Source organism: Oryzias melastigma, linkage group LG14, assembly GCF_002922805.2.
Source record: "Oryzias melastigma strain HK-1 linkage group LG14, ASM292280v2, whole genome shotgun sequence".
NCBI lineage: Eukaryota > Metazoa > Chordata > Actinopteri > Beloniformes > Adrianichthyidae > Oryzias > Oryzias melastigma.
The window spans coordinates 1,051,403-1,112,400 of record NC_050525.1 but is presented as its reverse complement, the minus strand read 5'-3'; the positions used below and the strand labels follow the sequence as shown (position 1 = coordinate 1,112,400).

Sequence of the window (60,998 nt, the reverse complement as noted above, 5' to 3'; positions counted from 1 at the left end):
AAAGATAAACCGCACAAAACAAACAAAAAACCCTGAAACCAAAGCACAGGAGGTAAACAAAAACACACCAGTCTCCTAACCTGAGAATGAGGTTTCATCTCTTAAAGTCCCCCTAAAACTTTTTTTATTTTCTTTAAACGTCCCCAGTGGGGTTTTAATTAGGACTGTGACGTTTTTAACTAAAATTCCACATCTTGAATGTCTTAAAAAGCATTTTTTTCCTGTTGATCTGAAGCCTTTTTTTTTAAATCCCTCTGTCAATCACAAAATAACGAAAGCTAACATCGGTCTGGCCTTTCACTGAATAACAATCCTTTACAGCACAGAAGTGGGACGTTATATTATCTTCTCCGGTCTCTACAGCTGCATCCGGGTTAGCTAGCTTCTGTGAGGTATGAAAGTTTCAGGAATTCAAACAGTTTTCAGCGACTTAAAATTAGAAATACTCAGAAGTGCAAACATGAAATGATTTCTTATTATATTTTTTCTCTTTAAGAAGAAAAATGCCACACATACATGTTAAAAACTCAAATAACATGATTTTCATAGGAGGAAGACTTCAAACAGCTTCTTCCTAGAAGCATATAAAGCAGCTCTCTTACTACTGTATCTCAGAATAAAGAAGCTGAAATGTTCCTTTATATTAAATGATCAACAAAGTCTGGTTGACTACTTGTTTAATACTTCCATGTTCTAAACTGAATGAGACTCCACACAGATATTCTTGGAAATGGTTCAGTTTTGATTTTTAAGCTGGTTATAGATTTGTGTTAAACATGTGAATAAACAAGATAAAAAAATACCCCAGAAACTATGTCTGAATTTTAATGATATGTTTACACCATTTCAACAGGAGACACGAAGGCCTGCCTTTAACAGAAAGCATGACACAGCACTTTTCCACGGTGATGCTCATGATGAGGTATGTGCTTTCTTCAAACTATGAGACTGTGATACTACATGGGATAAGCCTATAACTAAAGAGTTTGACATGAACAGACTGACCACAGCAGCTTAAAAAAAGAAGCTGACATCATTTCTGACAACATGGAGAAAGCATCCAAATTTGTTCATACATGTAGGACTGAGAGGAACCGAAGTGAAGACACCACACTTGTTTACAGCTTTCTGTGTAAGATAAGTAAACTTAAAAAAATAGTTGTTGCAACTCCACACCATGAATGAGACATGCTTTGTATGGGCTGCACTAACAACCAACTTCTCTGCAGCCTTTACAGGACTCTCTCATCTAATCTGTTATGCTATGTTCACACCACCCTTATCAACAGGTGTTCAAGCCATCCCTTCTCATGAAAAGTCTATAAGTATATGCAAGTATTTGATCGTTTTGGGCTTCTGTGTTCAATATTACCGCATTCACACATTGAAACGCACATTTTTAAGGCTGTTTTCAGGCTCTACAAAACGTGCAACCATTGAACTCTAAGCATTAAACCAGGTCAAATGACTACTCATCAAGGATTCACACAAATGCCAATCGTTTGATCATGTAGGAGAAGTTAAAGACTGTTGTTTGAGTCCAGCTGGGACCCCAAGTATTTCATAGATAATAGAGCTGTGAAAGAAAAAGACGAGGGCAAGATTCATGAGATTTTTCCTGCTACGACATTTGACATCAAGCTTAAACTGTGAGTACATGCAGTATTCTCGGGTCGTGACAGTCCAGTGTGAACACCATTTGCTAAAAACGCGTTCAAGAACCCGCGTTCTTGAACATGCGTCACGTCTGTAGTGAATGTAGCCTTAGTGTTTGGTGCTCGGTGTAATGTATCATCTTGTAAAAAGTAACTGGATACATCATCCATAGGAGCCACCTTCACCACGTCTATTGTTGCTAGTTATGGAAACTTGGAAAATCAAGAAACTTCTTGTTATACTAAAACATTGAAAGGGTCCGATCAAATTCAGGTCATAGATGCCACATATGAAGTAAAACTATTTTTATTCAGAAATATTTTCTAACTGTGCTGAACTGTGAAGCATTTAGTAGTGCCTGTGTGATGTGCAGATCATTGTGAGAGGTGAAGCCTACCTTTGCTTATGGATTTCTGTCCATCACAGAAGCTCAGAAGCACCTTAGCCACGCAGATGAAGAAGATCCAGCTCATGTTTTACCAGATGACTTCTGTGTTTACCAACCACTTTGTGAATGTATGTCTCTTTTGAGAGGATGCTCTGCCCAGGATGTCTATAAAGACCAAGTCCTCTGTGACTGTCTCACCCCACCCTCTCTTTACAGTATGAAGTCTCTATTGTACAGCAAAATACTGGTAATCTGTTGACAAGTGTACGAGAAATTATATTCTCTCAGAAAAGTGTTTATGATGAGCAAACTTTACATTTCTTTGAATTGTAATTGATGCATTTGCTGAGATCAATGTAGAAAGCAGATGGAGTTCCCAGAAGAAACCAATCTTTTACAACTTGAAGGATTAGGCCACTCTATTGTTCTTGTAAAAAATTTTATTTTTTATGGAATATTTTACATTATCAGTAAACATGTTTTTTGTTGTTGCCACAAAGGGAGATGAAGGATGAAAGATAAATTCCCAAATCGCTGTTCCCCACGGGTAACCATGGCAGTACCCTTTCTGTTGCCGGTAATTATAACCAACTGTGGCAGACTTTAATGTAAGGCGATGAGGAGTGAGAACTTTCCAGACACTTTTCCGCATCTGCACTCTTCTTTGATGGAGGACTCACAGAATCATCAGCTTTTGAAGTTGGAACATTGAGATTTTACACACTTCAGGAGCCTTTTGAGAAAGAATTCCAAAACTTTGTTTGTCTGAGTGAATATCACAATTTTTTTAAGGAGTAATGGGTGTGAGTGGGCCTGTTTAAACCCTGCAAACTAACTGAAGTCGGTAAACCATTACTACTGGTTAAACGCTCACATTGTTGTACAGGCAACGAGGTGTCTCCAGTCAACTATGCAAAACAAAAGATTCATGACAACAAGAAACACCGTGAGTTTCTACAGTTATTAGCTGATGCTGAGATGGTCCCTAGGTGCAGAGACCATAGAGACATAGCTCCACTTCCCCTCTGGACATTCGTACTGGTACGAGCACACTGCCCAGCTTTAGTGACTCCCTATCATTTACACCCTATGATTAGTTTGAGTGGTTAAAACTAATTAGAAAGAATTCTTAATGTTTGTGGAATCTTTTTTACTCAGAGATCATGGTAAAATGGGTGCTAGATTAGCACTAGTTTTTGCCATTTTGTGCATTCACACTATTTTCATGGTGATTTTAAACTTCCTCACAATTTGCTTATTTCACAGTACATCCCATAATATAAAAGTTCCTCGTCAGAGGCAGTTAAAATACCCTAAAGAGTAGCTCGGCTTTAACCCTTTAACGCCAACAACATCTAAATGACAAACACTCTTTGACATTCTGTAAATCTTCAACCATTCACAAAATCAACGTCCATCAGCTGATTCTGACGTGAAGAAAAGCAGCGTTCCATATCAGCACAAGGCCGTTTTCTCCGCTGGAACTATGTTTATTGTATAATGGGTTTAAAAGTTATGGTAGTCAAAAGTATGTCAACGCTTGAGCTTCTGTGTTTTAATTATTATTGTGCCGTTTTTAACTGAAAAATCTGTTGTTTTCTAGGACATAGTTTCTGCAGAGCAGCGGGAGTACATTAGAAACTCCCCTCTGAGTTGTGGGCGGGACTGTTGGTGTGAAGCAACCCCACCCCCTTTCCCCTCCCCACCACTGACAGCCCCGTTTGTGCACTCCCCTGCTGCTGTGCCTCCAAAGCCACATGTGGCTCTTTTATCCCTTTATTGTTGCTCTTTATCTTTATTGAAAAAAACATACATAAATAAATAAGTTATTTAAGTTTCATAATTTCTGTTTGGATTTTTAACATCTCAGACTAAGCAGAAATTCTGTAGAGATTTTTGTTTTTAATTTATAGTTAGTCCAATAAAAGTTTCCAAATATCGTTTTAATTCGGTAAATTACACTAACGGGGTTAAAGTTTTGAACAAATGCAGTTAAAAATGATTTCGAGTTCTTGGTTTTGAGACTCATATCTTAAAGAAATACACAAAAAGATCATTTTATTCTAAATGTTTTGAGTTTTTTTTTAATAAATAGATTCTACTAAAATGTTTATACCTGAGAGTAAAAGGGGAACAAAATGATGGTGGCACACCAAAATTCTAATGATAAAAGACATAATGTTTGACCTTTTTTGACACAGGATAGGTTTTATTTTGGAAGGAATTAGTGTGTGCTGCTGACAAAAAGTAACAGAAGTTACAGTTAAATATATATATACTGTATATATACATATATATATATAGAGAGAGAGAGAGACTGTTGTAATTTATTTATTTTATTTAATTTATTTATTGTAATATTTAAGTTACATTTATAAATCAATGTTTAACTGAGAAAAAGCTAAATATGGTACATTTTTTAACGATAATGTGAAACTTCGTGGCTCTTGTTGGGTTCTGGTCTGTAAGAAACTAGACCAAACGGCTCTTAGAGTTACAGGTTGCAGAACCCTGATCCAGTCATATAGCTCATCCAGATTCCAGCTCAGACAAGGAAAACAAAGACATTCATGGATCTATTTGTCTGTAAGTGGATATATCAGAATGGAGCACAGCAAGGAGTCCACTGATTGTATTTTCTGTCATAAAGCTCTTTTTCAAACTTTATTTTTCATCTGCTCCTGATTCACCATGATTTGAATAAAGAAATACTTAGAAATGTAGTTCTTTAGCTTAATTTTCTTATAAATCCCCCCCATTGTTGGGAAAAAGGCCTCAAGAACACATTAAAATCACCATTTTAGGGGGGCAGGTCTTTAAAATAATATTAAACATGTGGGAGAAAAAAAGTTGTTATGTAAAAAGGAGTTTAAAAAAGTAGTGAGAAAACCCAAAACCCTCTGAAATGTATTACATTAATTCAATAATAATAATATAAAATTGTTTAAAATAAATATATAGATATTGAAACAAAAAAACATCTACCTGTTAAGCAAAAAAGTTACCTTTTGTGATTAGAAACAATATAAAAATCACAGTTCTAATCTTAAATAGTTTACAGATTTGTAAAACGTTACAAATAAAGAGAAAATTGGATGTTTCCTTTGTAAAATTGGACTGTCCCTTTAAATTAACCCTGTTGCTAAGTCACCAGCTAGCTCCGCCCCCGGCTCCTCAATCAGCCTATTAAAAAACAGTGCACTTGACGAGCGCTCTTTGCGATGACCTCATCCCTGGTGTGGGATGACGTCAAATTCAAGATGGATGGAATCACGACGAACACGCAGAAATCTTGCACAACAGTGAAAAAAGTCTAATCTGCGTGGAGGCAGGACACTGTTCACGAGCGCGCGGGTGAGTGTGTGATCACCAGCAAACTTCATGTGGACCGAAGCGGGTAGGAAGGGCAGAACAGAGTTGGTTCTGAGCTGCTGAGGGAAGCCTTTTCCTTTCCCCCTGACGTAACTCGATTGTGTCGCTGAAAACCTGTCCAGCCACAGCCGGATCCGCCGCGGGCGGGCGGGCGCGCGCGGTCTGCTTGCCCGTCCTCCGAACAGCGGCGGTTCCGTCCGTCCTTTATCCACTCTGCTAGCTTTGGGTTTTGACGGCGCTCGCTATCATTTGGGGGATTTAGTGGAGCCAACTGAACTTTTCCGCTCCTCGTTCCGTCGAGCCTTGGAGCCTCGGCGGTTCTGTCGCCGTCCTTCGCGCTCTTACAGAACCGTTTCTTTTGCTACAACGAGGTCTCCCCCAAAGTGCTCCGTCTGCGCTGAAACCGAGCCACGTCTTTACGGGTTATCTAACTGCGAAAGCTTCGTTCGGGTTCCGTGTGAAACCACCGAGTCCCTGGTTCCGGTTCCCCCCAGACTTTTACTTCGAGTTTTCATGAAAAGAACACGAAGCGATGCTTAGTTTTAGTAAATAAATGAAGCTTCTTCCCAGAAACATAAAAAGAAAGTGTCAATGCCTTTGACGGAAGTAGCCTGAGTTCCGGTTTAGATTTCCAAAATAAGTGTCAAGAGCGACAGTGTTCGACACTTTTAATACACGATGATGCAGTCGTTTTTCTGTTTAACTAAACACTGTAAACCCCGATTTTCCTAACGTATATTGCTATTTTTATTTTTAAATGGCTAATTTTAAAGTACTTTGTCCTTTTCCGCTCTCTACTTGTTTTTCACGGTTTATTAATAGTATTTTTCCCATATTAAAAGGAATCAGGTTGTATATTTAGTAAAAGAGCATTTTTAATTGGAAAATAAACAAGTTAAATAACATTTAGATGCTCTAATTGAAATTGAACCATTCGGTTATTTCTCAGCAAACAAGAACTCTATGTGCTCTTCAACAGGACTGCATCAGTAGATGAGGAAAACACATTTGTTGTATTTATTTTTGAATACTGGGATTAATGTGAGTTGTGTGGACTCAACTTTTAACTTAGTGGAGTAAATATACTTTTTATAGTTTGCAGCTAACTTGAATATTATACAGTGGGAGATGACCGTGTTCCCCTGGGTGTGGGGGAGGGAGGTTAATTATAATTATGCTGTTTTTGCAAAGATGAAAAAACCTTGTTTTTTTTAGGACATAGTTACCTTTTCATCCAGAGCAGCAGGAGTTCATTTGAAGTTTGCCTCTGAGTTGTAAGCAGTCGAGCAACCCCGCTCCCCCTTCCCCTCGCCATTGTAGAACAGAACAGAACAGAACAGGAGCTTGTGGCCCGACAAGCATAATCTCTACATAACATGTATGATATTTTTCAAACAGCATTTTTTCATCTTCTCCTGAATCATAAAGATTTGAATAAATACCCGGTACTCAGAAATGCAGTTTTAAGCTTAAATGTCTATCATCAGAAAAATGCCACAATAACATTTTGAAAACACAACTGGGGTCTTTAACCTTCACCAGAGGTGGGCATTTCCTGGTGTCCTGCCCCACTTGTGTCTGAGTACCTGGATCAGGTGTGTCCAGCCAATTGGATCGTGCCAGAGCAGTTTGTTTGAAAAGAAGCAGGAATGTGGACCTCAGTGCCTCACTACCCTACCGATACCAACATCGAACAGCAAAAATAATTTCTTTCAAAGCCTTGGTTTTCTTTATTGGTATTTTATTATAGGCATCACATTGCAAATGTAATACGTTTTGGATCATTGTTTTGAACATGCAAACACTGTACATGTCATTTTGAATGTACAGTGTACCCTCATTCATCACTGGAATTGTATTCTAAAAAGAACTTGCTATAGGTGAAATCCACCATGTAGTCATCTTTATTTTTACAATCATCATTTGTTTGTTAAAACTCCTCACTACACACTTTATGCACTTTTCTCAGACAGACATAAACATTTTCACACTTTACTCTCTTGTTTCAAACTTCAAACCTTCATAAAAAATCCAGAATTATAGAATGAAAACACAAATCTGCTTGTCATCTAAGATTTATGTAGACCTGTCAACATAAAGGCATTCTGTACAGGAGACATGGAATAGAGATGATTATAGTCTACAGCCAATCAGGATGCAGAACACAACTTACTACAAAAAATTTTTTTTTTTTTAAAGCACGGAAAATTGAACTGAAATATCTGAGAGCACAAAAGTCAAACCGCATTTAAGCATTTTTGACTTTAAAAATATCTTCAGACCAGGATTGCACATGCTTTTGTTGAAGGAATTTCTAAAAAGGACATAAAGCAGGACAGTTTTAAGGAGATTGATCGTTTGTGAAAAATGAATGTTTTAAGTCCATGTATTTATCAACTTTCCTTTGTGTATCCCTGTAGTATAACATGCACTTCTGTTCTTTTTTTCAGCCATGGAGAGCCTTGTTCATTATAGTAATCCCTGCCACGCCCTCTCAATGCTGGGAGTTCTCAATGAACAGCGTCTGCAGGGCCAAATGTGTGACGTGGTACTGGTCGTAGCAGACCAAAGGTACCAGGCCCATAAGAGTGTTCTCGCTGGCAGCAGTGAGTATTTCCAGTCTCTTTTCACAAGGATGGACGCGGACTCTCTGAAAGTTGTAAACCTGGACTTCTGTGAGCCTGACGCCTTTGAAATAGTTCTTAACTACATTTACTCCTCTTCACTGTTTGTGGACAAGGGCAGCCTGGCAGCCATTCAAGAGCTCGGCTACAGTCTCGGTATCCCTTTTCTCACAAACATTACGTCCATAAGGCCACATGCATCCTACTGCGTGTCTCGGAAAAGGCTCTCGTTCTCAGAGGGAGAGGAGAACGATGTCCATACGAGGAGCGTCATTGTGTGTCGAGTCCAAAACGACACGACCCATCCCTCTCATTTAAATCATCAGGGAAAATCATCAGAGAAGTCGTTGTCTCTCCACTCTTCTGACGAACCAACGCAGCCTGGATCTGAACGCAATTCACACCAACCAACCAGAAGCTTTGACTCTGCCAGGAAATCCTCCGATCAGAGTAACCAGTCTGAGAGGAGGTCCAGCTGTCCATCCGCTGCCATCTTGAAAGGGAACTCTGCCCATATTTCACCTGTGAGGCCTCCACTGACATCATCTGTGTCTTTCAGTGGTGCTGAAGTGTCGCACATCAGGATGGAGTCTGGCATGGAGCAGGAGGCAAAAGAGGAGAAACCGGAGCCCCGTTATCAGGATAAAGGTCCTTGTCTCAGCCAAGCCAACGAGCTGAGCCACTCGATAGACCGGAGTGGGCCATTGATAAAAAGCCTTCTCCGGCGATCACTGTCCATGGACAGCCCTGTTCCCGTCTTCTCGCCCACGTTGGAGCTCAAGGAGATACAAAACCGAGAACAATCCGTGGTAAAGATGGCGTCAAAATCAACTGGATTGGAGACATATTCACACAACGGCAACTCAACTAGAGTATCCCCTCTGGTTCTCAGGTCAAAGCACCCCAGCAGGTATGACAAAGAAACCCAAGTAGAAGAAGATATTGGTGTGAAAGCCGAGCCCAGCAGTCCTCTGCCTGACCCTATGGACATTGTTCGGATCACAGTTGGAGATTCTTTGCCAGTCAGTCTCAGAGACATACAAACAAGTTATGATCAGAGCGTCAGAGCTGACTTCCCTCCTTTAAAACGAAGAGACCGGCCGGACAACAGAAGGTACCCTTTCAAGAAAGGCAAACTCTTCAAAGATCATGCTCTTGAAGTAAACATGCCAAGGACGGCACCTCAGCACGCCAGCGCCGACTCCAGCGAGGGCGGCACAGAACCACTTCAGAACAAAATTTTCAAATGCTGGAATTGTTTGAAGGTGTTCCGGTCGAGTGCTGGACTGCATCGCCATGTAAACATGTACCACAATCCGGAAAAGCCTTACGCTTGTGACATCTGCCACAAACGTTTCCATACCAACTTCAAAGTGTGGACTCACTGCCAGACCCAGCACGGCGTAGTACAAAACCCAGCTTCCTCCTCCAGCTCCACCGTTTTGGACGAGAAGTTTCAGAAGAAGTTGATAGATATAGTGCGAGAAAGAGAAATTAAAAAGGCTTTGCTGTGGAAGCTGAAGAGGAACAAACAAGGTTTGCAGTCTCCTTCATTTACAAAGAAGAGATCTAGGTCCAGCTTTATATGTCCCTACTGTGGGAAAGCTTTCGCCTTCCAGTCTCAGTACAGGCAGCATTTACGAACGCATCCTGCTGAGAAGGCTGACCAGGACTCCGGGAGCCAGAGGATCTTCTACCAGGAAGAGATCAATCAACAAAACCCTCCAGAAACCGGTGATTACTCCTGCAGGCTGTGCAACATGAAGCTGCTGTCCCTGGTAGAGCAGGGGGACCACGAGAGGGGCTGCCGACACGCAACCGTGTGCCCCTACTGTGGACTCCGGTTTTCAAATCCAATCGTCAAGAAGGATCACGAGACACATTGTAAGTACAAGAAGCTGACATGCCTGGAGTGCATGCGAACCTTCAAATCTTCCTTTAGCATTTGGCGCCACCAGGTGGAAGTCCACAATCACAACATGATGACTGTTAGAGACCAGATTCAGTTGAAGCAACAAGAAGAAAGTGAAGAGGCTCCTGAAATGCTCAAAGAGGAAAAATACTGCACTGAGCCTGCAGTAACTGGAACGTTTCCAGAGAACATCACGTATGACTCCTCAGGTCCACCTATGTATGACTCGGAAGATTCCTCCCCTTATGTGCCTGAGGATCTGAGCATGGGCCACCATGGAAAGTTGGTGGTGAAAGAGGAGCCGTTGGAGGAGTCTGTGAATGAGAGAAACAGCACCGAGGCAGCCAAAGCCAGAGCTGAGGAGGTTGGCGTGTGGCCGTGTGAAAAATGTGGCAGCCTTTTCAGCTCTCGCAGAGACCTGGAGCGGCACCAGGAACTGCTGTGCCACATCAAACCCTTCATCTGCCACATCTGCAACAAAGCTTTCCGTACCAACTTCCGCCTCTGGAGCCACTTCCAGTCCCACATGTCAACTGGCAGCGAACCTGGATCCGGCGAAATGGAACGCCGTGCCCCTTCTCAGTCTCCCTCCCCACCCCTGACCCCTCAGGCCACCGAGCGCCCCTCCTCACAAGCCTCTGTGCTCAAATCCGCAACGGCGCTTGCAGCCGCCGCTGAGGGATCCAGCAGCCCTGAAGCCTGCAGTTCAGCACCAACCACAGCGAAAAGGAGCGAACTTGAAGGCAGCAGTCCCACCCCCTTGTCTAGATCAAACAGCATAGAGAATCCAAGCGGCAACCACGAGTCCGACACACTCTTTTACCACGCCCCGTCACTGTCAGCCTTGACCTTTAAGAGGCAGTACATGTGTAAGCTCTGCCACAGGACCTTCAAGACGGCCTTCAGCCTGTGGAGCCACGAGCAGAGCCACAGCCACGTGTAGACACGGCTTCACACCTTGGCCTTCAGAGGGTTCCCTTTGAATGTACAGATCCGACGCTTTGCCTACAATGACATATTTCAAAGTTGCCATGTTTGGTGGAGGTGTTACCATGAATGTGCAATCAACTGTCCCACCCCTCTGGGTGTTTCTTCCCCCACGATCTATAGGACTGAACCTGTTCTCCACCACCACTTATCTATGGGACTTCAGGTGTACAGAGTGTGATTTACAAGTGCACACACCGCTCAACGCTTAGAATAGTGCTTTAAGGATGAAACTCTGCAGTACAGGAAAGAATGTCACTTTTACATTTACTAGAGATCTATCTATATCAAATGACTCAAATGCACTTTGTTTAGAGGTTTGATTCCTATGTGTTGACATGTGACCACCTGTTGTTTGGATCAGTTTACGTGCTGTAAGTTCTGTTCATTTTGAGTTTAAAGGAGAGATGTGCCCATCATTAAATATTTTAAATGAAATCGAATGATCATTTCAGTTAAGGACTGCTTTTATTATACTGATTTATTGTAACCCTTTTGCCATAATCCAGTACTCTGCAGAAGTCACCCCTCATTTTTTATTATTTAGTTTCTGCTTTAATTGAAGTGGAGCAACTTATTTTAGGATTTCTGAAAGACATTTAGAGTTTTGTTTGACCTCGACTGTTTTTTTCCCCTCCAGTCCTCATGTCTACCTACCTCCAAAAGATTCACGTTTTTCTTAAATCTTCCTTTTTCTGTCAAAGCTAGTTTGTTTTGTTTGATTTTGATGCTTGAATTGGTTTCAGTGAGAAGAGGCTATACAACCAAGCAAAAATATTTTGATAAAACAAACGATATTCAAAGAGATTTTCTTGTTTAAGAGTATAGAAAATGAGGGGTGACTGGAACACTCGCAAAGTGCTGCACATGAACTACAAAATGAAATGATCCATCTTTTAGCCTGATGTTAATGGAGATGTCATTTGGTGGACATGCCTGTTAGGGTCGTTCTCCAATGGCACATTTTACATTTCCAATATTCCTGTTCCTCATCTATTTTGAAAGGAACCAGCGACCTCTGCGAGGCCGTTGTTGAACAAGCCCTCCAAAGGCTGAACTTGTCATATTTCAGCTCATTTAAAGTTATAGTTAAGCATATTTAACACCGAAGGCCTTATGCAAGTTTAGAAATAATCTTTTCCAGAAATGACTTGTAAGCACAACAGTTTTTGACTCAGGCATTTAGAAGGTTCAGAACAGGAGCAAGCATAAAAAAGCAATCTGTTTTTGTGAGTGTGAAAAGTGATGAATATTTTGTTTTATGGAAAGTGATGATAAAAGTTGTTTTGGCGATATTGCAGTTACAGGTATGTACATCTACCTAATGGATTACATCTTTTGTTGTCAAATATTTTGCTACTGTATGGTAACAAACTGGAGCGCTGCACTCAGACTAAAGTACTCCAAGATTAGAGCAAAGCAAGTTCCATAGTGATGTTGAGTTCTTTGCAGTAATAGTGCTCTTCTGCTGTTGTGAGAACAGTTTTCTGAACGTTTTCTCTGACGTGTTTAGACTCGTGTACACGGAAGTGTTTGTATTCTTGATTTTGTACCAGGTTTGTTAGTAAAGAAGAGTTTTATCTTTTTATAATTGCTGTGCTCTCACTGAAATGATGTTATTTGTATCAGCAGTGGATGCATTATTGTTGCTTTTGGAGAATTGCAGCTCTTTTGTGTTTGAGTTTTCTACATTTTTTTGTGCTTTACTTCTTTAATAAATAATGACAAAAGATTGCTTAAACACACATTTGAGTGTCTTTCTTCAAAGACTGACCTCATTTCAGATTATAGAAGAAACTTTAAAAAGGCAAAATACTCAAGTTAACAAGAGTTATCTTTTTTTCAATCAAAACTAGGATATCTAGTGTGGGACTATATTCCAACAACCAGGTAGAAAATGTACGAAGTTCTGTTTAATTCATTTTTAAATTTATTTTGGATCAATCATTGGATCAATCGACCCTGTGATGTATTTTTGAGTTTGTTAAAAGGAGAAATTGGTATTCAAGACAAAGAAAAGTTGTATTCAAAAGAGACATTTTAAATGTAAAACTAATTGTATTCATATTTTTATGCAAAGTTGTGCACAAAATATAAATGTATGCACAACTTTGTATTTATGAATACAAATTTGTCTTTGTGAATACAGAATATTCTTTATGAATAGGTTTCTTTTTAAAAGTTAACTTACCCCATAATTGCAGTCCTAACAAAGCAAGGTGTTCTTCAAGTGTTCACAGTTATGTCCTCATTCACTACTGACCCCTAGTGGTCCTTCAAAGTACCCAATAGTACCCAGTATTGATCAAAATAACAGTTATATTTGGAAACGCATTTTAATCCGTATTCCCCCTTCTTTTGCTTTAATATGAATGACTTATTTTAAAATATGTATAAATAATGTGTGACAAATGTGAAAACACATTTGAATGTGTTTTTTTTACTTTTTATTACAAACTTGAATTTTTTATTTTAAAAAATAAATATATGACAAACATGAAAACAGTTTTTATTATATTTTAATCAGGTTTTTTCCCCTTTATTACAAAGTATATGCATTTTATTTTAAAACAGAAGTAAATAAATGATAAGGAAACACCTTTAAGTTTGAAAAATGCTTTAAATTCATTTTTAAATATGTGTCGTATTTATTTGTTTCTATATGTGAGTTTAGATAAAATTAAATAAATGAAAGTTAGGGATGCAAAATTATACTCTTACACAGTGCATTGGTTCATTGCTTGTAATGCATCTCTTAATTTGATCACGAGCAAAAAAGGCTTGTTCTTAATTATGTCCTTTGAAGCTCCTTCGGGTCATGTACGACTTCAGTGGGGTCAAACTCATTTTAGACTGGTTAATTTGTAGAAGAATCATATCCCAAACAGGTTTTAGAGATTCAATTATACTGTACGTGTGTATATATATATATATGTATATACACACACATACACACACTCATAACAAAAATTAAAGGAGCCCTTTGAAGAAACACATTAGACACATCAGATCTCAATATGAAGTTGGATATCTATACAAATAACGACAGGGCAGTGTCTTAGGAACAAAAGGATGCCAAGTCTTTTAATGGAAATAAAAGTTTTCAGTCTACAGAGGCTCAATTGTGTAGACACCATCAAATCAGAGTGAAATGAAGATGTGGCAGACTAGTCCGTTTTTTCCTAAACTTAATTTCTGCAACTCAAAATGCTTTTCAGTATCTTGTGTGGCCCCCACCAGCTTGTATGCATGCTTGACAACGTGGCGGCATGCTCCTAATGAGACGACGGATGGTGTCTTGTGGCATTTCCTCCCAGATCTGTGAGGGCATCCCTGAGCTGTTGTACAGTCTGAGGAGCAACCTGGCGGCACCTAATGGACCCAAACATAATGTCCCAGAGATGTTCTATTGGGTTTAAGTCAGGGGATGGTGAAGGCCATTCAATTGTTTCAATTCCTTCATCCTCCAGGTACTGCCTGCATACTCTTGACACGTGAGGCCGGGCATTGTCGTGCATTAGGAGGAAACCAGGACCTACTGCACCAGCGTAGGGTCTGACAATGGGTTCAAGGATTTCATCCGGATACCTTATGGCAGCCAGAGCACCATTTCCTAGGCAGTAGAGGTCTGTGCGTCCCTCCATGGATATGCCTCCCCAGACCATCACTGACCCACCACCAAACCTGTCATGTTGAACCACGTTGCAGGCAGCATAACATTCTCCTTGTCTTCTCCAGACTCTTTCACGTCTATCACAGGTGCTCAGGGTGAACCTGCTCTCGTCTGTGAAAAGTACAGGGCGCCAGTGGTGGACTTGCCAATTCTGGTGTTCTTGAGCAAATGCCAGTGGAGCTCCACGGTGCTGGGCAGTGAGCACAGGGCCCACTACAGGACGTGGGGCCCTCAGGCCACCTTCATGAAGTCTGTTCCTGATTGTTTGGGTAGAGACATTCACACCAGATCAATATTTGCCAAACTTTTGATGTGAGGGAGTGAAGCTTTCAGAAGGCACCTGTGGGGGTGATTGGAGTCCACTGGAAGAAGGGTGGTGGTTCCTCAGTTTGCAGAGGTAAGACCAGGTTAAACAAACACTGTAAAGAGCAGTGAATGTGGCTGTTAGTGTCTAGCATGCTAACCAGGCCTGTTTCCAGTTTGATCAACTATCATGAGACTCACAATGTTTGTTCACAAACACCCACTGATGAGTTTGGTGCCTCTCGCTTTAATGCTTCAGGACTTTGTGAAAACATGCTCACTAACTACACTCTTAGACGACTCCTTTTTGGTGCTTGCGGCGCCAAGCGTTAATGTAGGAACTTAAAACTTTGTACAAAAGTTAGGTGAGTTGTTTCAATCATTACTTTGTAAGTTTGATGATTCTAGATTTAAAACTTTTGCCGTTTTTTTTTTTCTAAGATGGAGCTACACTTAACCGCAGGCTACTGCCTGAAAACACTCTTTTAGAAGCCTGCAAAGCTAAATCTAAATTTATTTTCTTCAAACTTGGTACACTTGTTAAGGGCAAGGTTCTGGTCACTAATTGTTTATTTGGTGGCTGCAGCTTTAATAGTCTGGGGGTTATTAGTGAAACAGAACAACGCTCAGTAAGCCTGAGGCCTACAGCCAGAAAACCCTCTTTTGGGGGACTGCAAAACCAAATGTTACTATAGATGCTTGAAAATGAATAAAAGTAATGTTAATAAATACTTTTCTAATAGATGTGGCATTTAAACATGGGTAATTCACAGTTTTTAAAGTGTTGCTATTTCTGCTCAATTTCAGTGAATCTGTGTTGCTGTTTTCCTCATGCAACACCTGGGTGAAGGTGTGCTAAATGCAGCACGCCACACTGACCCTGACTGGAAACATGGGAGTGAACTTAGGAAATGTTTGTTTTAATTTGGAAAACAGCAAAGTGGAAATCCTGTTCCTCACTTTGTGTTAGGTCACATTCACCTGGAAGACGAGAGAGGAAAGTTGTTTCCTTCTCAGCAGCACGTTCTGCAAACACCAGGCTTGATCTGATCTGGTTCACTCTCAGAACACGGCTTGAAAATATGTTGTCTTAAACAAGAAAGACTGTTAACATTTATGGATTTAATGTACAATGATTTACAGAGGCAACATTTGGAATAGAAATCTTCACCAAACCTGTACTCTTCAGAGACAGTCTGGTGGAAAATAAAACAGAATCTGTGATTTACAGAAACACAGATGTTTGGGATGTCACAGCGCCAGCGTGTCTTTGATCAGTCTCCTCATGGTGGTGCTCACAGACGTTCCCAGTGAATCTGTGATCTGGTAGCTGATTTTGTACAGATATGGCTGGACGTCTTTGAGGCTGGTGTCAAAAACATTGTCCACCTCAGACTGCGTGGGCATTTTGGGCAGATATTCGTTGCGGTTTATGACCTCGACCACGTTGATGACCTTCTCCCCCAGCTTCTCTCCCACTTTCTCTCTGCAGATCTGCCTCTCCTGCTCGTTGGCCAGGTTGACGACGTTGACTTTGATGGTCCACACCTCCCACGGGATGCACTCATCTGAGAAGGGCCAGCGGGACTTCTTCTTCTGGTAAAACTCCAGAGAGATCTGACCCATGCCGTCACTACCGGAGTTGTTCAGGGCATCCTGTGGGGGGAGCAGACGTGGGGTCAGACTCACGCGCCTCCTCTCATGCGACAGTCGGAGCGAACATTTACCTTAAACTCGCAGACAGCCTTCCTGATTACCCTGTCCAGCTCCTCAGATGACACCCTGACGAAGGTGAAGTCGATGAAATCGCAGTCGCTGTCTGCTGTTCCCACGGTACCGATGGAGTACGTGCCCTCCTTTTTGTAGTGGAATTTCCCGGTGCTGCGGTGCAGCAGGATGGTGTGCAGCAGCGCCAGCATCGCTTCATCGACCTGCCGCGCCTCCACGGTCACCTCGAGAACCTCCGAGCGGCAATTCATGATTTATTTCCCTGAACGACCAGCAATCCGAGAGAAGGATGCTAGCTTCTACGAGCAACCTCTGTCACGGAAATGACGTCACGTAGTTTGTTTACCAACACAAGAGACACGAAATTATTATTTTTAAAAAAAAATGTATATACATTTTTACTCATATTTCCCCCGCTGTAATTATTCTGTGTTGGGATATTATTATTTTTGCAGTCATTGCTTTGTTTTGGATGTATTTGTCTAACTGTTCTGTAAATTTGATTTGTTCAATAAAGTTTTCTTTAAAAAACAAACAAACGAGGAGACGCCTAAAAAATAGCATAAAACAATATATTAAAGCTTTTACCAAAGTAATGTTGGGGTACCATCATCTTGGGGTTAATACAATGCTTCGTACGTTGATATATAGAATCCGAAGTTAGTTAAATATTAAAACTAACTTAAAAAAAAATCCTAGTCCTATCTACGGAAAGTCCCTTAGCTCAAAATACCCGTTGACAGCAGACCATAGACTGTATAAGTAAGACTTATACAGTTCGTACCATAGACTGTATATAAAAAAAGAGGAGACTCTCTATAAATAATAAGTTCGTACTTATACAGTTAATGCAGCAGACGTAAATCCACGCTAAAGAATTAAGAAAAAGTTGAATGCATCTTGTTTGTAACTTTGTAATGTTTTTATTAATTTTTGTAAGGTTACTTTTTGCATTTTCTTCTTTAGTATTTTAGTAACTTAAACTTCTGAAACCAAAACACTTACACCACTTTAACAAACGGATTTCAATTATTTATCGTATTATATTGTTGATGCCATTAAATGACAAGAAAATATTTATTTGCAACGGACATGCAAAAGATAAAAACGGAGAGAATTTCCACAACCCAAGAGGAAACGTTTGCTCTTTATTGACCAGGGAAATAAACAATTGAATGAATAAGTAGTTGGTTAATATGTATATAAACTTGAAAAAATACGTGTTTTTTTTTACTTGTGTTTTAGAAAACAGAAATAAAGAGAACACGCTTGGCATCCAGTGGAGGTCAGCGCCCCGTTGCATTGTGGGAGTTACAGTGTGTGCCACATCTCCGCTCCATAAAGCAACTTTGTCCAGTCAGAGCGAGCCAGCGGGATGGATTAAACTCCTCTCCTTTGGAAGAGTTTACTTTCATTCTTTTTCTTTATTAACTCCTTTGTCGACGCTAAACCAACAGACTCACAGGACACGAGAAAATAAACTTCGACAACTGGAGCTAACAGGGAATGGCTAGTTAGACGAACCGTGGAGGAGAGTAGCTAACCGAGCTAACAACAGCCATGAGAAAAGTGTGATTTCGTTGAGTAATTTGATCGCAGACCTCGTAAATAGGGTTTTAGGATGTCACTTTTGATAACTAGGAACTCGTTTCTGTTTTTAGAAGCTGCAGCACGGGACACTATGAGGGACAAAAAGCTGAATTTGGGTTTGAAATGGATATCAGCATTCAGTTAAGGTCGATTAGTGCTTTTATTCTTATTTTTCACCCTAAATCAAATGTGTGAAATGAAGATCTTGACGCAGTGATCGCGTTTCGAATGATCGAAGCATGTCCGGCTCGGGAAGTTTCTCCTCCTATCTGGGTGTGGAGGACCCTCAGTGGCTCTGCATGCTGACCCTGTTCGTCGCATCCCTGGTTACTCTGACGCTGCATTTCGCTCAGTATTTGCAACACTGGCTGGTCGGAAACAAGCCGCCGCCGGCTGCAGCGCAGGAGGGAGAGGAGGGAGAGGAGGAAGCGGCCGCCCTGCTGGGATGGGCGCTGTCTCTGAAGAGCTGGAAGGCACAGTGGAGGACGGTTTGGTGCAGAGCTTTGAATGACAAATCCAGGGAGCGCGAGGTAAGTCTCATGACCGCCAGCACCACTGCTGTCAGGCAGGTGACTTCAATAAAACCACCTCACTGGGGATCCACCATGTGGAATCAACATGGATCACTAAAGAACACCCCTCAACCTTCTACTTTTATTAGAATTAACATGTTACAACTCAGGCAGTTTACCATAGCACAAACAGTAGATTTTTCAAATCTTTATTATGGAGATATTATTTCGTTGTAATGCTTTGACCTGTCACTCCTCAGGGAAATGTCTTGCTGACGTTTGAGGAGGACAGTCTGGAGGCTTCTGATCTCATCCTGAGCAAAGTGTCCAGCTTCCAGAAGTCTGCTGGAAGCAAGGTAAACTGTGAGGACTCTCTTCATCGTCTGCACCAGGGATTAGGGTTAATCGACGACTAATCGACTATTCAAACAGTGTACGACTAATTTAATAGTCGATTAGTCTTTACTTTATATTATATGGAGTCAGAGTAGTAAAGTTAGAAGTTATTATGGCATTTTTTTGGACTATTTTGGCATCTATCAATATTTTTTTAGGCTAATTTGGCATTTAGCTAATATTTTAGCTGGCTATAATCTTCAGCGTTTTCAGCTATCAGCACTAGCATCTTCAGAGGCCAAATTCAGCTTACAGCATTCACACTAGCATTATCACAGGTAATTTAAAGCTATCAATGTTAAGATGTTTGCTTTGCATCCACTTTGCGAATGACCCGATTAGTCGACTAATCAGAAAAAATAATCTGTGATTAGTCGCCTATTAACATAATCGTTTGTGGCAGCACCACTAGGGATGTATTTTCAATCAAAAAACAAACCGACACAACTGAACAGTCATGGGAAAAGCAAATCGCTGCATCTCTCCTGCATGTCCGTATGTTTACGTTGAAAGTGTCAAACACACGTTGAGCTGAATTTAAGAAGAATTAATTGTTTTATTACATCACACCAAGCCTATCATAAGTGTGTTGTAAGGTGTTTTTCTTCTTTGTTACTTGCTTGATAGCAAAAAAATAAAAAAAATCTGAATTTTTGTGTTTGTAATGCACAAATCATGTATTAAACCAAAACAAATCTGTGACCAAAAAAATCAAGGTTTGAACAGAATCGGTGCATTCCTAATCTTGGTGGGATAACGTTCCCAGCTTCACCTGTCCACTCTGGTGTTGCTTGGGATCCTCGAGCTGTTTGAAAAAGCATTTTTTTCTATTCAAATCTGCTGCAAACAAGTGCCGACTCATTCATCTGGGTGTTCTATTCATCTTCCTCTTAAACCGTGTTTTGAGAGCTTTGCATTCTCACAGCACACAGAAAACATTTGAAGTGGAATTCTGTGCTGAACAGGTTTGAAACCAAGCTGCCACCAGAGAGCGTTCATTTCCCCGGAGGTCATGAAGGGAGAAACGGCCCGCTTCTCTGGCACGGCTGGCTTTGCGGCGCTCCCCATGCAAACTCAGCCCTTTCTTTGTGACAGTCCCGATATAAAGCAGGTGCTGCTCTGTTGTTGAGTGTGCAGAGTTTAATGAACAGAGGATTATGTTTACGCACATGCTGTGTGTGCTTTAAGAAGCTTATAGAGCAGTGTGGCTCAGCACTAAGGAGGAGCCGGCCAACCGCAACGCTTCTTTCACTCCGCCATCAAAACGTTCTTATGTCTATTACAACTTCAACACTTTACAAACGGGAATACATTTCTTTGAACTTGTTACTTAGATGTGTTAGCCACAAATATTTGAACTCATCATTCTACTGTTAATGACAACATATCTTTCTTTATGAGACTTCAGCGTCGTGTCAGTTTAAAATCGGGTCCAGGTCTTCCATGTTGGGTAACTTTGGGAATAAAAACACCCATGAATCTGGGTAATGTCCAGCCGTATGGTTCTGATCCGGATGTCAGCTGGACGAGGAAGTGAAGATCTTCATGGACAGAACTTCCTCCAAAATCCTGATTCTTTCTCCTTCCAGTTCACCAAAGACTCTTTTAGCTAATTCTCCAATGTTTATTGACTGTGATCAATACATTCAATCATTGGTTTCTCAGAGTTCTTGATAAAATAATCAAAGCTAACATCAAAATGCTCTTTCATTGATTTACAATCCTTTCCAACTGCGGTCAAATGAGCCGCCGTTCACATTTCCGTGGTCACATCAAGAAGCTCCGTGGAGTCTGGTGGAGATTTTCCAGCGTTCTCAGTCCTGCTACCGTAAGTATTGGATGAAACTCACACCAAAAATCCAGTGATGCTGATTTGACCACAGAAATGTGAACGGCGGCTCATTTGACTGCAGTCAATGTGAAGATACCATCTTCTCTTCTCCAGAACCTGAACTAGACACTAGGAACAGATGAGGGTTTAGTGCATGTGCAGCAGAGCTGTTGATGGAAAGAAGATCATTCATTCAAACAGAGTCTGTCCAAGACAGTTTGATTTAAAAGGAGAAATGCTCGGAAATGCAAAAACAAAATGATTTCTTATTACATTTGTTCTCTTTCAGAAGAAAAACACACAGACATGTTAGAAACTCAAAAACTGGATTTTCATCAGAGGGGACTTTAGAGGTTGCTAAATTGTTTTATCTGGTTTGTTCCCAATAAGAACAAAAGCTGTTTTATTGCAGTTTTTTATTCTTATTGCCTTTTCACAAATGAAAGTAAATCATTGGTTGATGGATTTTTTTCCTTTCAGAAAAAATGATTAAAAATCTAAGTTTGGATAGAAAATTCCTTTTTTGTGGTTTTTCCAGCTGACGCTGTCCTTGCTCTCCCTCAGATGGCTTGCTGCAGTGTGACTGGGGAGGATCTGCAGTTTTCTGTCACTGCTGCATCGCCAGCTGCAGCTGATCCCTGTAGATACACAGCATGTATGGCTTCACTGGAACTGCAGGTAAACACTGCTGGTGATGTTGTGGATCATTGTGTGTGTGAGACGTTCTCTTTTATCTGTTGTGTTTGATTCTGAAAGTGCCGGTTTCTTTGGAAGTCAATGGCTTTTCTGATTTCCTTCACTGTAAATGTAGAACAGCCTGAGCCAAGCCAGATTACCTGATGCACAGCATTGTCTTATCAACACATCTGAGGGACAGCAGAGGAGACCCAAAGTTTATTCCAAATAATTCAAATCTGGCTTTTAATTTGAAGGAATCTCCTCTTCACTGTTTGGTGAATGATTATTTCTCAAATCAGTAATTTAGATGATCAGATTTAAGGTCTGCCATGGACATTAGTGAAACTCAAAAATCAAAGATAAAAAAAGTTCAGCGCACTGTCTTGTGGGGTCCAGATGACCCCACTTTTAATGTAAACAAGCTGAGGAGAGCAGAAGGGTATAAATGAGATAAATCGATAATCAATTGTGGAGAATACAATTTTACTGTAAGGCAAAAACCACCATCCCAGCAGAAACTGATCAACCATCATTCCAGTCTTTGAATTGATCAAAGTCATGTGACCATAACGAATATTCTAATAAGGATTATTCTGATGTGGAAAAACAACTGTATCAAACTAAAATGTGAAGGGATTTGACATTCATTCTCGTAGTGGTGAGGGAATTCTGGGATAGTCATCGTCATCAGTCTAATAGGAGATTATGTTTCCCAGACTCCACTGTTCCCCAGAAGCATCACAAGATGTGAAGGTTTGAGCGCCTGAGCTTGACTAAAGCGCCAAAACCTCATGTTGCTCTTTCTATCCAGAGTCTTCTGGAAAAGCTTTACATTTCCAACTGCAACATTTAACATCCAGCTTTGTTAATGAGTCAAACTTCCTCCCTGGACTGTCCAGCTCCTGAAACACCATGAAGCTGAAGGCCAAACTTTGGCTTTTCATTCAATCTTTCTGTGCTTTAGGTTGTGAGCTTTGATGGTTTTAATTAGTGAAGTGTTGAATGGTCACTGATTCGTTGAGTAAATGGCTGCACAGATTGTATTATTTCTATTTTTAAACCAGTAAGATGGTTGTCACCTTTCCGAGCCTATTCTGTTCTAACTATAGCTGGGAGGCTAACGCCGGGAGCTGTCGGGGCTTTGAGCATTGATCCCTGGTATTTACAGGCTGGTCTTTCAATGCTTTAGACTGATCTGGAAAACAAATGTTGTACAGGCTGACTGGTGGTGGTTGAAGCTCCATTATTTCGTGAAGTCAGAGACTCAGACGGGGATGCAGTCAGAGGTTCTCTCTGTCTGCTGCAGTCAGGAAAACCAGAGATGTAGGTTTTCAAGAGTGGTTTTCATCAGTAAGTTCAGTGAATGGATGCGATTGTTTAACAGGAACGTCAGTGTGATCCGTTCTCCACCACAGCCTGCTCGGGGCGTGGCCGGTCAAACCCGGCTGTTCTGCAGCAGCAGTCGGTCCTCTCGGCTATACTGGAGGTGCTGTGAAACCAAGTCTACCTGGTTTTTATCTAACGTCTTAATGCCTCAGAAATGACATGATTTTAGCTCTCACTAATATAAAGCACAGAACTCTTACAGATCAGTCTCCAATCTGGAGGATTTATAAGCCTTTCAGTTTTTAAGTTTGTAAAACGTGTTTTTACTTTGATTCTTATGTCCATTGGTCTGAGTATTTTATATGTATAATTACTGTACCTTCTATGTATGAATTTCTGTATGTTTTTTATTGTCTTGTTATTTGGACCTTGAGTCCGTGATAATAAATTATTCTACCTGATTTCCTCACGTCAGTCAGGGACATGGAGTTTTCCTCCTCCTTATTTATTTTTGATTTATTGGGCGGCCGTGGTGCAGCGGTAGGGCGGTCGACTCCTGATTGGAAGCGAGTGGGTTCAATTCCTGCCTTGCCCCCCATGTGTCGTAGTGTCCTTGGGCAAGACACTGAACCCCGAATTCCCTCTGATGGGAGGTTGGCGCCAGTGTTCAGCAGCAGAGCCACCACCAGTGTGTGAATGTGTGTCTGAATGGGTGAATGGGTCTGTGACTGTGAAGCGCTTTGGGCCCTCGAAGGAGGGTAGAAAGCGCTATACAAGTATACGCCATTTACCATTTTTTGTAGTATACAACAATAAATTATTTAATATTCTTGACTTGGTGAAAATGAATGAAGAGCAAAAAGAAACATAATTAATCAAATATATATAAACATACATCAAATGTCTCAGAATTTTTTATTTAATTTTAAATATAACTTTTTTCCTAATACTCTTCTAGCTCATATTGTCTGAGCAAACAACAACAAAAACCAAATCACAAAGGAATCAACAAAAAAAACATTAAATGTAGATATGTCAAATGCCTCAGAATGTATACATATGGATGGATGGATTGATGGTAATTTAGCTTATATTTCAGCTACATGCTAGCTGTCTTGGCTAACCTAATTTTTTTTTTTTTAGGCTATATTTGACATTTAGCTAATATTTTAGCTGGCTATCAACTTCAGCGTTTTCAGCTATCAGCTTCTGTGATTTCAGCTATCGGCTTCAGTATTTTTAGCTATCAATTTCAGCATTTTCAGCAGCCAAATTCAGCTTACAGCATTCAGCATTATCACAGGTAATGCTATATATCTAGTTCATAATTATGTTAAAAAGTTATGGTTTTAAAGTTTTAAAATGTAGTTTTAGAGTGCTCAATAAATATTTCTCCTGTTCCTCCCGCGATCTAAGGTGTGTTTTGGATTTTGGCCTCTTGTGTGATTGAGTTTCACGCTCCTGTTTAGAAAATGACACGGGGTTTTAGATTTTGTCTGAAACAACATCATCATCATTAAAAGACCAATGTGAATGATTTGTAAATGGATCTAAAGATGGTTAGAATAAAAGCATCCAGCTGTACAGTGTTTTCTCAGCAGCCTCCGTTCATAGCTGCGGTCACATGGACTTTTGTTCAGTCCTACGCTGGAATCCACACATGTTGGTGGGGAATTCATGTTCTCCGTTCTTTAGTTTGTTTGTTTTCCTGTGCCCCAGTGGCAGTCTTAGAAATGTTTCTCCTTTGCATTATTTACAGTATAAGAAAGTCTGATTTTTATTTTATATATTTTTTCAATTGTTGAATCTAAAATTGTTTTTCAGAAGGGTTCTAATACCCCTTAACGGACAAAGCACTTCATTCTGTCAGAAGTCTTTCCCTACAAATGATCTGCTTAAGTGGTTCAGTTAATCAGCATGAGAGTGGACCCGTCTGCTTGGTAGATTGATATTGTTAAATGGGTGATGGACGAGGTGTGTGAGTGTGTGTGACATCACTTCCCATCTCCTTATCAGCTCCATCTCCACTTGCAAGAAGCTGAAGATGAGATCCAGGTGAGCTGGAAGGTGTCTCATCTGGATGCAGAAGACCTGCAGCTGACGCCTGCAGACACTCATGTAAGTTTAAGCCAGAAACTTTCTTTTAACTTTGCTCTGTTGGTCATGGGGGAAAACCAGTTTGGATCAGTTTCTGAAAGGATCAGTCAGACTGTGGTTTCCTGCTTGATCAGTGTTGTTGGTCGGTCATCAGCCTCTTAGACAGCTTTGTTCTGCCTCTGAGATGATTGTTGTTCCTCGCCGTGCAGAGGGACGCTTCTCCTTCTGCTGTCAGAGACATTTCCATCTCTGCAGAGGAAGAGCTGTGTGCGTTAGGCTGGAGGGACTTGAGCATCCTCTGTAATGAGGATCTGTCATGGCTTCTAATGTTCCTGACCATCACAGAGCAGATCAGTTCTTTCATTTCTTTAGTGAGATTGTTCTGACGTCGTCCTCTCTCCATCAGGACACCAACAGCAGCTGCAGCACAGACGTCCTGAAGAAGCAGCTCGCAGATCTTTTCTGCAGAACTCATCCCTCCGTGCTGCTGAGCTGTAGAGCTGCTCAGGCCTCAGAGATCCAGGTGAGACTGTCTGAACTGCTGTTATTCTGCAGTATTTGCATGAAGTTGGTAAGAACAGCATCACCCGCAAGTGCGTGTACTTTATATTATCCTTACAAATATTTCACAGCACACTTAACCACACACGACAATGGTACGTTCCATTTTCATGATCTTCCTTAATCCTTTGGAATCCAGGGTCTAAAACTTTGTTTCTGTCTACTTTTGAATTTACCTCTGTTTTCCAATTGAAAGACTACCTGATGCTTATTTTGTTTCATTTTAATTGGCACAACCTCTCCTATGTGACACCACCTTTATTTAGTCATTTTCCACTAGACATAAAATCATGCATAAGCAGAAAATTCCATCTGGAGAAATTAGATAAATTTTCATTCATTTTTGGAAACTCCAAAAAACTGTTTTTACAACATAGAATGAAAGTTTTAGTTGTAATTTCACAAAAACAACAAAAATAAAATTTGTTGTCCATCTAATCAACACGTTTTTGTATGAGCATACAACAGAAAAAGTCTCAGATTTCTATGGGTCGCATATATGAAGAGTTTCTGTTGATAGAGGGACATCCAGACCTCACATGTCAATGATGTGACCTTTCTAATGTGGCTTCAGTCTGTGTGGATTCAGCTACCAGGAAGGCCAAAACATAAGAAGTTCTGAATTGAACTTTATTAATATCACTGCTGTCCATTTGACATTTTTACTAGAATTCTGTTTTTTTTTTCAGCCTTTTTTCCCTCATAAATTTTCCTTATTGTGTTTGTGAAAAGTGATAAAAGTTTGATCCAGTTGTATTTCAAGTGTTCTGCTTGGCTGGAATCTGCTCTCAGGTGGAGATGTGTCTGTCCACTCTGATCCGCTCACCTCCTGGGTGGGCGGTGGGCGGGACTTTCACGTGAACTGCAGAATTTCCACAAATTTTAGACGACACCGGTGCTCGTTGTAGAAAATTCATGTCTGCTCCCACCTCAAAACATGATAATGTTGGGTTTCCTGGTTGTTGGACTTCTAAGAGCAGACAGCTCCGTTCTGATCCCCACAGCAGGTCCTCTGCTCTGGGTTGCAGCCGTCAGATCGGTGTTCATCTTCTGCCTTGTTTATTAAATAAAAGATCACTTTTGTCCTAAAAATTACAAATAAATGACAAATTCTCTCTTTAACTCTTTAACACTGGAACTCCAGTGTTATTGTTCTTTGATTTACTGTAACTTTTCAACTTTTCTCCTTCACAATCTACTAGAATTATTGCGTTAACAGTTGAATAGTTACAGTATGTGAAAGATTTTGTGTTAAAGCGTCACAGACGACGCCTCAGGTGTTAAAGGGTTAATTAAATAAACCATCAATCACAGAATATTCAAATAAGTTATTACGGTGGACGGCAGGACGTCTGAAAGCGTTGGTCAGTTCCAAAGGGGTTAAGGTGGAAGTCTAAGGGACTTCTCTCCTCGTAAGATGTGGCCTCACCTGTATACGACCCTCCACAGGCCCAGACAATCTATACGGGTCAACCTCTGTACAGATGCATGATTCTAAAGGTGCATTCACATCGAACGCGATTCGCGCTGCAGAGGCGGCCAGCTCCGATGTTAATCAATGGTACAGGCGCGCTCTGAGGCGAATTGAAGTCCTGCGGCGCGATTTGCCAGCAACTCAATTTGAGCGGCGAGGCACGAATTGGGCGGCACAGCCAAAATGTAGATTGACAGGTTGCTGTGTCGCATCCGAAACACGGTGTTTAACGGCTGTCATACAGACACAGCCCCCTGTACCGGGAAAATCTTCTAACCCTGGAAGATTGTCCAAAGGTTGAGGAGAGTTTCTAGGAATTCTGAATCATTCTTGGTCAGGTCACACTGATAATAATCATATAAACCCAAACATGGAGACATGATTACTGATGTTTATGTAGAACTCTTCACTATAAATAGACCTTATTCCTCCACATCATGTGTCTTCCATTCATTCTAACTTAGATATTCACAGACAGAGCTGGTAGCTCCTCCCACATGCAGCCGAGGCATCAGGAACACATTTTTTGACAGGCGACGACCAGCGAATTTGCCACATGGAGAAAGAGGGGCAGGGCACGCAAATCTGTTGCGCAAATCGCGTTCGGTGTGAAAGCATCTTAAAGCTTAACTCACAGAATGTGATTCTATAGGATTTTTTTTCTCTCTTTGGTCATTGGATATGGAGAGGAAATACACTCGGTCCGATTCCGTAATTCTTGATTTGTAACTCATATAATACATTTTTTGTATAAGTAAAAAAATTACAAAGCAAAAAAAATGTACATTTGCACAAATTTAAAGTACAACAGCTTGAAACTAATTACACGCACAAATCTTTACAAAGAAATACGCACAAATCACTTGTTGCGCAAACACAAAACCTCAGTTACGTAGGAATCTGTGGTGAGACTGTTCACGTGTCTGATTCATTCGTGAGTGATGTGTTTAAATACTACTAGAATGCTCACCCCACCCACCAGAGTTTCCTTATCAGCTCTTTTATACTTAGATTGTGAATTTTATCCATCCATCCATCCATCTTCCTCCGCTTCATCCGGACCGGGTCGCGGGGGCTGCAGTCTAAGCAAAGATGCCCAGACTTCCCTCTCCCTGGCCACTTCCTCCAGCTCCTCTTGGGGGACCCCGAGGCGTTCCCAGGCCAGCCGAGAAACATAGTCTCTCCAGTGTGTCCTGGGTCTTCCCCGGGGCCTCCGCCCAGTGGGACATGCCCGGAACACCTCTCCAGGGAGGCGTCCAGGAGGCATCCGGACCAGATGCCCGAACCACCTCAACTGGCTCCTCTTGATCCGGAGGAGAAGCGGCTTTACTCCAAGCTCTCTCCGGGTGACCGAGCTCCTCACCTTATCTCTAAGGGAGGGCCCAGCCACCCTGGGGAGAAAACTAATTTCAGCCGCTTGTAGTCGGGATTTCGTTCTTTCGGTCACGACCCAGAGCTCATGACCATAGGTGAGTACTGGAACGAAGATCGACCGGTAAATTGAGAGCTTTGCTTTCTGGCTCAGCTCTCTTTTCACCACAACGGACCGGTACAGCGACCGCAAAATGGCGGACGCAGCTCCAATCCGCCCGTCAATCTCACACTCCGATCTTCCCTCACTTGTGAACAAGACCCCAAGATATTTAAACTCCTCCACCTGAGGCAGGAGCACTCCACCCACCGAGAGGCGGCAAACTACCTTTCTTCGGTCCAGAACCATGGCCTCAGACTTAATGGATGCTGACCCTCATCCCAGCCGTTTCACACTCGGCTGCAAACCGCTCCAATGCATGCTGGAGGTTGAGGAGTGTGATTCCCCAGTAGTTGGAACACACCCTCCGGTCCCCCTTCTTGAAAAGGGGAACCACCACCCCAGTCTGCCAGTCCAGTGGTACGGTTCCTGTCTGCCACGCAATACTGCAGAGACATGTTAACCAAGACACTCCCACAACATCCAGAGACTTGAGGTACTAAGGGCGAACCTCATCCACCCCCGGAGCCTTGCCACCGAGGAGCTCTTTGACTACCTCAGTGACCTCAGCTTGGGTGATGGACAGTTCCACCCCAATGTCCTCAGCCTCTGCTTCTTCAACGGAAGGCGTGTCAGCAGGGTTGAGGAGATCCTCAAAGTATTCCTTCCACCGCCTGACAATGTCCCCAGTTGAGGTCAGAAGATCTCCACCTGCACTGAAAACGGTGTCTGCAGAAAACTGCTTTACCCTCCTGAGGCGCCGGGTGGTTTGCCAGAATCTCTTTGAGGCCAACCGATAGTCCTATGGCCTCACCAGGACCGAGTCTTTGCCTCCAACATAGCGAGGGCCGCAGCTCGCTTAAACTGCCAGTACCTGTCAGCTGCCTCTGGAGTCCCACAAGCCAGCCAGGCCTGATAGGACTCCTTCTTCAGCTTGACGGCATCCCTTACTTGCGGTGTCCACCACCGGGTTCGGGGGTTGCCGCCACGACAGGCACCAGAGACCTTGCGACCGCAGCTCCGGAAAGCAGCGGAGACAATAGAGGTGGAGAACATGGTCCACTCGGACTCTATGTCACCAACCTCCCTCGGTACCTGCTTGAAGTTTTCCCGGATGTGGGAGTTAAAGACCTCCCTGACGGAGGGCTCAGCCAGACGTTCCCAGCAGACCCTCACAGTACGTTTGGGTCTGCCAAGTCTTTCCGGCCTCCTCCCCCGCCAGCGAATCCAACTCACCACCAGGTAGTGATCAGTGGACAGCTCTGCCCCTCTCTTTACCCGAGTGTCCAAAACACACGGCCGGAGATCGCCTGAAACGACTACAAAGTCGATCATCGATCTCCTACCTAGGGTGTCCTGATGCCAGGTGTACTGATGGACACCTTTGTGTTCGAACATGGTGTTCGTTATGGACAAACTATGACGTGCACAGAAGTCCAACAACAAAACACCGCTCGGGTTCAGGTCCGGTAGGCCATTCTGACCAATCACGCCCCTCCAGGTGCCACTGTCATTGCCCACGTGGGCATTGAAGTCCCCCAGGAGGACGACAGAGTCCCTGTTGGGGCACACTTTCCAGTACCCCTTCAAGAGACACCAGGAAGGCCGGGTACTCCGAACTGCTGTTTATCCCGTAAGCCCAAACTACAGTCAGAGACCTGTCCCCCACCTGAAGGCGAAGGGACACGACCCTCTCGTCCACCGGTGTGAGCTCCAACACTTGACGGCTGAGCTGGGGGGTCTCGAGTAAGCCCACCCCAGCCCGTCGCCTCTCACCATGGGCAACTCCAGAGTGGTAGAGAGTCCAGCCTCACTCGAGGGACTGAGTTTCAGAGCCCAGGCTGTGTGTGGAGGTGAGCCCGACACTATCTAGCCGGTATCTCTCAACCTCTCGCACAAGCTCAGGCTCCTTCCCTCCCAGAAAGGTGACATTCCATGTCCCAAAAGCCAAATTCCATGCCCGGGGTTTGGGCTGCCGAGGCACTCGCCTTCGACTGCCACCCAAACCACAATGCACCGGCCCCTTCAGAGCTCCCCTGCAGGTGGTGGGCCCACCGGGGAGTAATTTGAATGTGATGGGAATTTTATCTGGTGAAATTTGACATTTTTCCACTTTCTTGAACAGATATGCCCAATAACTAATTAAAAAAAATAAAGTCAAAATGAGCGTTTTTAAAACACAGGCAGCGCCCGACCCTTCTCTTTTTTTGATATTTTGTAATTGTTGTACTTAGATGCATAATGACTTACAAATCAAGAATTATGCACACACAAATTAGAGTGAGTCTTTTTTCTCTCTGTAATTGAATGTCATAATCCTAAAAGTTTCTGCTTGGATTAAACATTTATGGATCAGATGTTTAGGATTGTTTTATTCTACATCAAGATGTGAGTTTTTTTAATCTTATATAATTTTTACCATTGGTTAATATATTACTAGTCTGCTTGTATACTATATACACCAGAGCTACTCAATGACAAACTTACCAAAGTCAGCATTTTACGGGGTCAAACGTTCTCAGTAGCTGAAAAAACACATTGAAAAACATTTCCTGAAGAAAAGTCAGAAGTGAATGGATGGTTTGTAGTTTTTGCAACCGTTTTGTGTTCCAGCAGCTCAAAAAGACAACAATTTAAGGTTGTTCTCTCAATCCAAGACTTAATTATAATATTTAGAGCACAAATTTTCAATAAAGGGACATGATAAACAAACGACAGCATACAATACCTGAGTGCAACTGTAATCTAAATGGAATCGTTTCTGTACATTTAAAAATCGTTTTACTTTTAGAGTATTTTTGAGGGTGAAGCATGATGAAAACCAACGTTTAACTCGATAAACACATTTGTCTGTGAATGATCATCAACCAACAGAGGGATGTGTGTTTATGGGATAATATCCACCACAGACCGACGCTACTCTGTTGTTTCTGTACAGTTCACTGGGGTGTTTTGCTGAGTGTTCATGCTGAAGGTGTGAATGATGGCAGGCTGAACTCGGCATGACACCAGGTTTTTCTAGTTCTTGTTTGGGTAAGTGTAGCTGTGGGGAAAATGCTGTTGACATGTTTGCTGCTTTTATTTTGAAGCACTCTAATGAAAACAATTTCTCTCAGCTTTTTGGTTTAGTTGATTATTATATAATGAATGGACTCTGTTGGTTCGATTGGTAGTGTGATGTTATTTTTTAAAGTTTATTTAAAAAAAAAACTGAGCAGCCTGAGCCAAGCCAGATTACCTGATGCACAGCATTCTATTATCAACACATCTGATGGACAGCAGAGGAGACCCAAAGTTTTATCCCAAAGTTTATTCCAAATAATTCAAATCTGGCTTTTGATTTGAAGGTATCTCCTCTTCACTGTTTGGTGAATGATTATTTCTCAAATCAGTAATTCAGATTATCTGATTTAAGGTTTTAATAAATAAAGACACATGTTCTCCTTAAGGGTCAGCAGCTATAGCACCGATGTTCAGTATACAGCAGGTCAACAAACCATCAAATGTCTTCTTTTGCCTTTTATACATTAAGGATTCTTCAAATCAAATCAAACTTTATTTGTATAGCACCTTTCCAGAAAAATACATTTCAATCAAAGTGGATGACATAAAAATAATCAAATTTTAAAAAACAAAGGACGGGAAACATTGTAGGACCAAAACAATGTCCTCAACCCCCCACCCCCACCTCTCCACACACACAAACACAAACACACGTCGACATGTTGCCACACTACGATAAGGAATAGAATAAATTAAAATAAATAAAATAAAATAAATGACAGAAAATAGAAATCTGGCTTGTACTGCAGTGAGGAAACAATATTTTAGGGACCTGTCCACACTAGTGATCCCCCAATCAAGTTCACAGAGTACACTACTACAGGACCCCCCAGATCCTAGCAAAGAGCCAGACCCAGAAGATCCCACTGCAGTGACCCCGTTTACTGAGAAAGGTCAATCACTGATGTGGAGGATCCCTCAGAGGAAGACACTGGAGTTAAAAATGTAAAAGGAGTAAAATAGATAAATAAAATAAAAACGGATATAAAATAGACAGACATAAATCAGTAAAAGTAGATAAATATCAATTAGGTAAAAAAGCATAAAGAGAAAACATAAAACAACTTAAGATCATTAAATAAAATAACTTTCTATTTCAACTAAAAGCCAGATTAAAAAGTAGGTCTTGAGCCTCCCTTTAAGAACATGAACAGTCTCTGCGGCCCTCAGGCTCTCTGGGAGGCTGTTCCACAGGCGAGGTCCATAATAACTGAATGAGGCCTCGCCGTATGTCTTCGCTCTGACTTTAGGAATGACTAAAAGGCCTGTTCCAGAGGACCTCAGGCTCCGCAAGGGCTCATACCTTAAAATCATATTAGATAAATAAGAGGGCCCAATACCATAAAAACATTTATAAACCAATAAAATAATTTTAAAATCAATTCTGAATTGCACAAAGAGCCAATGCAGCGATTTTAAAATCGGTGTAATGTGTTCCCGCCCCCTGGTCTTTGTCAGCACGCGTGCAGCTTAATTCTGTAGTAGCTGAAGGTTTGATATGCTTTTTCTGGGAAGACCAGAGAGCAGGGCATTACAGTAATGTAGTCTACTAGAAATAAAAGCATGCATTGTTGTAGTTGAATATATTTAAAATCCTATATTTCCCCGTTTTGCTTTGCAGTACACATTTACAGGACTCACACACATCACAGAAGAGTTAGTGTTGTAGAATTACTCCCTCTTATACGAACATCAGAGAACATGTTTGCATCTTTCACGTTGTATTTCAGTTAAAGTTACACTCTGGTTTCATAACAGGACTCTTGCAAAAAAGGAGTGTCCCCCCCAAAGCCCCCACGTGCCCACGACTGGAAACTTCTAGTGAAGAACATCAGAGCGACTCTAAACCAGGAGGACAGCGCTGCAGGTTAGTTGCAGCCTGATGGATGTTTGCTGCCTTACACACGACTTCACCAAGGTGCAGCTTTTCAGTCTGACAAACACGGATCTAGAGTTCAAGTTTTACTCTGACATCTCTGTGGAAATCATGGAGAAAGCCCTTATTGAATTTCTGCCCCTCATACAAGACAACCAGCCTAAAAAAGCTGATGCTATGTATCCTTCATGGTTCCAATGATGAGTGTGTAAAATGAAGCAAAGGTGTTAGAAGATGTAGACAAGCTCCGGAGCAGGGAGCTTGTGGCCCACCCAGAATATTTTCTATGTCACACAGCATTTTTTGTCTGACTTATGCAACCAGATTCTCCGTAACCCCTGTGCCATCACAGGCATGTTTACATTAAAAGGGGGGTCGTCTGGACCCCACAGGACAGGAGTTTTCACTGGTGTCCGTGCCAGACATGAAATCCTGTCACCTTTGCAATGGAGGGTCATCTGGACCCATAAGAGAGCATGAGGGTTATAAACAGGACAGTCGGAGGCTGACTCCACTCAGCCCAGACTTGGAAAATGCAAAAAAGGGGGAGGGGCTTAACTTCAATTCAGAAAATACTGGTCTGCTGCTTGATCCCCAAGACATTCGGAGAACCAAACTGATGACATTTCAGGCCCTTTTTACACACTAGTTTGGCTCTTTGTCTTTTCATTGACTCTCATCTTACAGTTTACATTTGGTTTTAATGAAGGTGTCTAGGGTAACATAGCTGTCAAAAAGAAACGTATTCATAAAGACAAAGTCGTGCACAAATTAATATTTTGTGCACTAACTCTTCTATCAGCTCTTCTGTGATGTGTGTGAGTCCTGTAGATGTGTACTGACCCAAAGGGATTGTGGGTTACAAGAATGGATGGAAATGACAAGAACAGCTAAGCTAACTCGGAGCTAAAGAAGGCTAACTGGGAGCCAACTCCAGCCTTAGTCAAAAAGATAGAAACATTAGAAACAGAGAGTTGGGTATTCTGATCCCACAGATTGTTGGTTACCAGTTAGCATACTTTAGCTCCAGGTTAGCTTAGCAGTTTTCGTTACGTTATCCTCTTGTTGTCAACTAACTTTAATAGACATTTTTTTTGTAAACCACCTAATGAGTGGACTGGTATGTCTGCTACTTCTTTTAGGCTGTTTTCCACCACTCTGGGTCTAAAATCATCCTCTGCTAGAATGTTTATACAATCAGCTGAAAACCACAAAATGCAGTCACAGATCCCTCTGATTTGATCTGTTTTATTACATTTTCAACAGCTATGACTATCAAGAAAATGTTCCCGTTATGGCATCAATAACATTCTAAAAAGTTCTATTTTAGTTTAGTGAACTAAATAAACTTTAACATGCAAGTGCAGTTTGATCAATCGATGTTCTGGGACTCGATGTATTTTGATGTACCGGTATTTATGTGTTTTTGACAGTTTGTAAACAGGAGAAATTCCTATTAAAGACAAAGAAAAACTAGTTTACAAAAGAGATGTTAAACATAAAACTAAATGTATTCATATTTTTTCTGCAAAGTTGTGCAAAAAATATAAATTTGTGCACAACTTTGTCTTTATGAATACGTTTCTTTTTGACATCTATCCTGCCTCATAAAGGTGTTTTAAAAACAACTGTGTGTGTGTGTAACCAGTGTGATTGTATGTTTGAGACTGATGATTATCCACACAGACGACAGAAAGACACTCTTAAAGGGTTCAGATTGAACAGCTGGGTGTTATAAACATGTTTAATGAAAGCTGTTATGGATTTAATGAGTAGCTGTTAAAAGAAATTTCAGTGATTCAAACTTTAGATCCCAAATACGCTTTCATGGCTGTTGTTCTCGCGGTGAGTCATTGTCCAAAATATCAGCTCTTAATCTTCTTTCATTGCTGTCCACCACCTAAAATGAAGACTGAACATTTATGTTCTGACTTTTCTGGAAACGACGATCCCCTTTCAGCTTCTGCTCACATCTGCATGCTTCAGCATTCATGGAGGTGCTGACTTTACTGCTCATGATCTTCACAGGCAGCATGAACCCTCTGTGTGTTCTGTGGTTGGATGACCCTCCGCAGAAGTTTAGCACCTCTGTGTTGAAGAACACACCGAGCCCAACATGGGACCAGCCTTTTATTTTGTAAGTCAGAGCATCATTGTTGGGTTTGAGATGTACAGTCATTTGAGATCCTTTGTTTTTTCTGTTTTCTTTCAGTGAATTGAATGGACGATCAAAAGAGCTGAATGTTCAGGTGATAAATGACGGACTGCCTCAGGAAGGTGAAGGAAACTTCTGCATACCTGTAGACATGGACAGTTCCTCTCTTTTATGTAGTGAAATATCAGAAAAAGATTCACTACTTTGCTGAAAGTATTCACTGAACCATCCACAGATAGTGGAGTCCAGTGGGACTCCTTTGTGCCAAAAATGAAGTTTGGTGGAGGGAGCATTATGGTGTGGGATTGTTTCCGTTTGGACCTTTAGTTCTAGTAAAGGCTTCAGCGCACAGACAATTTTAATAACTCCATTCTATTAACTTTGTGAGAACAGTAGAGTGATGCCCTTTCTGTGTCCACATGACTGTGCAGAAAGGAAGTTTGAAAAAGACGTGGAGGAGTGAAGGTCAAACATGTCCAGAAACGCTCCTGAACTTCACGGAAAGTCATTCCATAGGAGTTGACGTTATCGCTGATTATGCCTTTTTTTGTCCAAAGTAAAAAATTCTGTCGTTTTCTTAAGACAAATTTTCTAAAGCTCCTTAAAAATTAGCTTTTGAGTTGTGGGCGGGACTGTTGCTGCGGACATAAGTAGGGCTGGGTTAATATAATCGATTAATCAATTTGAATCAATTGCTTAACAGATCAGTAATTGATTCAGATAAAAATAAATCGATTTAGCACATAAAGCTAAAGTCCGCTAGCTTGATGCTAATGTTTAATGGAATTTCCCATAGGACAGCTAATGCTAACACTCGGTCGATCTAAACATACATTTCTGACTAAATGAACATCTTTATAAACTCACAGGCATGAATTTTACTAACTCTTATAAGGAAATATTTTTAAAGTAACTATTTGTGATCTTAAACACAGTTTTTTCCTCATACTGTCCTTCTGGAGGTGTACTCCTATAGTGTGATCTCCACCTAGTGTCCAAACTGAAACGTCCTCCAGGAGAAGCAGAACAATGTTTCCAATGTTAATGATCTGAACATTTTAGTTAGAACTTCTCCTTTAGAGAATCCATGTAACACTGGATGATATTAACAATCTCATTATTTCACTGATACATTTACAGAATGTGAACTGTCGATGATTAATATATTTCTAAGCAAATGTGTATAAATGTGTAAACTCAAAATTGAATTGAGAGGATCAAAAGAATTGAAAAAAATCTGACTCGAGTCGATTCAGGCTTTTGTGAACCGACTTGAATCGTTTCTGGAAATTAAAAACGATACCCAGCCCTAGAAATAACTCTACTTTGATATCCCAGTATTACTTTGTTTACACTCTCCTGCTAGCTAACAGCTCCTCACAACCCAAAACTAACATTAGCACAGCAAAAAAACAAAATGGTGATCAATATCGTTTCTATCCAGCCATACAGTTTAGATCCAGATTCCAGCTCAGACGAGGGAAACTAAGACGTTCGTGGATCTATTTGTCTGAAAGTGGAGGATTTAGAATTGGACCAGAACAGGGAGACTTTGTCCTGCCCATGGCAATTACGGCATCACAAACCTGAGTTATTTTAAACCGCCAGCTTTCATCTGCTCCTGATCCACCACAGACTGAATGAGGCATACTCAGAAACACAGTGTTAATCTCAAATTATTTTATGCATTTCCTGCATCATGAGAAGAATGCTACAAGAACATGTTAGAAGCACCAAAAACACAATTTTCATTTGAGTTGATCTTTAAAGACGAACCGAATGTTCGAATAGGATTAGCTTCATTTGTGTGAAGGCAGATAAGCCAACGCTTTTGGCAATAATGAACATTTAGGAGGACTAACTATTTCTATTCCTCAGACTCCTCACTGGGTCAGGCGTCTGTGCCTTTCGATCTGGTGAAGAAGCAGCCCAAAGGACAGCATACTTTTGCACTAATGACCAAAGACAAAGTGACTGGATCACTAACTACTGATGTAAGGCCATCCACCTGGTTAACATAGAAACTGAACTGTTATGTAGACACTGATGTTTCTCACTCTACCAGTTCACCTACCTGGACCCCAACGAGGTGAGGTCCTGGCAGCCTCCTACCCCAGCCTCCAGTAAAAGAGTGGAGATGGACCGCACAGTCATGCCCTGTGGAACAGTGGTCACCACTATCACCGCAGTGAAGAGCAAGCCGGGACGCCAGCCACTTAACATAGGTACAGGCCTAGAAAACATCCGACAGACACAGTTAGACCATTGCAGTGATTCATTCTGTGTTCATTCTGTGCTTCTCCAGATCCAGTTCAGAACTTGGCAGCGAACAAGCCAAAGATCAGTGAACGCAGAGTGTCGGAGCAGGTTTCTATGCTGGGGGGCATCGTGAATAAGGCCTTGTCGTCCTCTGACACTGAGCTGCTGATGCTTAATGGCACAGACCCGGTGGCAGAAGCAGCAATCCGACAACTCCATCAGTCTGCGAAGCAGAAGCTCAAGTCTCCTGTTAAGAAAAGTACCATCATTATCTCAGGCATCGCCAAAGTAAGCATCCCCTAAAATCCTTCTCATTAGTTCTGCTTGAAATTGTTAAAGTTGAGCTGTTTTAGAAATGGTCAGAGATGGGAAACCATTCTGCTTCCTAAAAGAATGGAAATGTGCTTGGTTCCTCAGACCCCTTTGTCTCAGGATGACGAGCTGGCTTTAATGGCAGGCTACGCTGCAGCAATGGACGCCTCGATGTCAGAGAGCAGCTCTACTCAGGACATGACCACCGCTATTGTATCAGGAACTAGTAGTCCTCCCGAGGAGTCCCAGCCTCAGGACGGGCCCACTGGAGTGGGTCAGCCTCCAGATGACTGGGAGAGTCAGACCGGAGAGGAAATGGACCACACGTCGCTGTCCATGTGTGTCTCTGAGGCAAGCTGCAAGAAGACCAGAGGTGAGACGGCACTGACTCGGTGTCTGGGACACTGAGGCCATTCAAGCAGTTTATAGTATTGCTGATGGGAGACTGTTTACAAACATGTTTGCAGATCTCGTGTTTATAATGTATGTTTTCATTATATTTGATTGTTGATTAATGACCCGATGTTATCTTGAACTTATTTCTAATTTGTTTATTTTGACAAAATATATTTTTATAGAGAGTAAAATATTTAAACTTATTTAAAGTTTAAGTTGATTTATTATGGAATAATATTCCTGCCTTTTTATTATTCATAACTATGCTAAAAAGTTACAGTTTTAAAAATCGGCATTCTTTTCGCTTTTTGGACTACTATGGCATTTACTACGATCTTTTTAGGCTATTTTGGAGTTTAGCTAATATTTCAGCTACATGCTAGCTGTTTTGGCTAACCTAATTTAAAAAAAAAAGATTTTTAGGCTAATTTGGCATTTAGCTCATATTTTCATCGATTTCATCTATCAGTTTCAGCATCTTCAGCTTACAGCATTCACACTAGCAATATCGCAGGTAATGCTTTATATCTAGTTCATAATGATGTTAAAAATATAGTTTTAAGGTTTATTAAAATGTAGTTTTTGAGTGTTCAGTAAATGTTTATCCCGTTCGACCCGCGAATACAGGATGTGATTGAGTTTGACAGTTCATATCTACCCGTAAGGGCAGTTGTAACTGAGGCCTTGCTCTCCAGAGGGACAAATTTACACTGGAGTCTGATAGGAGGAACATTTGACTTTAAAAAAATGTTTGAATTTTCAAAAATTCAACAGTTACCAAGTCTTTATTTTGCACTCAAGCTTGTAGTTTGGGTGCAGCTTTAGAGAATCTAAGCAGAATTCTTGACTGCTGCTGAATATTTGAGTCCTCTCACTCAAAAGTCTTACATGCTTTGAACAAAACTAAAAGGCAGCAACGCCTGGACCTCCTTCCTGTGGTCACAATGGAGTTTAGAAAAACTGATCAGAGTAGCATGTTTTTCATTGACGTCTAATGTTTTTGTCTGGTCTGATTCTTTCCCATCATTTAAACTTCTCCTTTAAAGAAGAGCGATGTTAAACACAGTTTGTTCTCACCAGTAAGTTTCCTCATCAAGTCTTGTAGCTTTTGGCACTGTGGTAAATGTAGTTCTGGTAGAACTAGATTAGATCTCATTAGTGAAACTTAGTCATACTGTTCTTTAGATATCATCACCCGTACACTAAAGTCTGCAGAAAAGCACAAACAGACTTTCAGTCTTTACATAGACGATAATAATTCAAGGACTAGTTTTATTACAAATGAGAGTAATTGGATTAATATCTTAAATCTAATTGTATCTTAGTATTGTAGTACTGTGTACTAATGAAAGTATTTTTAACTTTAGTATATTTTCCAGTTTATCCGTTTATATTGAGATTTTAAATGTCAAATAGAACAGCTTGATGAAATCCCCTCCCTGAACCCACATCCAGACTATCTGCACAGCAAACTTAAGGAACCATTTTTGACCGGTTCTGACTCGTTCACACTCATCCTTGGAGCTAAAGTATATTTTCCAGTTTATCAGGGAAAATCTCACAGACTAATTTACTAATCTATTTCTATTAGTCGGAGTTCCTTTGCTGTCTGGGCGGTGCTGAAAGCCGTGTCCTCCTCTTCTCCGTGCTGCAGGCAGCTTCCTTCAGAAGGGTGCCAGGCTCTTCTTCCGGCGACGCCACCAGAGGAAAGACCCGGGCATGAGCCAGTCCCACAACGACCTGGTCTACCTGGAGTCTGCTGCCGCGGTGGAGCGGGCCAGCCGCACCGCCACCATCGGCCGCATGCTCAGCCGCAAGAGTAAGAGCAAGAGCAAAGCTAACGGCTCTGCTGCCACAGCGGAGCCGCACGATTGATACCAGATGGCTGCCGACATCTCCTCCACCTGAAAGCTAAACTGGCTAACATCCAGCTCTGCAGCTCCGGCACTGTGAATGTGAAGGCTGTGCTGATGGAAGCGCCTTCTCTTCCCACCATTTCTCTAAAGGAGGACACGTTCATCGAAGTGTTGAAACAGATGATTGTCTGCATGATTCCTTTACTCTGAAGAGCCCGCTCCACACACAGGAGGGCGGTCCAGAGCCAGAGCGGTGTTTGTAACCTTCAGAGCGATGACAGGACGCGCTCTGGTAACTTTATGCACGAAACATTCTCAGGCAGACACAGTGAGGGAATTAATGACTACTTTGACACTAATTTTAGGTCCTAAAACATTTCATTTAAAGCAAACAACACAAACTTCTTATTTTTAATTAAAGTATGGTAGTTCTGTTGTTTTATTTGCTTTGTTTTCATCTGTTCTCAGAAAGCTGTGAGACGATTGCAGCTACAAAATGTGGTGGAGGAAATTAAGCATTTAAACCTTTGAGTTTGTAGGTTTGCACACCTAAAAAGGAACTGACAGTCTGTCATCCTGATGGTTATTTTGAACAATGACAGACAGAAAATCAAGAAATCCTCTTTAAAGAAGTTAAGGAAACCTATTTAAATGTCGTTGAAGAGGATAAAAATCTGCACCTCCTGCTGGACAGAATTATTACTTTATGACAAACCCTCATTATCAGCACAGAGGTCCGATGTTTCTTGTTGATGATCAGGTTTCTGCACATATCAGGAGGAATTCTGGTCTGCAAATGACTCTAAATCATTCAGGTTTTGTTGGCTGTGGCTCGGTCACTCTGAGCTTCAGCTCTCCATGTTTTCTATAGGACTGAAGTCCAGAGTCTGGACCTGTCCATGAGCTTGATCCGATTCTTCTGCAGACATTCCTTGGATTATCTTGGCTATGTTATAGATCGTGATCCTGTTGGAAGACCCGTTCACCATCCATGCAAGTCTCCTGGTGGAGAGAAGGAGGTTCTCTCTCAGGATTTGACACTACATCGCTCCACCCATCCTCCCATCCACACGGTGAAGTAACCCTGTGCTGAAAAACACCCCCAAAGCATAATGCCTCCACCTCCATGCTTTACAGTGGGGATGGTGTTCTTGGAGTCATAGGCAGCATTTCTCTTCCTCCAAACGGTTCAGTGGAGGCCAAAGAGCTCTATGTTGGTCTGATCTGAACACAGAACCTTCTCCTGATCAGGCTTGGAACCCTGAAGGTGTTCTTTGACAAACTTCATACGGGTCTGCACGTGTGTCTTCTTTACCAGCACTGTAAGATGTTAAATCATTGTAGTGTAAAGTCTTACTAAAGGTTTTCCTGGTGACTGTAACTCCAGATCATCATCTAACTCCTGCTGTTGTTTTAGGACCATTTCTCTCTGTTCTCATGATCATAGAAACCCCTCCAGGTCAGATCTGAGGTGGATTGATGCTCATGTTCTTGGTACCAACAGTTGTGACCTTTAACCTCCAGCTTGTTGCTGGTTCTGTAGTCCATTCTGGTCTTTTTCAGGTCTACAATCTTCTCTCTTAAATCCACTGAAAGCTCTTTAGTCTTTCCATGTTGGAGAGTTTGGAGTCTGAGTGTGGACAGGTGTCTGTTCTACAGGTGATCAGTTCAAACAAGTGTCTTCAGTTCAGGCGACGGGTTGATTAGGAGAGTCTAACTGGTCTGTGTGAACCAGAACTCTTCGTGGCTACTATCCCTGGTGCTATCCTAGCTATGTTGACATTGGGAGTGGGGTCATCTGGAAACCCTAAGAATTGACTGTCACTGGTGTCCGTGGCAGACATGACACGTTTGTCACGGGAGGGGTCACACGTCACTGTAAGGGCAGGGTCATCTGGACCCCATAAGAGAGCACAAGGGTTGTAAGAGTCCCTTGCTTCTTTAAAGTGGATTTCTTGATTTTCTTCGAGATTTTCTGTCTCTCACTGTTCAAATGAACCATTGGGATGAAAGACTGTTGGTTTCTTTTTAAGAGGGCAAACCTACAAATACTTCTTTCATCCACTGTAGTTATTTGTAAAGAGATTTTAGTGGCTGGCGTCACAGAAGTCACACCCTGATTCAGCCGGTTGGGTCTGATGACATCTCCAGGCGTGGAAACGCCTCAGTCGCTCTCCTCAAAGTAACCCGTCTCCTTTTTGTTTGGTCCTCTTAAGGGATTTGTCTAAAGGGAATTTAGGACTGTGAGGTTCTCTATTGCAGCTGGAGGAGCTCTCTGCTCCTCCAATGTTCTCCCAGCTTGAACAAACGAAGCGTTTGAAAACAACCTGCTCTCTGTGTAATACGGCTAATGATTGTATTTGTGTCTGTGCATCTGTCTGTGCTGCTGCGTTCTGCTCCGATGTCCCATGTGACCGACGTGACCCAATCGCCTCAGGGTCACTGAGGAATGATGTTGTGCTTTCTCTAGTTCAGGGCTCCTCGACCCTGGTCCTCTGGCCGGTCTCCAGGTCCTCCTGCACTTGATGCTGCTCATTACCTGGATCAGAACATGGAAACACCTGAGTAAACTGGGGACCTCGAGGACCAGGTTTGAGCAGCTCTGATCTAGACCAACCTGGTAGAGTCCAGCTCTGTCAGGTGTGCTGGTTCTGAAAGACCAGCATCCGCTGCATGTTCTGCAGTCTCTGATTGAGACACCAAAGCACCTCAAATAGTTTACCGGCTGTCTGCTCCACCTGAGGATTGAAAACAGGTTTTTATGAACGCCTCTTCATCCATGTGTGTTTTTGGTACAAACATTTCAGCATTTTCATTTTAAAATGTCCAGTTTGTAGAGGGAACCCTTCAGACTGAGGATCAGAAGGGAAAGGGTGATTAAGTTCCAGCTTTTGTGTTTTCTCCTTTTGCCCTATGCACAGGCAGAGGCAGGTTTCTACTGCCCCCTCAGAGCATCTGCCCTCCACTGCAGCCACTCCTAACTCTGCTTCATCTTCAGCAATAAATCTGCAGTAAAGACTATCGCTGGTGTGGCTGTGTTCTGTTGTCCTGAGCATGTCTCTCACATCTCATTAGGCGCTCTGCACAAGTTCTTCACCAATAGTTCAAACAGTCTCAGATAGAATAGTCATGCTCTGAATATTGATATGTTTACAAGTGTAACTAAACATGTTTGTTTGAACACTCCAGCGGTGCAGTGGTCAGCCCGTGTGTGACCCTGTGACCTGGTCAGGGTGTACTCCACGGTCATCCAACAGTAGCTGAGTTGCTTCAGGGCCCTGTGATCCTGATTCAGGGAGTTCCATGGGTGGATACAGTTGTGGTCAAAAGTTCGCACACACTTGTAAAGATCACAATGTCATGGCTGTCTTGAGTTTCCAGTTATTTCTACGGCCCTGATTTTTCTCTGAGAGAGAGACTGGAACAGATGCTTTAATGTCCCAAAAAACAATCATGAAGTTTGGTTCTTTTATGACTTTATTATGGATCATCTGAAACAATGACCAAATCTAACGGGTCAAAAATATACATGCACCAAAGCTAATATTTGCTTTCACGTCTCTTCACCATTTTCACTTCATTTGGGTGTTTTTGGTCTTCATGATTGTTTTTGTGACATTAATGTATCTGTTTTAATCTCTCCATCAGAGAAAAAGTTGTAGAAATAACTGGAAACTCGAGACAGCCATGACATTGTGATCTTTACAAGTGTATATAAACATTGAGATTCAGTGTTAGAACGTTCCCTCAGATCAAAGCATCAAGTGTAGTATAAAGTGGATCATAAATCTGACAGTTCCTTTGTTGAACTCTTATTGAAGAACAAGTGAATGTTTAGTGACACATGAACTCATCTGGATTTATCTGATTACATCATAGTTCTGTGAAGATAACGATCCAGATCTGAACCTGTAGAGATCTTCCTTGATGTTGGTGAGGTTTGATGTGGACTGGATCTCTGGGATCCAGCGGAACTCGTACCTTTTTCTACCGTTTGAAACGTGCTTGGAGGAAGTTTCTGTTGGAACCAGGTATCAGAAGCTGATCTCCAGCTGCGTGTTATGGTGACAGCTGGAGCCCAAACAAACATCCCAACTGACTCTGTGCTCTGCCGTCAGAACCAGACTCCCAATGTTTATGTGTGATGAAACGGGGAATTCAGCCTTCACTGCAGGACTGGAGGGTCTGTTCCGAATCCCCTAGAAACCTGGAAGATACAGGACTTAAAAGAATCTCACTAATTCTTGATTGAGGTATGCTTCAGGATTCATTTAACAGAAAGGACCGGCCCAATTCAATGTCCCATGAATTACAAAGCAGAATATTTTCCAGTTCTGGTATAGCAATTAGAACGATCAAACCCAAACTGTCCCTGTCTGTTCTGTTGAAGGAGTGGCTGATTCTGAGAACATTTGAGGAACCTTTCAAACATCTTTAACTGCTCAGTGCTCACGTTGATGTTTGCTGGGCTGAGGGGTGATGCGAGATCTCAGGAAGCTCAAGCAGCATTCAGCTAAAACTGAACAAAATTTAAGTTTGTGAAGAAATGACAGCAGCTCTCCTCTCATTTGATACCTGTAAATATCTGTGTCTCTTTCTTTGTATTTCACTGGTTTTCTTGTGCTTATAAAAATATCAGATATTTTGTTTTTATTCCTATTGTTGATCATAAAAATAATGAAAAGAAAAAATCCAACATGGAAAACTACAGATTAATAGACGTCAGCACTGTTTCGTTCAAATTTTTTTTTTTTTTTCAATTTTGTTGGTAAAGCTTTAAGAATTAATAATACCAGCTGATAAGTTCTCAAAGAGGCATTTAAAGACCCACTCTGATCTTGATGTAAAATCATTCCTAGCAGAATTGGTTATGATTTTGCTGTTTTTAGTCAAAAACCTGTGTTGTTTTCTAGGACAGTTTCTGCAGAGCGGCAGGACTTCATCAGAAATTCACCTCTGAGTTGTGGGCACGAGTGTTTGCGCAGAACAAATCCACCCCTCTTCCCCCACTTGTTGCTGAGAGCTCTCTGTTTCGCTCTCCCACTAGCTTACAGCCCCTCTTAACCTCAACTTAACCTTAGTGGTGCAACAAAAACAGTGATCAAAGTCATTTTATCCAGCCGTACAGTTTAGATCCAGATTCCAGCTCAGACCAGGAAAACAAAGACGTCCATGGATCTATTAGTCTGTAAGTGGATGATCAGAATGGAGCAGAGCATGGAGACTGTGACCTCCCCAGCGTATTTTCTGCGTTACAAATAAGATACTTTTCAAACAACCTTTTTTCATCTGCTCCTTATTCACGATTTGAATAAAGAAATACTCGAAAATGTAATTATGGCCTTAAATCTCTTTTTAAGTGTCCTCCATTGTCAAAAAAATCCTGCAACAAGAGTATTTTAAAATCAACAAAAACACAAATGTCATCACCTCAAGTTGTGTCTGGAGAAAGTCTGTTTCAGTCGTGTCCAGGCTGGGATTTTGTTACCTTTGGTGCTTAACCTTTATTTTGATGTTCTGTGTTCAGCATCTATATTTGTGTTTTTGGAATCATTATCTACCATATACTGGAGGCCAAGGGTGTCAAACTCAATCGCACAAAATCCAAAACACACCTTAGGTCACGGGCTGAGCAGGATAAACATTTATAGAACACTCTAAAACTACATTTTAAAACTTTAAAACTGTAACTTTTTGAGATAATTATGAACTAGATATATTGCATTACCTGTGATAATGCTAGTGTGAATGCTGTAAGATGAATTTGGCTGGTGAAGATGCTGGTGCTGATAGCTGAAGATGCTGAAATTGATAGCCAGCTAAAATATTAGCTAAGATTTTAGCTAATAAAGCGTTACCATCACACAGGTCATCTCTGTAAATACTTAAATGTAAGCTTTCTTTACATAGTTGAGGATTAGAGAAAGCATTTGATCAATTTAAAACATTTTTTCCCCTCGTTCCTTCTAATAGTCAAAACTACACTGTTATCAGGATCAATTTTGGAGTATTCAATATGATGAAGGGAAAGTGTCCTGTTTGTCAATGACGATGTTCTCCAATGGTGGGAAAATCCAGCCCTATAGGCGGTTGTTTGCGTGTTTTCCAGATAATATCATCGCAATACTCACGGCTGATTACCTGCATCAGGTATATCCAGCCAATTAGAACATGTCAGAGCTGGAGAAGAGGAGTGTGGTCCTCGGTCTCCACCCCAGCTTCAAGCGGATCTGAGGAACTGTAGCGTTTTACTGCTATAACATTCTCTGAATATTCTAATTCAGCAGTGATGGTTGATCCAGTAATGTTAGATTCTTTTCATGCTTTGGAAGTTTTTGAGAGGATCGAGATGTGTATTTTAGTCTTTTTTTTTTTCGTGCAATCATTTTTATTTTGTTCCTTTTTTATTATATTTTATTTTTATGGGTTTGAGTTTGAAATAAACATTGAAATGAATGTAAACTAAAAAGTTCACTTGATTTCTTCATGTGATTAAAACAACTTGTGTTTTGTCATTCTCTCATGGTAGTGATTATTGGTTTCTGAGAAGGATAAAAACATTTGTGGAAAAAATCTTTCATAATTCGGGGTTAATACATTCAAAGTCATCACTATACTTTGAAACGTGTGTCTATTTAAGGTCTGTATACTTTTTGTACATTTTTCCCCGTGCAGTTTTCGGTTTCTGCTAAGAATGTTCATTGACTACATTTCCCATGATGCCATGGAGAGTGTACTCTTCCGGTCCTGCGCCGTTTCTGGAGCGGATTGGAACCCGGAGTCAGGACTCGCTAAATGAACGGTGTTTTGCGAAAAGGTAACGTCTTTTTGGGGCATTATTCTTGGACTTGTCGCTCAGTGGGCACGCGGTTTCACAGCGAATGCGCAGCCGCAGTGGCGGGCTCCTCGCGCCGTCCCCCGAGCAGTCGTCGCCGCTCCCCGCCGGCCGCTGAAAAGCATCGACTCCGGTTTGGGTGTTTGCGTCTCCAGTCCAGCCGCCATGCCGACTGTTCTTTGTTACATTCCGTGTGGCGGACTCGCTCAGATCGGAGTTAAAACCCGGCTAGACTTTCGGATCCGCTGAGCTGGTGGATCCCGGCGGCTCCTCTGCCGATCCACAGCAGCCCCTGCTGTCAGAGGAGCCGCGGAGCGGAGGCGCCGTCCGGCCGTCCGCCTGACGCGTTCAGGTGGAACTGAAGAGTTTCCCGTCACGCAGATCTCCCAACAGTCACGTTCTGAAGCACTCCTATAAGAAGTTCCTTTATGACACGCAGACCTGCTGTCAGCGCTCTGTTGTTGGCGGGTAAAGGCTCCATGTTCCTTCTCCTCCATGCAGGTGGAGATGATGGCTGAGCAGACCCCAGATGAGTTCATCTGTGAGTACCAGGCATCCTCACCTGACAATGAAACACCTGACGTTCCAGACACCACCCTGTCATTCTGTCAATGAGTGCAGGAAATACTTTTAGGAAGTGCATTTATGAATGGTGTGTCGCTCCACAGGGTGTGAGGACTGTGGTCAGTACCACGACTCCGAGTGTCCAGAGTTAGGACCTCTCGTGACCGTCCAAGACTCCTTTGTGCTGAGCCGGGCTCGGTGAGTAACACAACAACCAAATGTTTACAAAGTCACAACACCCCATCCCAGCAGGTGACCAGATCTTCTCACCTATGGAGGAACACTCTATGAGCTCTACAACGCAGTATACCTGCATACAACACACGTTCACATAGTATACAGTACACACAGTATACATGTGGTACACACTCACATAATACAAACAAATACATTGTACACAATGCACAGAAAAACTATATACACAAACAATAAACACAAACATGGAGCACAATACACATTCACATTGTACACACACGGTATATATATTACAAACACAGAGTACATGTACATGCAGTACACCAGGGGTGTAAACTCAATCACTCAAGGGGGCAAAATCCTAAACACAACTTGGGTCACGAGTCGAATAGGATAAACATTTACTGAACACTCTAAAACTACATTTTTAAACGTTAAAACCCTAACTTTTTAATAGAATGATGAACTAGATATTTAGCATTACCTGTGATAATGCTAGTGTGAATGATGTAAGCTGCATTTGGCCGCTGAAGATGCTGAAATTGATATTTAAAAACACTAAAGCTGAAGATGCTGAAGCTGATAGCTAAAAACACTGAAGCTGATAGCCAGCTAGAATATTAGCTAAATGCCAAATTAGCTTAAAAAAAAACAAAACAAACAAAAACAACCTAAATTAGACAAAACAGCTAGCATGTAGCTGAAATATTAGCTAAACTCCAAAATAGCCTAAAAAATCTTATTAAATGCCAAAATAGTCCAAAAGGCTAGCAGAATGTCAATTTTTAAAACTTTAAACCCTAACTTTTTAACAAAGGAATATTATTTCAGAATGAATCAACTTAAACCTTAAATAACTTTCAATATTTTACTCTCCATAAAAACATATATAATCAAAATTATACAAGTTTGAAATAACCCCAAATAACATCGGACCATTAATATCAATAAGATAAAATGATCTGGAGGGCCGGATCCGGCCCTCGGGCCTCGACTTTGTGTGCATCTACAAAATGTTTCTTTTTCTGTACTAAATGTCGTGACCTTTTGGATTTTTGTTGGACTTTGTGTCCATGTCTGCACATTTAGCTGCTTTCCATTGGAAGCATGTTCTTCTGCTCTCGTCACAGTCGTCGTGCAGAGGTAGAGCGGTCGACCTCTGATCAGAACGTCTCAGGTTCGGCTCTCGCCCTGCCTGCCCATGTCCCCAAGTGTCCCTCAGCAGAAGCCCACATGGCTGCTGGTGGTTGTAGGTTGGTGCCAGGGTTTGGCAGTGGAGCTGACATCAGTTTGTGAATTATTAAAATGAAAATGTGAATTCTTAAAAAAACTTTACAGACTTTTCTAATGAAAATGAAGTACTAAACAAGTATACGCATTTACCTTTACCGTTTGTGGTGGGTCAGGTCTTCTCTACCCAGCAGCCTGGAGATCAGAGAGGTGTCGAATGGAGAGGAGGGAGTGTTCGTTCTCCGCCGGCTGGTCAAACGGACTCGCTTTGGGCCTTTTGAGGCCAAGCGGGTTTCCAGCGTGGAAAAGGAAGGAGCCTTTCCTCTGAAGGTGCAGCCGGATGCTTCTTGGCCTCGCATAAACCTCTGAGCTTCCAGCAGTGTGTGCTAACTGAAGCCAATCCTCCGCTGAGCAGGTTTTTCTGAGGGACGGCGTAGTGCTGTGTCTGGACTGCAGCAGTGAGGAGGACTGCAACTGGATGATGCTGGTGCGACCCGCCACTGACCACAGGCACCAGAACCTGACCGCGTACCAGCAGGACGATGACATTTACTTCAACACCTCCCAGGTGCGTGCAGCTGGAGCGTGAGCTGCAGCGGCGGCGGTCTTTGGTTACCATGTGTTTGTGTTTGCCAGGATGTGCTTCCAGGAACCGAGCTGAGGGTCTGGTACGGAGCTTTCTATGCCAAGAAGATGGAAAAGCCCACGCTGAAACCTCAACTTCAGTCACTCATGTCTCCCCCAGGTACCGCCCCAAACAGATTCATCACCTGCAGTTGCCATGGCAACAGCTTCACCGTTTACTTTTCCTGTTTAATCAGACGTAGCACCTTCATGTGCTAAAATAGAGACCTCAGAAACAAGTCAATCCAATATGACGCCAGTGATTGAAGACAAGATTTTGGGTATGTTTAAACTCCTTAACTAACGTTTGCTGTTACACATTTTGCTGGTTTTTCCTGTGCAGACGGTAAATCGATGTGTGGCAGCTCATGCGTCATTTCTGTCGATTACAGACATCACTGTGAGTCCTATCGGCCAGAAGATGGTAACGGTGCTTCCTGTGGAAGCTCTTTTGACCCCAGAGGAGAACCTGCCTGCTCCTGAAGGGGGGGGCGGCACCCCTCGGCCCACCCGAAAGAGCGGCCCGAACCGAGGGAAGAGAGCGCGGGCGCGGAGGCTCGGGCCTTCAGCGGCAGCAAACCAAGTCAGAGGTGAGAAATGAGAACAAGGCAGACCCGATCCGAATTCTTCCCTTCCCCTTCATGTATCCCTCCAAACGGAGAGTTCTGGGAAAATAGCGTCTCGGATTTCAGACGTCGCTTTCGTTTGACGGCATCTCCAAAAATCGCCCGTCTGCTAGCATTAGCGTAGAGCTGTAATTATTCTGTGTTGGAACATTATTTATTATTTAATATATATGTATATGATTGTGCTGGTGCCTACAGAACCTGTCTCAAGCTACACTCACTCCACCCTCGGAAACACGCGTTCAAGCCAAGAGAATCTGCAGACAGAGAAAAAATATAAGTCCCTCCCCCTGCCGGAGCCAGCCTCAAATAAACGTAATTTGTCCCTGAAATCATTGGCCGGAGGTCCTCGCCCAGAACCCATCTGAAGCTTTTGACCTTTTTCCCATTTCTTCTCTTTTTTAGACCCTTTTTGCCATTTTTTTCTCTGTGACCCTCTCTTTCTCCAGAGGTAAACGGGTGTAATTATACAAACGTGAACATTTGTTAGTATTGACTTGAAAGAAGTAAAACGATTAATGTTCTCTGTCCAATGCACACTAAACTGTTAGTTACTCTGGAGCTAAATTGGGACCAATATTATTTGAAACCCAAATAAAACAAATAGAAAAAAATATTTGTGTTTAGCCAAAAAAATGTAAAATGTCCAAAACTTTTTGCTATTTTAAAATACATTTAATTGATTTCAGCTTCAAATGTTGTGTTTTTAAGGTTTCAAAAACTTTCAATTTCAAAACTTTTTTTTCCCTTTTAAACCTTTTCTTTTTTTATTTTTTTTTCTGTTTTCAAATCTGAAAAGTTCAGTTTGGTCAAAGGTTTTCTAAAAAGAGTTGAAAGTGGAAAAAAAAGATCTGAAACAGGAAAAAAGTTTTGAAAAAAAAAGTTTTTGAAATTGACATTTTTAGTTTTGAATCCTAAAAAAACAGAACGTTTGAAGCTGAAAATGATTACGTTTATTTTATAATAGCAAATAGCAACGTTTTTGCCACATCTTTTTCAATTTGTTTTATTTGGGATTCTAATAATTTTATAATAATCATAATTTAAATTTACAGTATATTCACATCTAAACACTTAAAAGCTGGTAGTTCTGAAAAGATTTTAAAGGGTTTCCTAAACTTGAGGAACATTTCTGCTTCTGGATAGAGATGGATTCTGGCGCCATCTTGCGTGTGACCACAGGCCCCTCGTTCAAGCCGCCACTTCCTGAGAAAAGTCACCTTCATTTGCTTGCGTACCTGCACAAGTTTCTACAACTCCGACTGCCACTTAGCAGCAGTTGGGGCCGGATCCGGTCCTCCAGATAACTTTATGTTATTCCTATTAATGACCCGATGTTATCTTGTGCTCATTTCTAACTTGTATAGTTTTGAAAAAATACATTTTTATGGAGAGCAAAATATTGAAAGTTATTCAAGGTTTAAGTTGATTTATTCTGGAATAATATTCCTGTCTTTTTATTATTCATAATTATGTTAAGTTACAGTTTTAAAAATGTAGTTTTATTAAATGTTTATCCTGTTCGTTCCTGTTGGTGAAGATGCGAGGCCCCCGGCGGCGAGCCCCGAGTCAGGGACCAGAGAGGTGACGGCAGACTGCAGGAACCTGCTGAGCTCGGCGGACAGCACGGCGGTCCTGAAGAGGCACAAAACGCGGGAACACAAACGGGTTTACCGCTGCTCTCTCTGCAACAAGATCTTCCAGAACAGCAGCAACCTCAACCGGCACATCCGATCTCACGGTTGGTGTTCACGCAGCACCGCTGACGACTGACGGTCAGAAACAGAGAGCGCTGAACTTCCCCTTGTTGTCCAGGTGACAAGCTGTTCAAGTGTGACGAATGCCATAAGCTGTTCAGCCGGAAGGAGAGTCTGAAGCAGCACATCTCCTACAAGCACAGCAAGAATGTGGTGAGTGAGCCTCGGGACGACGGCGGCCCGCAGACCTGCTACCTCCACATCACGTCTGCTCTTCTGTTCTCCCACAGCCCGATCAAGAGTACAGATATAAATGCAACACCTGTGAGAAATCCTTCCGCCTTGAAAACGCTTTGAAGTTCCACAACTGCCGCACAGGTGCGCCGACCGGCCTGTCTTCCATTTGTTCAACACCTGAGCTCCAGTCTTTATGTTCTTTGATTTACTGGAACTTTTCAACCCTCAGAATCTGCTGGAATATCGTGTTAATGGTTGAAAAGTTCCAGCATGTTAAAGATTTTGTGTCTAAGCGTCACCGACGATGCCTCAGGTGTTAAAGGGTTAACCATCCAAAGTCCGTCTTTTTCCAACATGCTTGACTCCATCTCCAGATGACAAGACGTTCCAGTGTGACATCTGCTCGCGGTTCTTCTCCACCAACAGCAACCTCTCCAAGCACAAGAAGAAGCACGGCGAGAAGCTGTACTCCTGCGAAATCTGCAACAAAATGTTCTACCGCAAAGATGTGATGCAGGAGCACCACAGGAGACACAGCGTCGGTGAGTGGCGCTCACGTCTGCTTTAGCCTGCAACGCCTGACCTATCGCATGTGATGCATGAGTTCGTCTGCCCTCCACAGGAGCAGTGTGAGATTTGTTTTCCTGAAAATCCTAAAGCATGTGTCAAAGTCAAGGCCCGGGGGCCGGATCCGGCCCTCTGGATAATTTTATTTTATTGTTATTAATGACCTGATGTTATCTTGCATTTTCTAACTTGTATGATTTTGATTAAATATATTTTTATGGAGAGTAAAATATTGAAAGTTATTTAAGGTTTAAGTTGATTTATTCTGGAATAATATTCCTGTGTTTTTATTATTCATATTTATGTTAAAAAGTTAAAGTTTTAAAGTTTTGAAATGTTACATTCTGTTAGCTTTTTGGACTATTTTTACATTTACTAAGATTTTTTTAGGCTATTCTGGAGTTTAGCCAATATTTCAGCTACATATTAGCTGTTTTGGCTTTTTTTGGTTATTTTTTAGGTTTTTTTGAAGTTAAGGTATTTTTCCTGCTACATGCTGACTAACCAAGTGTTTTTTTATTATTATTATTTTAGACCAAGTTGGCATTTAGCTAATATTTTTGCTGGCTATCAGCTTCAGCATTTTTGTCTATCAATTTCATCATCTTCAGCAGCCAAATTCAGCTTCCAGCATTCGCACTAGCATTATCACAGGTAATGCTATGTATCTAGTTCATAATTATGTTAAAAAGTTACAGTTTAAGTTTTAAAAATGTAGTTTTAGAGTGTTCTATAAATGTTTATCCTGTTCAGCCCGCGACCTAAACTGTGTTTTGGATTTCTGTCCCTTGTGTGATTCGGTTTGACACCTAATGTATACAATCAGATACATGCAGTGTACAGATAATCCAACAGGGGGCAGTAGTTCACTCATCAGAGGGGCTTCAAGTGACACTACCACTCTCAGATACAGGTCTCCTTTCAGTCCCTCAAACCCTCAGCTGCTGGTGGGCATTGCAAAAGCAGCGTCTTGAGCCAGCGCCTCGAAACAAAGCGGTTCTCGACCATGAGAGCCGGCCTCTAGGGAAGGAGGAGAAGAAAAATCCCTCACTTCCTCAGAAAGTTCTGTGGGAAAACTGGCGTCCCTTTGCTTGGTCGATACCAGTCTCAGTATTGAAGACCCAGCACACATTTCATGAAGCTAACCTAACTGTCAATCATAGATCCAAGCCACACCCTTGCTGCTCAGTCCACCTCTGCTAGCCCCGCCCCTTTTAGGCATTTTTCAAATCTGGACTGAGAATGGAGTTAGCCTCCAACTGCCCTGTTTGGTGTCCCTTTAAGCGCTGGCTCAGCGTTTGGTGATGTAGACCTGCTACTACTCACCTAAACGAATAAAAGCTTTTATTTTGTTCATTTATATTCACCGGCAGAGGATTTGATGAACGAGTCAGCAGTTTCAAAATGATCTGTCAAGTGTTTTGTTCCTCTGTTGTTGTGGCAGGACCAAAGCACATGAAGAGAGAAGAGCTGGACACCAACGGAGAAGAAGGGTCAAAGTACAGGAAGGAGCCGTCTCCGTGTCCCATCTGCGGAAAGGTAAAGTGCAGCAGGTGAAGCTGCAGCCGCTCTCAAAGCTGACGCACATCAAAAGCAGCACCTTCTCTCCCTTTACTGCTAATGTCAGCTCACTGCAGTCTGAGAGTCCGTCGCTCGTGATCCTCTCAATCAGACAGACAGACCCAGAGCACAAAGGAAGGACAGCTTGTGTTCATGTTTGAATGTGTCACTCACTTCCACTGCATTCGCTGTGGCTTTGCTCGTCTGCAGTGTGAGGACAAATTCAGGTGCAGACCATAGACTGTAAAAATAATGGACTAAGCGAACATTGAGGTGCCACATTGGAAATGCATTACTTCCTCTCCTGGCGAAAGTAGGCCGCCGCTTTCACCGTCACTTCCTGAAATGAATACCGCCATTCGCAACCCATCTTCAGCGATTGGTCTGAGTCATAGCTGAGTCATGGAATCTACAGGAAGTACTGTCGCCAATCAGGAGTGAGTTTATTGCAACCGTCCTCCTCTTTCCACGCCTCGACCACGAGACAGCGGATGTAAACAGCTTCTACTTTAATAACGCCGGAGAATTGTACAAGTCATTGTTGAAGCCTTTGAATGAGAACCATTCTAACATTTGATTCTGTCAGCGGTCCTTTTGGATTTACTTACATTTATTCCTTTTTGTCGAGATAAAAGGAGCGTTTGGGTGACGCTGCTGTCCCCCTCGCGCCCGCAGTAGCTCGTCTCTTCTCATGCGCGGCCACGTCACAGTCTGATCAGATGCACGTGAGAAGCGCGTTCAGCGGTATTTAAAATAAATAACCATCCTAACAAGTGAACAGCTGGATCTTTTTTCTGTTTGAAAACACGACCAGGTCCTTTCAAGTTTGTCTCGCGCTCCTCAGACGGCTGCGTCTAATTCAGGCTGAAGCTGGAAAAGTGAAGAAGATGAAACTTTGGTTGGTGATTTTATGGAGGAGCTGTACCATTCCGTATGATACGCAACTTATAATGTATAAGCTACAATCAAACCAGTGAAATAAAGAAAAACGAACGTTAAACAAACAAAAAAGTCCAAAGCACATAACCTCAGAGTGAAATCTATTTCTACAGAGTAAATCCTCATCTAAAAATGTCGACAGCATGCTCCTCTTGTTGTTTTAAACTGCTGCATCGGTACATTCCATTGAGGAAAACAACAGTAGGACAATGATTGGTACATTGTTGAATTGTAAAGTAGGTGTTAAAAGGTCTTCACGGACCCATTGATGAAGTCTGCTCCCATTGGCTACCCGTCATCTGTCAATCAAACCCCCCAGACGTTCGACGTCAGACCCACAAACGCTTATTGAGCCATCTGATTGGTCAATTTATAACTCTAATAACTTGTGATAATGGAAATAAATCTTTTTAAAAAAATTAGGATTAGAAAAAAGAAGTTAATCAGAAAGCAGCAGAGGAAGAATGATTATTCTGACATATAAAATGACTGAGAAATAACTGTCTGTTTCTCAATGTAAGTCAATGGGACTTTGGCCTTTTTGGAACCCAGTGGTACTTCCTATATGGAACACGGAAGTAGGGGGGCTTGCTCTGTCCAGTTATTATATACAGTCTATGGTGCAGACGCACTCACGTCTGATGAGCAAGAGGAAGGCTGGAAATCCCATGAATAAACCACCGATGGGATGAGCTGTACAAACATTGATAAGATACACCAGGGGTCCTCATGCTGGTCCTCCAGAGCTATCACTCTGACTGTTTTCCAGATCTCCAAGCTGCTGATGATTTCAGTCTGACGTCTGCACATTCTGATTCAATGAACACACCTGGTCCAGGTACTCAGCAGCGAGCAGTGCAGGGAGAGCTGGAAAACGGGCCGGAATGAGGACCCCTGATATATACTGAGGTTTATTTTTTTGTGGCACAAATGCAAAGACCTGTGTGGTTCTGTGGTGTAAGGGAGGGCTAATACCCCACCAGGAGTCCATGTTTAGACGTGATGTGAAGAGGACAGTTCTCTTAGTGGACACCTTCAAGGCCATTTATACCAAGGTCACTCACAAAATACATACACAATAAATCAATTATTAGTACTTTAATATTGTTCATTTTTAGGTTTAAGTCGTTTAACACAAAAGTCGGACTGTTTGGTACTCTGTGGGACGTGTTGTCATGGTAACGACTACCAAGCCTGCACTGATTCTGCTTTGCAACAGTGGAGGACAGTGTTGTATATGCTGAGCATCACGTTGAGTGATCCAAAGCATCATTTCAGAGGAAACATTCTCCTCCTCGTGTTTGTTTCTGTCCAGATGATGAAGCTAAAGTTGGTTTCAGAGTCGTTTCCTAGATGGAAGAAATATCCACCAATAACTCTGATCATTACATGTGGATCAATAAAGAAAAAAATATTTGATTAACGAATAAAATCATTTAGAAACACATATTTACTCTGTATTAGCAATAAGGTAAATGAAGCAGAAGGGAAGACATCAAACTACTTCAAACATGTGACAGATGTCCACCATAGAGACATCTGAAGAGATCTTCTCTGACTGTTGTGATAAACTCCATAACGTCTGTCCAGTTTAGGCCGCTCAGTAATATTGAACATTGAGCCAATGTGATCGGAACGTCTTTTTAGATTCCCACTTTTTAATGGACACCCTGCAGCCAATCAGAATCCAGTGTTCACCTGGACAGGTTTTAGCTTTTAGGAATGAACATGAGTGCCAAACACACTCAACACTTGACTCTTTAAATCCTGATTTAGTTATTGAAAAGTAAATGTACACACATTACCTGCAGAAGGTCTTTAACGCTCTCCTCCTGTGCTCAGGTGTTCTCCTGCAGGAGCAACATGAACAAGCACCTGCTGACCCACGGCGATAAGAAATACACCTGTGAGATCTGCGGCAGGAAGTTCTTCCGAGTGGACGTCCTCCGAGACCACATTCACGTGCACTTCAAGGTGAGCCGTCACGTCCTGCGGGCGTCTGCCTTCAGTCCGACAGTGACGGGACCTCTGTCTGCAGGACATCGCTCTGATGGATGAGCAGGAAAGAGAGGACTTCATCAAGAAGATCGGCATCTCCGCTGATGACAGCGATGAAACCGACGAGGATGAAGACGAAGACGATCCTGAACACCACAAGTACAACTGTAAGAAGTGTCAGGTGAGTCATTTGGCCTGACCTCCTGACCTCCTCCTCAGATGTCAGGGTCATAGCAGCGTAAATGGAGACGTTGATGAGGTTAGTTTCAAATAATTAGGGCTGTAAACTTTAACAGGATTAATTAAAAAGAATGAACACGTTCATATTTCTTTCGCTTTTCCTCTGCGGTTCAGGCTTCCACAGCGTGCCTTAAAACCCTTCGTCAGCTATTATTCCCTTGATAAATGTAAAAATTTCAGATGATAATGAGGGAAAAATGTTCCCTCTCACCTGTTTTTGTTCAAAAGAATGTGGGATAATTTGTATTGTTTCTTTTTGTTTGTTTTATTGAAACAAAAAGAGCTGCATATTGTCATATAGAATGGACCTGGTTAAACATTGTGATTAATCGTGATTAACATAAACATGTGACTAATCAGATTCATGTTTTTAATCGATTGACAGCACTAATTGAAATAAACAAATAATCTAAATGTGTGATTTTATGTTGTAATTATTCACTGATAATAAGTGATGAGCAAATACTGTGACAAAAAATAACGATAATCGCAATTAACTTTTTACCAAGTTTGCGATTAATTAGTTAAATATTTCAATGGATTTCCGGCCCTAAAAATAATCCTTCAGTATTTCTACGTTTTTGTCTTTAGTTATCCTTTGCAAAAGGACGAGAGTATCTGAAGCACATAACTGAGCAGCACAAGGAGAAAGGCTACGGCTGTGCCATCTGCAACCGTCACTTCGCCCTGAAGGCCACATACAACGCACATCTGGTCATCCACAGAGAGCAGCTGCCAGACCCCGCCGTGCAGAAGTAAGACGCATGTTTGGATCAGAATTCCGGAAGTTTTTGATCTGCCCTGAAGAGAACAGTTTGATCCAGAGATGTTTGCCGTCTTATATCTCCAAAGGTACATCCATCCATGTGAGATCTGTGGAAGAATCTTCAACAGCATCGGAAACCTGGAAAGGCACAAGATCATCCACACGGGTGAGATCTTTGTGTTTGTCTTGGGGAAATGTTCTTCCTGGCCGGCTGACGGTTGATGACTGTCCTTCAACCAGGAGTGAAGAGTCACGGCTGTGAACAATGCGGCAAATCATTCGCAAGAAAGGACATGTTGAAGGAGCACCTCAGGGTCCACGATGACAACAGGGACTACCTGTGTGCGGAGTGCGGTAAAGGTGAGCGTCGGGCTCTCGCTGTGCAGGCCGCTCAGAGCAGACTGTTCCTGAACCTCCTCCCTTTCAGGCATGAAGACCAAGCACGCTCTGAGGCACCACATGAAGCTTCACAAGGGCATCAAAGAGTACGAGTGTAAAGAATGCAACCGCAAGTTTGCCCAAAAGGTCAACATGCTGAAACACTACAAGAGACATACAGGTGAGTAGAAGGACCTGCAGGTCTCTGCTGGATCCAGAGTCTGAGCTCTCATGTGATCCCCTCATGCTTCCAGGGATCAAAGACTTCATGTGTGAGTTGTGTGGGAAAACATTCAGCGAGAGGACGACTCTGGAGACGCACAAACTCATCCACACCGGTCAGTGTCTCATGGTCTAAATTACACATTTGTGCAAAATAGGGCTGCCACGATTAGTCGACTAATCGACTATTAAAATAGTCAACGACTAGTTTAATAGTCGATTAGTCGTTACCTTATATTATATAGAGTCAGAGTGCAGTAAAGATTAAAGTATAATGTATATACTGTAAAGTATAATGGCATTGTGCTAGCTTTTTGGACTATTTTGGCATTTATTAACGTTTTAAGGCTATTTTGGAGTTTAATATTTCAGCTACATCCTAGCGGTTTTGGCTAACTTAATTTTTTTTTCCCATTTTTTAGGCTAATGTAGAGTTTAGCTAATATTTCAGCTGCATGCTAGCTGTTTAGGCTACTTTAGGCTTTTTTTCAGTTTTTTTAGGCTAAATTGTCATTTAGCTAATATTTTAGCTAGCTATCAGCTTCAGCGATTTCAACCACCAACTGCAGTATCTTCTGCTATTAGCGCTAGCATTTAGCAGCCAAATTCAGCTAACAGCATTCACACTTGCATTATCAGAGGTAATGCTTTATATCTAGTTTTAGTTAATTAAAATATAATGATGTGTGTTTTACATCCAGTTTGCCCGTGACCCGATTAGTCGACTAATCGGAAAAAATAATCGATGATTAGTCGACTATTGAAATAATCATTTGTGGCAGCACTAGTGCAAAACTTGATCGAAATTCTAGGAATTTCAAAAAAACACAGTTTTGAAATGACACCGTTTTCGTTAATCATCATTTTGTGATAAAGCACAAACCAACTCACGCGATAAGTCATTATAAACACGGCGATGAATGAGAACAAGTATTTTTTTATTTGATTCACTAAAAGGGGCATGTGGGTGACGTCACAGCTCTGTCTGGGGCGCGTGCAGCGCAACTCGACTCAGAAGAGTGAGAAGCCTGTTCAGCGGTTAAAAGAAAAAGCATTTTAACAGGTAAACATCTGGACCTTTTTTCTGTCTGAAAACACAACAACATCCATTCAAGTTTCTGTCATGGCGCTCGCACTCATGAGACTTCAGGCTCTAAGCTGCAAAAGTCCATCTGCAGATGAAGTGATGAGGAAAGGAGGAGGAGCTGCGCGATTCTGTATGACCCGCAATTTCTGATGAGTTTTGATGCTGTGGGACCTCTCAATGCGCCGGCTGTGCAGCGCTCAGAGCAGACTCTTCATACCAAGAAGCCCGTGTATTTTGAAAAGAGTGTTTCCATTACAGTTTTGTGAAAAATGTCTATTTCGATACATCCCAAATACCACCTCCTTTAAGCGCGAAAACTTTTTTTTTTTCGAAAAATTCCTTTTTTTTGGGGGGGAAAATTCCAGTTTTTTCTAAATTGTGGTGTTTCCATTAGGAGAATGTATCATCGAAATTCCAATTTGTTAAATTTCAGAGTTAATGGAAGCGCTACTAATGACAGATGACGGGTAGCCAATGGGAGCAGACTTAATCAATGCGGTCCGTGAAGACCTTTTAACACCTACTTTACAATTCAACAATGTACCAATCATTAGGTGCGTTTCCATTAACTGAAATTTTGCAAATTGGAATTTGGATAATAAATTCTCCTAATGGAAACACCACAAGTTCGAAAAAACCTGCATTTTTCGAACAAAAAGTTTTTGCGCTTAGAGGAGGTGGTATTTGGGGATTTTTGAAACAGACATTTTTCACAGAACTGTAATGGAAACACTTTT

General features: G+C 41.9%; 4 protein-coding genes across 9 annotated transcripts in view; 3 read left to right on the top strand and 1 right to left on the bottom strand.

The window, feature by feature from the left end:
- The first annotated feature begins 835 nt into the window (after nt 1–835).
- zbtb21 (zinc finger and BTB domain containing 21) lies at nt 836–12,680 on the top strand. 2 transcript variants are annotated; one of them, XM_024265881.2, is made up of 2 exons: nt 836–922; nt 7,867–12,680. In XM_024265881.2, the coding sequence occupies exon 2, from the start codon at nt 7,869–7,871 to the stop codon at nt 10,893–10,895; it is 3,027 nt and encodes a 1,008-aa protein (XP_024121649.1). In that variant the 5' UTR covers nt 836–922; nt 7,867–7,868; the 3' UTR covers nt 10,896–12,680. The 2 variants fall into 2 exon arrangements, with proteins under 2 accessions (XP_024121649.1, XP_024121648.1); XM_024265880.2 differs by lacking the exon at nt 836–922 and adding an exon at nt 5,240–5,398.
- A 3,337-nt stretch (nt 12,681–16,017) lies between these two features.
- Nucleotides 16,018–16,967, bottom strand: atg101 (autophagy related 101). Its single transcript, XM_024265878.2, has 2 exons — nt 16,643–16,967; nt 16,018–16,571 (listed from the first exon to the last, which is right to left on the bottom strand). The coding sequence occupies exons 1-2, from the start codon at nt 16,892–16,894 to the stop codon at nt 16,167–16,169; spliced, it is 657 nt and encodes a 218-aa protein (XP_024121646.1). The 5' UTR covers nt 16,895–16,967; the 3' UTR covers nt 16,018–16,166.
- A 961-nt stretch (nt 16,968–17,928) lies between these two features.
- LOC112140490 (C2 domain-containing protein 2) lies at nt 17,929–43,517 on the top strand. 2 transcript variants are annotated; one of them, XM_024263467.2, is made up of 13 exons: nt 17,929–18,763; nt 19,006–19,101; nt 21,537–21,650; nt 24,993–25,094; nt 25,480–25,596; nt 33,401–33,509; nt 35,547–35,655; nt 35,731–35,795; nt 37,552–37,667; nt 37,739–37,898; nt 37,979–38,220; nt 38,350–38,617; nt 40,295–43,517. In XM_024263467.2, exons 1-13 carry the CDS (start codon nt 18,473–18,475, stop codon nt 40,513–40,515), a joined length of 2,010 nt encoding a protein of 669 aa, XP_024119235.1. In that variant the 5' UTR covers nt 17,929–18,472; the 3' UTR covers nt 40,516–43,517. The 2 variants fall into 2 exon arrangements, with proteins under 2 accessions (XP_024119235.1, XP_024119243.1); XM_024263475.2 differs by lacking the exon at nt 24,993–25,094.
- A 2,727-nt stretch (nt 43,518–46,244) lies between these two features.
- The window catches only part of prdm15 (PR domain containing 15), a 22,166-nt gene continuing 7,412 nt past the window's right edge, over nt 46,245–60,998 (top strand). For 2 of the 4 annotated variants that reach the window (XM_024263453.2, XM_024263443.2), the window contains exons 1-19: nt 46,245–47,872; nt 48,000–48,093; nt 49,497–49,650; nt 49,736–49,888; nt 49,957–50,065; nt 50,142–50,225; nt 50,337–50,534; nt 52,111–52,311; nt 52,386–52,480; nt 52,558–52,645; nt 52,879–53,046; nt 54,516–54,610; nt 57,413–57,544; nt 57,609–57,749; nt 58,400–58,563; nt 58,661–58,740; nt 58,815–58,934; nt 59,002–59,133; nt 59,207–59,290. In XM_024263453.2, coding sequence (XP_024119221.1) covers nt 47,827–47,872; nt 48,000–48,093; nt 49,497–49,650; nt 49,736–49,888; nt 49,957–50,065; nt 50,142–50,225; nt 50,337–50,534; nt 52,111–52,311; nt 52,386–52,480; nt 52,558–52,645; nt 52,879–53,046; nt 54,516–54,610; nt 57,413–57,544; nt 57,609–57,749; nt 58,400–58,563; nt 58,661–58,740; nt 58,815–58,934; nt 59,002–59,133; nt 59,207–59,290 — 2,338 coding nt within the window. In that variant the 5' untranslated portion in view covers nt 46,245–47,826. The remainder of the gene's footprint in view (nt 47,873–47,999; nt 48,094–49,496; nt 49,651–49,735; nt 49,889–49,956; nt 50,066–50,141; nt 50,226–50,336; nt 50,535–52,110; nt 52,312–52,385; nt 52,481–52,557; nt 52,646–52,878; nt 53,047–54,515; nt 54,611–57,412; nt 57,545–57,608; nt 57,750–58,399; nt 58,564–58,660; nt 58,741–58,814; nt 58,935–59,001; nt 59,134–59,206; nt 59,291–60,998) is intronic. The other 2 variants (XM_024263436.2, XM_024263431.2) reach the window with 2 other exon arrangements.

Excerpts from the sequence above, each read along its gene's own strand:
- zbtb21 (XM_024265881.2), top strand. The coding sequence starts at position 7,869 with ATGGAGAGCCTTGTTCATTATAGTAATCCCTGCCACGCCCTCTCAATG.
- atg101 (XM_024265878.2), bottom strand. The coding sequence starts at position 16,894 with ATGAATTGCCGCTCGGAGGTTCTCGAGGTGACCGTGGAGGCGCGGCAG. Across the intron at positions 16,572-16,642 it reads AGGCTGTCTGCGAGTTTAAG|GATGCCCTGAACAACTCCGG; the intron begins GTAAATGTTCGC and ends CTCCCCCCACAG.
- LOC112140490 (XM_024263467.2), top strand. The coding sequence starts at position 18,473 with ATGTCCGGCTCGGGAAGTTTCTCCTCCTATCTGGGTGTGGAGGACCCT. Across the intron at positions 19,102-21,536 it reads AGAAGTCTGCTGGAAGCAAG|ATGGCTTGCTGCAGTGTGAC; the intron begins GTAAACTGTGAG and ends GCTCTCCCTCAG. Across the intron at positions 38,221-38,349 it reads TTATCTCAGGCATCGCCAAA|ACCCCTTTGTCTCAGGATGA; the intron begins GTAAGCATCCCC and ends TTGGTTCCTCAG.